General features: G+C 37.6%; 4 protein-coding genes and 2 pseudogenes across 4 annotated transcripts; 2 read left to right on the top strand and 4 right to left on the bottom strand.

Moving 5' to 3' along the window:
• Window positions 1–5,735: 5,735 nt before the first annotated feature.
• On the bottom strand, window positions 5,736–6,689 carry LOC125361788 (olfactory receptor 52N5). Its single transcript, XM_048360390.1, has one exon. The coding sequence runs from the start codon at window positions 6,687–6,689 to the stop codon at window positions 5,736–5,738; it is 954 nt and encodes a 317-aa protein (XP_048216347.1).
• Window positions 6,690–15,749: 9,060 nt separating this feature from the next.
• Window positions 15,750–16,700, top strand: LOC125361739 (olfactory receptor 52N2-like). The gene has a single exon (XM_048360318.1). The coding sequence runs from the start codon at window positions 15,750–15,752 to the stop codon at window positions 16,698–16,700; it is 951 nt and encodes a 316-aa protein (XP_048216275.1).
• A 10,205-nt stretch (window positions 16,701–26,905) lies between these two features.
• Window positions 26,906–27,862, bottom strand: LOC125361696 (olfactory receptor 52N2). Its single transcript, XM_048360272.1, has one exon. It carries the CDS (start codon window positions 27,860–27,862, stop codon window positions 26,906–26,908), a length of 957 nt encoding a protein of 318 aa, XP_048216229.1.
• A 7,370-nt stretch (window positions 27,863–35,232) lies between these two features.
• On the bottom strand, window positions 35,233–36,203 carry LOC125361707 (annotated as a pseudogene).
• A 12,867-nt stretch (window positions 36,204–49,070) lies between these two features.
• On the top strand, window positions 49,071–50,039 carry LOC125362399 (olfactory receptor 52N1). Its single transcript, XM_048361249.1, has one exon. It carries the CDS (start codon window positions 49,071–49,073, stop codon window positions 50,037–50,039), a length of 969 nt encoding a protein of 322 aa, XP_048217206.1.
• Window positions 50,040–56,376: 6,337 nt separating this feature from the next.
• On the bottom strand, window positions 56,377–57,334 carry LOC125362397 (annotated as a pseudogene).
• Window positions 57,335–62,706: the final 5,372 nt, after the last annotated feature.

The raw sequence follows: 62,706 nt of genomic DNA, 5'->3' as shown, positions 1-62,706 counted from the left end.
ATAAAACTCTACAGGCATCATTTTATTCAGTATCCATTTTAGTAACTTTTTAAAATAGCAATGGCAACAATTTCATAGGATCAAACATCTACTAGAATTTTTGGATTTAAACTAATTCAAAATAAGGCACCACAGGGACAGAAAGAGATATAGTCTGTACACATGAAGAAATAATAAAAACAAAATATTCCAGGTGCAACTCCCAGGATGCTTCATTTCAACATAATGATCTTTATTTCTGCAGTGAACTACCCAACATGATGCAAAGGTATCTTTGTTCAGCTAAGCAAGACATTTTTTTTTTTTTTTTTTTTTTGGCCAGTCCTGGGCCTTGGACTCAGGGCCTGAGCACTGTCCCTGGCTTCTTCCCGCTCAAGGCTAGCACTCCGCCACTTGAGCCACAGCGCCGCTTCTGGCCGTTTTCTGTATATGTGGTGCTGGGGAATCGAACCTAGGGCCTCGTGTATCCGAGGCAGGCACTCTTGCCACTAGGCTATATCCCCAGCCCTAAGCAAGACATTTTTAACTTTACTGACTACATAACAAAAACCTAGGTCCTCTATAAAGTGAGTACATGTTATCTAATTAGTTGGAGACGCAAATAGAATAGAAACTGAAGCCCTCTTCCAAGCAGAAAAAAATTCACAATCAAGGTTCTATTCTAATGATTCATTCTAGAATGAATTCCCCAGGGAATCTCCATACTGCTTTTCACTGTTGTTCCACAAGTTTATATTCCCACCAACTCTGTAGTAGCGTTCCCTTTGGTCCATCAGCATCGGTTGTTAGTTTTCTTGATAATTGCCATTCTAACTGGAGTGAGGTGGAATCTTGGTGTTGTTTTGATTTGCATTTCTTTCATGGCCAGGGATGTTGAACATTTTTTTTTATATGTCTCTTGGCCATTCTTATTTCTTCTTGAGTAGTCTCCAGCATTCCACTCCTGGGCATTTACCTAAATGACCATAAACCAGGCCACACTAAAGCCACTAGCACAATCATGTTCATTGAAACATTGTTTACCATAGCTGGATGCCCCTCAGTGAACAAGTGATCAAGAAAATGTGGTATATATGACACTGCCCCATTTGTAAGGAAATGGAAAGACGGAAAACATTATGTGAAGTGGAGTAAGCCAGACCCAAAGAAACATAGTTTGCATGGTTTCTCTCATTTGTAATCATTAGATGTACCTATAAATCTACAAGTAAACCCAATGGATAGTAAAAGACAAAAAATTACACCTGAACATGATTAATTAAGCTACATTCTAAACATTCACATGGTGAGAACAAAGGAGGATATTCTTAGGAGAGGATCACAGGGCTCAATAGCTATGTGCATATGATCATATAAAAATGATGATTCTTATTGAAATAAACTCCAAGAAATGTAAACAAGAGGCTTTTTATTCTACTGTTTATGGTTCTTTTTTTTTTTAGTTATTTGTTTGGTTGGGTTTTTTTAAAACTGTATTTTTTTCTTTAAAATTAATAATTATTTAATTGGAATTGCAATTGTTACACACTACTTTGAAATCCATGGAACTTGTCTTTATAAATATACAAACAATACAATCAATGGAAAGTATTAAAACTGTATTTTTTGTCTTTTCTTTTTTGGTACTTGGGATTGAACCCAGGATGTTGCACTTGCTAGGCAAGCACTTAGCCCTGTGCTTCATCCCAGCTCTTTTTTAAGTCATTTTAATTTTACTTTTCCAAATGTGTAGCAGCAATCACATTCTCCTTATTTTGTTTTATTCATCCATTGTCCCAAACTACTATGCATGTTTATCCTTTTCATAGATTTCTTTTTTAATTTAATCTTATTGCCAACGTGATGTACAGAGGGGTTACAGTTGCATACATAAGGTAATGAGTACATTTCTGTTGAACATTGCTACCCCCTCCCTCATTTTTCTCCTACTTTCTTTCCCTCGTCAATCCTCCCCTCCCCAAGTTATAAAGTTAATTTCCAATATATCGTCTTGTGAGTATCGCTGTTGTATTGGTTCTCGCTTTGTCCTTTGTCTCACCATTTTGTTGCTCCCCTTCCCTTCCCTAATTCAGATTTTTGTGTTTATTTTTCTTTGTCCTCCACCCCCATTTTGTCTTGTTTTTGATCTTTATATCCTTTGTTTTATATGTAGGCTTATCTGATTTGGGGAAGGAAAAGGGAACCACAAAAAGGGTGGGACAATGGGTGAACCAATTCAGCAGTGATACTCACTAGTCACGGTGGGAAAAGAACTGTACAACTTGTGGGAAAGGAGGCTTGGGAGGGGAAAATCTGGGAGAGAATGAGGGAGAGGTGACACTGTTCAAAAAGAAATGGACTCATTATCTTTCTTATGTAACTGAAACTTTTTTGTTTGTTTGTTTGTTTGTTTTCTTGCCAGTCCTCGGCCTTGGACTTGGCTTGAGCACTGTCTCTGGCTTCTTTTTGCTCAAGGCTAGCTCTCTGCCACTTGAGCCACAGCGCCACTTCTGGCCTTTTCTATATATGTGATGCTGGGGAATTGAACCCAGGGCATCATGTATATGAATCAAGCACTCTTGCCACTAGGCCATATTCCCAACCCCCTAACTGTAACTTTTGTATGTCTCTTTTACAATAAAAATAAAAACAAGTAGAACAAACAAAAATAAAAATAGGATCCTCCAGAAAGGCATGAGAGCGCTATAATTCCACTTGTCACCTGACCTCCATAAACTTCTGCTCTTAGGATATAGACTCCCTAAGAGAATTTAAAAGTCCTGTCTTTTTAAAAGCATGCTACTAAGAAAAATGAAAAAGCAAACCCTAGTCCGGGATTAAATGCTTGTAACCCATATAAAACAGAGCATTTAGATCTTAAACAAATAAAGAAGTCAGTAATAAAAGAGAAACACCCAACTTGAAAATAAAGGCACGATTTTAATATATATTTCATAAGAGATAAATGAATAGCAGGTAAACACACCAAAAAGGAAATTGCAAATTGAAGTCACAATAATAAAATACAAATGAAGAAAATGAAAATTGGAATCATCATGAGATACCATTTCATACTTATTTAAATGGCTAAAAGTAAAGGCTCCTCATACCAAATATAAGAAAAGTTATAGAGCACCTGGAGTTCTCACAAAATGCCCGAGGGATACAAAATGCAAAGAAATGGAAAGCAGTTCTGTAGCTTTATAAATATTTAACCTGTACCCATGTGTGGGCCTTGGGCTCTTACCCTTATTTGCTCAAGGCTGGTACTCTATCATTCTACCACTTGTTGTACCTCCACTTCTGGATTTTTCTCTAATTGGAGATAAAACTGTGATCCTCAGATTTCTAGGATTACAAATGTGAGCCACTAGAGCCCAGTAAGAATAAGCTTTTAAAATAAAACATTACTATATAGTTTATCATGTCCCAGTGAGTATATGTATGTGTATATCAATGTATTTACTTGTAGACTTACAGGTACGTTCTAGTTACCACAAATAAGAGAAATCATGAAGCTCATGTTTCTTTGGCTCTGTGTTATTTTGCTTAAGATAATTTTTTTCCAAGTCTTTCCATTTCCTTAAGAATGGTACAATATCATTCTTTGTGATGGATGAGTAGAATTCCATTCACACACCAAGGCCAAAGAGGATATACATAGGAGTGCTTGACAAAAGCTCAGTAGTTATGTGCATGTGATCATATAAAATAGTATTCTATGGAATGAACTCTAAGAAAAGGAAAAGAGACAATTTTAGTTGCCATTGTTGCTTTTGTCTTGTTAGTTTGTTTTATTTGGGATGGTTAGAGAGGCACAGAAAAGGTGGAACAAGGATGAACAAATACAGCAGTGGTACTCACTAGACACTGTGTGGAAAATGAACTACACATCTTTGTGGGTGGTGCTGGGAAGGGGAAAACTGAGAGAGAGCAAGGGAAGGGGAGGCATGGTTAAAAAAGAATTGTGCCCATTATTCATTACCTGATTCATGGAACTGTAACCTCTCAGCATATTAATGCTACAATGACAATAAATAAAAAATAAAACATTACTGAATGCCATTCTGTTGAAACGGGCTATTATGCCTTTCCACTGTATATTAGCAGCATAATTCTTTAGGCATAAGAAAGGAAATATTACAAGATGCACTTGCAGTATCTCTCCTGTTATATTTGCAGATACATTTTTAATAGAATTGGTGGCTACACAAATCCCCAGTAGGAAGGTGTTTACAAGTGGCAGGCATTTGGCCTGGAGTGACTGGGCCACCAGACAAGGAACAGCCTTGATTTAAGGAAGAAATAATACTCTTCATCTTTCCCCATGGCATTCCTCCTGGATTACATTTAGTATCAAACATCATCTCTTGCAGGTTAGATGTTCATCTTCTATGATGGGTTAGCATTTGTGGAAACTGTGTTATATTGTACCTCTAAACTGTAGTTTGTGTGTCTACTCTTTTACTTGAATGTCTAAACTTCCATTCACTCTTCCATTCACATTTTCCCAAGATATTCCAGTATATGTATAGTTGAAAACTACTACCTGACTCTCTTCTGACATTTTTAAAGATTATTAGCACAGCACCAGCTCAGAATATTTTTATTGAGATGTTACCTCCTAATAAAATGAATTCCTGACAGGAGGAATACGTATGTATGCTTTTCCAATTGATAGTACATGAACATGGGGCTTCACAAATGCAGACCCATTCATTTAGACATTTAACTAGTATTTGTTTTACCATTAGAATTGTGTTGGTAGAGTTTGAAATGCAAAGATGAATTTAGATATTTAGTGCTTTCAATGTCAACATGTTGTAGTGGCAAAAAAAAGAGAAAAAACAAAATATGTAAATAAACTTAGTAGAGATGTACTAATGTAAGTGTCAATCAAGGAGAAGAGTGACAAGTTTTGTTTCAGGCTTACCAGTTGCACAGGTAAGAGCATCAACTGTTAATGGGAGCTGAGTAAGTTCATCAACCATTTCACTAATTACTGGCCTGCAAATGGGAAAACCAAAGAGTCTACCAAATAGCTCCTGTATTATGAACCCTGGAGTGTTTTTAAGTTTTCAGGTAAATAAAACCTGGGTGTCTGTTGGAACTGAGATGACATGGCATACTTCTTGAATTGGATGTAAAAAAAAAAGTTGTATGTTCCCAAACAAATCTGGAAGCTACATTTTAGCTTGAAGACCAGCCAAGCTAGAACATGTCTTGAAGAGCGATGTCATTTCTTATGCAAAAGTCAGATTGTCACATAAAGCAACATACTTTAGGACTCCTTCAAAAGGCTAATATCTTACGTGAATAGATCAGAGCACAGTTGTGCTGATTCCAATTAAATCTTCAAAATATCTTGATGATGGAGAAAAAAGAAGGGGAAGGAACTGAGATATAAATCTAGAATTTACTATCAATTTATTCAATACAGTTTGAAAGTACACATTCTGGGAGAGAAAATGGAAAAATACATGTTACCCGACAAAATACCATTTCAATGGGTGCTGGTGATTCATTTCTCTCACCCTAGGTACTCAGGAGGCTGTGATCTCAGAATCAAGGTTCAAAACCAGTCTCTACTTAACCAGTACAAAGCCAGAGCTGGAGGTGTGGCTCAGTCTTGAGTGAAAAATTAACTAAGAAATTGAGGCCATGTATTCAAGCCCCACACACTATGGCATACATACATACAAAATACACTGTCCTTTCTGATATTCCATTTGTAATGATATGCAATTTCAGTCATCTCACTTTGTAACTTTCTCACCCTGAAAAAACCTCATGACACTATCTCGGATCTGTTTAGTTTTTACTCCATAAACTATGGGATTGAGAGTTGGGGGAAGAAGAAGATAAAGATTAGCCACAATGATGTGAAGAGAAGGGGGGATGGTGTGACCCCCAAAACGATGAGTGAAGAAAGTGAAGAATGCTGGGACGTAAGTGATGATGATAGCAGATATATGAGCGGTGCAGGTACTGAAGGCCTTCTGTCGTGCATCTGAGGACGAGAGAGTGATGACTGCCTTGAGGATCATGGTGTAAGACACAGATATACAACAGATGTCAAACACTCCGATCAGGAGTGCCACCATCAGACCGTAGATGACATTGACCTTGATGCTGGCACAGGATAACTTTACTACAGACATGTGGTCGCAGTATGTATGGGATATGATGTTGCTTTGGCAGAACGGTAAACGCTTGACCAGGAATGGAAAGGGAATCATCAGCAACACACCTCTGAGGAAGGTGGCAAGCCCCGCTTTGGCAATGACGGTGTTGGTAAGGATGGTGGCATAACGCAGTGGATAGCAAATAGCTACATAACGGTCCAGAGCCATGAGCATGAGCACCCCGGACTCCACACCTGTGAACCCATGGACAAAGAACATCTGAACTAAGCACGCATTGAAGTTAATTTCCTTCAGGTTGAACCAGAAGATGCAGAGTGCATTGGGGAGGGTGGTTGAGCAGGTCAGCAGGTCAATGAGGGAAAGCATGGCCAGAAAGAAATACATGGGGCGGTGTAAGGGTTCCTCATTATAAATGAGGTATACGAGGCCAAGGTTGCCCGCTAGGGCGATCACATACATTGTGCAGAGTGGGAGGGAGATCCACACGTGGAATGCTTCCAGACCAGGGATTCCATTCAGAATAAAAGAATCAGGAGCCACATAGGAATTGTTGGCAACCAGCATAACTGATTCTGCAAAGAAAGTCTATCTTTTTCCTCCAGAAATTTCTAACCTGCTGAAACAATGAAATAGAAAGTTGATTCAGACCTTTGCAAAGGAAAACTTAAATTTCTGTTGGCAGTACCCACGGTTTCCCCTGACGGCCAAAACAGATAACAGGCATCTTTAGCATATCACTTGGTATTGTCTTCCAGAAAAATCCACATGCTTAGATCCTGAGAAGATGATACTTGCTTTGTCTCTGTGTTTTGCTTTGTTGCTACCCCTCCTATTGCTGGCTGACTCAGTAACTCTTATTTGAGGAATTTAGGTGCTAGGGCACAAAATAGAATCCTGTCCGGTATCTGGGTAACACTTTTGCCAATTTCCTAGAGAGGAATTTTAGTAATAAGCTAAGCCCAGGATTGGATTTCCTATTTATTCTTCTGTATTGCGATTATTGTTCTATAATTTTTTTCTAAAATATTATCTCTAAACCTTTTAGTGATAGAAAGTGCTATCATGAAGCCCATATATCTTAATGTGGATTGTAAGTTTAATTCTTCGTGTTCCACTTTTTGCAATTTAAAGAGTCCAGTAACATCCTCAGTGCATGGCAGTCAGTATATCCTCTGGCAGAAAGACTTTTTGTATCTCCACTCCAGGCTTTTTAGGCTTACTGTTCACAGAAATAGTGAATTTTCCATCTCATCTCAAATATATATCCTTATGTTCGAGAAAGGAGCAGAAATTCTATTTGATTATGTGCATTTATTCACTTAACACATCTTCTTAATTACAATTTAAATTAAATTGTGACATAACTTTATTCTTAAGATGCATCTATTACCTCTGTATTATCATAGCTGCTTTATCTAGCAAGACAATATATTCAATAGCTTTTCTAAAGATACAGAGTTTACACATTCTCATTAATTACTGGTGAAGCAAGTACCTCCCTAGCTCTCTTAAACCAAATCAGGTACACTAGGAAATCTCCCTATCTTTCTCCCTGACACTTTCCTATCTTTTTATTTTTCATGATTATGATAACCTGGATCGATGTATATTTACTCTGCTCCTTGTAATGGCCTGTGAACTCTTAGTGTACTAGTCAAATCTGCCACCAATTTTATTCTAGGAATGAGATCTGTATTTAGATTATGACAGAATGCTCAGTAGTTTGGAGCAACGTGAAACTTTTGTGACTGAATTTAAAATAGGGAAAGGATTTGGTAAGCTTGGGCTAGTGACTCAGAGAAGGCATATAGACCTACATTTAAGAGTTCTTAGGGGTCTGGGAATATGGCCTAGGGGCAAGAGTGCTTGCCTCATATATATGAAGCCCTGGGTTCAATTCCTCAGCACCACATATATAGAAAATGGCCAGAAGTGGCTCTGTGGCTCAAGTGGCAGAGTGCTAGCCTTGAGCAAAAAGAAGCCAGGGACAGTGCTCAGGCCCTGAGTTCAAGCCCCAGGACTGGCAAAAAAAAAAAAAAAAGGAGTTCTTAGGGTTGTTGTCTAGTTCTCTGTCTCTGGAAGCAAATATTTGAAGAAAATAAATAAATAAAAGCAGAAAGGTCTGTATGCACAGAGATTTTGAGAGCAGCTTACCTGTATCTTCGGCCACTGAGAGTACACATCTCCTGCTTAGTCCTATTATTTGCTTGGAACGCGGAATAGACATATTCTTAATTTCTTCAGGCTAAGAAGTCACCAGTAACATCATTGGCATGTCAGAGCCTCTGATTCCTGTGATGACACAGGTAGACTGAGGCTGCACGGTATGCTCTGAGCTGGAGTGCCTGCAGACCATCCCCTACCCGCAAGATGGCTGTAGGGAAGGAGCGTGCAACGGTCCTCTGCCAGGGTTCCAGCCCAGGAATGTGTGAGGCAGCTGCAGGTAGTTTTACTTATAGACCATGATCTGAAGCGCTTGGTCCAGCCCTGGTTTCCAGAGAATGGCTATAATCACTTACATTCTCAGAAGATTCAAGTCTCAGTGTGAAATGGGGCTTAAGAGCCCCTCAGAGACCACAGCATCCCTGGGCCTCTCTGATACAAAGTCCCATAGCATTGGGGGACGGCAACAAAAACTTTCACAGCCATCACTGGACACCGGAGGAGAGAGTTCAGAAAGTAATTCCCATGGCACCATTATCCTGACCAGTAGAAACTGGATGGTGCAAATTCTTGGCTAAGACGGCTAAAAATAAAGGACCTGGGAAGTGCCCTTGAGCTTTTTTGCGCCAGTGCAAGTGCTGTACCCACAGCTCACTTCTGGCCTTGGATGGTTTAGTGGAGACAAGTCTCATGGATTTTGCTGGCTTTGAACCTTGATCCTCAGATCTCAGCCCTCCTCCCCCCACCCCAGCCAAGTAGCTAGGATTAGAGGCTTGAGCTACCAGCACTCAGATTATTGGTATTTCTTCCTTAAAGAACCAATTTTGAATTTACTCCCACAAAGCATCATGTAATAAAGCACATTTAGTATACAGCACAGTATTCAGCTTCCTCAAAAAACTACAAACAGGGCTGGGGATATAGCCTAGTGGCAAGAGTGCTTGCCTCGTATACATGAGGCCCTGGGTTCAATTCCCCAGCACCACATATACAGAAAATGGCCAGAAGTGGCGCTGTGGCTCAAGTGGTGGAGTGCTAACCTTGAGCAAAAAGAAGCCAGGGACAGTGCTCAGGCCCTGAGTCCAAGCCCCAGGACTGGCCAAAAAAAACTACAAACCAAAGTGTCATATGATTGAGCATACCCACTAGCGGATACATATCTAAGGGAAATGACATTAATCTGTTAGAGAGACATCTGTGCTCTGTTATTCACACAAGCCAACGTATGAAGGCTCAGCTGAAGCATTTATTAATGGATGAGCAAATAAAAGATTGTATATATGCAGAATTCACAAAAGCCAAGATATGAAATAAAATTAAGTAATCATCAATGGATAAACAAATAAAATATTAAATGTATGCAAAATGGAATACTATTTGGCCATAAAAGGATGAATCCCTATTATTTGTAGAAATGTTAATGAACCTGAAGAAGGTATTGTTGAGTGAAATAAGCCAGGCACAGAGCAGCACTTACTCTATGATGACAATCATATGTAAAATATAATACAAGTTATCTACTGACATGAAAGTAAAAGGGGGATTATTATTATTATCACAATGGATTGGATGTGGGGAAATTTGGATAATAGAGGATAATCAAATTAGTTTTTAAATGTATATGAAAATGTCATAGTAAAGTCCACTTAGAACAACAAGTAGACAATAATGAAAAAGAAGCAAAATCTCTCTCTATATATATACATATATAAATACACACATGTAGGTGTGTATGTATATACAGATATACAGAAAGTGAACATAGAAAAACTCTAAGAGGCATAAATCTATTGTGCAAAAAGAATATATAATTACTTCTTTCCATTTAAATATTTTGAGTGGATATGCCTTTTACCTGTAATCCTAGCTACTCAGGAAGCTGAGACTTTAGGATTATGGTTTGAAGCCACCTGGGGAAAGAAAGTCTTTAAGACTCAGTTTTCCAATTAACTACTAAAATGGAAGTGGAGCTGCAGCTCAAGTGGTAGAGAACTACCCTTGAGCTATGAAAGCTCAAGAACAGCACCTAGGTGCTAAGTTCAAGCCTTAAGACTGGCAACAAAAGAGACTAAATAATATTAATGGTGAATTTTTTCCAGATATTTAAACAAGAATTAAATTCTGCCAAAGAATACAGAAAGAGCTCTGTGATAGAGTACTTGACTAGAATCATGAATCCCTGGGCTTGATTTCCAATAATGCACTCAAACACACACACACACACACACACACACACACACACACACACACACACTCACTCACAATACAGAGAAAGATGAAGCAATTCTGAAGTATTTATTGGGCTTTTTTTATTTTTTTTTAGCTAGTTGTTCACTAAACTTGTTTAAAAAGTCTATAGAACTTTAATGTCAAAAGTTCACGAAGATATTATAAGAAAGAAAATTTATAGTCCAACATGTCATTCATAATACAGATATGAAAATCCAAAAATATCTATATTAATTGAGCTTAGCAATGTGTTAAGAAGATAGATATCTTGTAACCAATGAGTAATAATCTTAGAAATGTGTGAAATAGTTAAACACCTACCAATGTTCTTCATTTTAATAGCATAAAAGAAAGTGTGTATGACCATACAGTATTTAGGTGAATTATCTTATTTAATACTTGGACTATTATCTTGAGATTAAATGCTTCCATTATAACACAGAGATTAAAACTATTTGGCATGCTAGAAGCTGATGGCTTATGCCACTGAGCTGGTGGTTCAGGAGACTGATCTAAAACATTGAGGTTTGAAGACAACCTAGGCAGAATGTGCATGAAAATCTACATCCAAAATAACCAGCAAAAGTGTCTGGAGGTATGGCTCAAATGGTAGAGTAGCAGTCAAATAAGCAAGCTAAGTAAGTGCAAGGCCAAGAGTTCAAAAACCCATCACTGCCAGAAAAACACACACAAATTTAAGGCTATATATAGCAACACATTTAAAAAAAAATAATGTATCTGGACTTCAAATGGAATCGAGGATTAAAATGAATCATCTGCTAAACATTTATTTATTAGTGCTGTATACTGACCTTTACCTTCTGTCACATGCTAACAACCATAGAACCCCAACATCATTCTCACCAGCCATGGCCTAAGAATCCTATGTTTGCCAGGAGGCCTTTGGTTAACAAAATCTTGAGAAAGTTTTTTGATAAACTGCACCTCTCAGGAGAAGGTAGTCAAGTGATGTTTAGGTCAAGGCAGATTTAGAGACCTTTTCAAATCTTGGACCATAAGCACAAGTTCCTAAGTTCTCTCACATCCATTTTACCCAAACCTAAAGCCGTCATCAGCATTGTATAAAATCTTTTACTGTCCATTTCTGTTTGAAACAGGCTGTCACTACATAGCTCAACCGGGCCTCATACTTGCAATCCTCCTACCTCAGCCCTCCCCTACGAGGATGATGATGTGCCGCCCTTTTAATTTCCTTTTAGCAGACGTAATGCACACGTTTCTCACCTTATGGACTTAGAGTCCATCCATAAGAGTAATCAAGGATTTATTAGATATCTTGATACAGATTGTCATTCTCTCCAGGCAGATGCACATATTATATATTGTATAGGAGTAACCAGCCATTGTTTTCACATTTCACTCTGCCTTCTTACTTTCCATGCATACATTACAATATATTTGTAAGCAGATGCATATACATCTTACTTTTCTTTCGGTAAAAATATAATGTGAAAAAAAGCATGAATGACAAGTATTACGTCATTCATTCAGAGTTTCTGACTTGGCTTTCCAGCAGTTCCTAGAATTTAGAACACTGTCTTCCATTGCTGATCTGTTATTTATTTACATATTAGCTTAGTCAATGTTATAGATATTAGGATTCTGAAAACCTTATGGGGAAAAATTGCTATTATTTTTCCATTTATCACAGTTAATCTGTGATGAAGTTGTAGGGTACAATACTTTTAATAATTGAGGCCCTCTAAACACTGGGGAGATAGGAGGCATGAAGAAGGTTTTGTTTGTGATAGTGCTTTTTGTAAAGCAGCTGGCTCCTGGGTAAAGGTTTTCTGACCATTGTAGCAATCTGTATAAATGAAAGACGTACCACAACATTGAATGATACCATACTGTTTCTTGTGGGCAGCTTGTACTTCTACAAATCCTCGGGATTATGTTATAGGGTGGTCATGATGTTTGTATAATTATCATGTTTCTTAAAGAATTTTGAGCACTTTGGGGAAAATTTAACTTCAGCTTCTGCCCCGGGAATAAAACAGTTGTAAACAGGAATTGGAAAAGCTCAGGAGTCAGCTATAACTTCATATTGACAGTTAATAGGTACCAGAAGATGTTCACATGGCACATTAGGGAAAAGTTGTGCAAATTTAGGACTTTCCTCCCCTATGTTTAAATGCATTCTAAATATAGATCTAATCTCCACAAAGTTAAATTTGTCTCTTCTGTGTCTGACACCTATGGGATTTCTACTTGTATAGCTCCAAACAAATTTTGTTCACTTGTTTGGAAAATCCCAAGAGAATCTATTAGGTGGATTATGTAGGCTCCCCCTTAAGTGGAGTCTGTCTCATAGTAATATGAGTCATGAATGTGAGTGAAAAAAACATGTGGCAGCAAGGTGAGTTTGAGTCATTCAGGGGAAAGCTTGCTACTAAAAGGAAGGGATTTCAGTCAGAGGGTGGGTGAATAGGGAGGATTCTGAATCACCTCATTCCAACATATGTGAACCTGAATGAATTTGTGACTAGCTTTGAGGAATGGAAGGAAGGGGGGGGGGGGAATCCAATGCCGTTTAGACACTGGAGGAAAGAGACACCATGATGCTGGTGTGATGAGGGCCAAAGAGCTAATGGGGAAGGCAAGCTGATTCTCTACAAGATCAGAAGATGGCGGGGTCTTCCTTAGCAAATAGTAAGCATTTCTACTAATTAAAATGCAGAAGGAACAAGGAATTCTGGGGAATCACATAGTCCACTTACTGGTAGTCACATCCTCCGTGTGCCGTTTTCCCTATGGTGGAATGCATGCTAGGACTGTGATATCATATTCTTCCTAGAGAATTTGAACTTCAGGAAGGGGCAACATTACTTGAAACCAAATCTCCTTCATCCTCACTTTTGCTATATTATGTTCATTTAGAGTATGTTAAATAACATGGCAGACAATTATAAGAATCAATTATATATGCTTCCTAATCAACAATGGCTGCATTTCCATTTGTTTTAAAAATGGTGGTTGTAGCTCTTTGCCTTCCTTGAGATGTATGCTTATTTTTCAATATTTGCTGTAGCACTAATTGTTTAAGATATTTTTATTCAAGCAGTAAAAACAAACAGCCAAAAAGAAGGTTTGGAACTGACTGGTTCATTCACGATACAATTCTTTTGCTGTGCTGAATATGGCAGTGAACCAAGTAGACCAACCCCTGGGCGGTCTACTTCTGTCTACTGAGGGGCAGCGTGCAGCACTCGGTGCTGGGGAGCATGGGAGAGCCGGGATGGAAGATGTTATACCACGCTGTGTGGGAGTCCTGAAGTTGCAATCTTAAGTGGGGAGGTGGGAAAGCTGTACTTTGGTGCTGGTACTGAGCAGAGACCTGAGATTGTTGAAAGCTTGTTCCAGTGTCACATCTAAGTAATGATGGATTTGGCAGTGAACATGAGCAGGGGAAATGTCTTCCAGGCATGTATTTGTTGAGATTTGGAAACCTCTAGCAGATATGGATGACCTGATAGAAAGGAAGGTGAAGGAACAGTTCAGTGATTTAAATCTACCTAATTATGAAGGACTCTGTAAGCTAGTAGAAGGATGTTGGTTTTAGCTGTGAGATGGGAGTCTGCAAAAGGTGGGAAAAGTGGGCTGGATGTAATTTACTTACATGTATTATATAATGAAAATTCATGATAATATTAAAATAATTAGAATAGTACTACATATTTTGATCAGTATATTCCAGGTTATGGTAAAAAATTTTCTATTATTTATTTGATTCACTGTTGAAACCTCTTTAATTGAGGAAAATTCCTTAGAAATAGGCAATTTAAATACCTTCCTATTTTCATGAAGATTATACTTTGTCAGCTTAATTTTTTGGAGGTTACTTACTTTTATATGAACATTTGTAAAGCTCACCACTGAATGAACATAGTAATTGCAAGAACTCTAAGCTCAACAACTTAACTCTAAGTAAATAATAGTGACTAAGAAAGAGAAGCAATGAAAATTGAACAAAAATTCTTCTGTAGGGAGATTAAAATTTTATATCATGATTATTTTGTGAAATGGCCACAACATACACACATCAGTGGAAATTGTTAATTCAAATTAATCATATAAATCGAGCAATGGCCAAAGAAAGGTTTTTTAAGCAAAATATATGGGGAAGAAGAATTTCCTTACAAATAAAAATACTAGATTATAATTAGGAAGGTTTTTCTTTTAGAAGATCTTCATCTTAAAATAGACAAGACAGATGGAAAGCTAACTGTTCCCACATCATGAATTCATAAATTGACAAAGATTTCCTCCTACTGAATATTATTATAGTATGCTAAAAATTATAATATTTGCAAAAAATTGTAAAGCTATCTGGGGATCAAATAATTCATCAAAAGTTGAGAGCAAAACTGTTATCACATATATATATATACATATATATATATATGGCAATAGCATGATGAAGCAAGCATAAATGTGTAAATGTTACATACCACTTTTATATATCTTGGCCCAGATACACTGAGATAAAATAAACATAAAGTATAAAAAAAACTGATTTAAGAGTAACAATATCATTAGCTAAATAAACGTACTACAAAAATTCATCATTTTTAACAGCCACAGGTAGAGATATAATATAGAATGTACAGGACTATTCCTTGAAAGCATATTAGTTAATCTTTGCCTGGGTATGTGCAAATATGCATGCGCGTTCCTGACTTTTATTATTTTAATTTGGAGGGTCTAGATTCACTAAGTTGACACAAACAACCAAGCTAGACTCCATAAGTGGTTCACCCAATGTTCAGGTACTTACATAATTTAATGGACTACAACCCAATGGACAGATCTAGAAGGATTTCTTGGACTTAAATTCTATGAGAAGTCCATTCCTTCAAGACTCTGTAATTTGGAAATCGGTTTGGGGGTTAAGAGCAAGCAGTAGTGAATGTTCTGGAATGGAAGATGGTATGCATAAACAGAATTACAGCATAGAGCCGCATCAGGCCAGGGCTTGGCCACGTAGACTTTTGATTTAGTAACTATCTTACAAACAGGAAGGTTAAAAAAAAGTCAGTCTCAGAAAAAATTCTTATATACTATATACTGCACACACACACACACACACACACACACACATTGTGCAAAACAATCTTCATCTTTTGTTACTGGAAGAAAATACTGTCATCCTTTTTATTTTACAGGATGTTTTACTGAGGCAGAGAGAAGCCCCTTTTGTGGCTGATCACCATGTCTGAGGCAAATGGCTCCAGCCTGACACCAGGATACTTCATCCTCAATGGAATCCCGGGGCTGGAAGCTGCACACGTCTGGGTCTCCCTGCCTTTCTGCTGCATGTACATCACTGCCATCACAGGGAACTGTGGGCTCATCTATCTCATCGGCCATGAGGAGGCCCTCCACCGGCCCATGTACTACTTCTTAGCCATGCTCTCCTTCACAGATATTTCAGGGTGCACTACATTTGTTCCCAGCATGCTGTGCATCTTTTGGTTCAATCTCAAGGAGATCAACTTTAACGCCTGCCTTGTCCAGATGTTTTTTATCCACATGCTGACAGGCATGGAGTCGGGGGTGCTCATGCTCATGGCCCTGGACCGCTATGTGGCCATCTGCTACCCTCTGCGTTATTCCACTATTCTGACCAACGCTGTAATTACCAAGGTTGGCTTGGCTACCTTCATTCGAAATGTATTGATCATGATGCCATTTACTTTCCTGATCAAGCGTCTCCCCTACTGTAGGGGAAACCTCATCCACCATACCTATTGTGACCATATGTCTGTGGCCAAATTATCCTGCGGTAACGTCAAGATCAATGCCATCTATGGTCTCATAGTTGCTGTATTGATTGGGGGATTTGATATGTTCTGTATCTTCATGTCTTACACCATGATTATCCGGGCGGTTCTGAATCTCTCATCTGCAGATGCTCGCCACAAAGCCTTCAGCACCTGCACCTCACACATCTGTGCTATTGTCATCACCTATGTTCCAGCTTTCTTTAACTTCTTCACTCATCGCTTTGGAGAACACACCATACCTCACCACGTCCATATTCTGATAGCCAACCTCTACCTGTTGCTGCCCCCCACCTTGAATCCAATTATCTATGGGGTGAAGACCAAGCAGATCCAGGAAGGAGTGATCAAATTGTTTTCAGGCAGGAAGACAGTTTGAGTATGAAATAAATCCATGATACAGAATTTTGTAGCAAATGTTCAGGAAAGTGATTGAGGCAAGGAGGAAATGTGAAACTCAAGTAATGAGCCCAGGAGAGTCTTGGTGAATATTCATTAGTCCAATCACATCATGTTAAATCCAAACACACTAATTTTGGTGGTAAAAACCTTGTAGGAAGCAACTATACTTTTCATATAACTAATCTTTAGGTAGACTTCCTGGAACCAACATCCAAAATGGAGAGGTCAGGATATCCACCCCCCAAGTAGACCCATGCTATGCATGAGTTAATGTCTGTGCACAGTAGAGAACGTATAGGAAAGAGTCAAGAGTATCAGAGAGCTTACCCAGATGGTAGTACACTGGGAAAGCACAGGGGCAATGCACTAATGCTACAGGTAATGGACCACACTCCCCCAGTGTGTCTGTCCTGAATTCCAAAAGTCCTGTCTTCATCTCCATTCCACACTTTGGTGAAACTTGTGTCACTTTGTGGGGAGGAATGCTTGTCTGCTTGTTATTGCTGTCATAATACTGCCTAGGTAATCATTTGGCTTCTTACCAATGCACTGGCGTATTTGTGTATGAAGCTGGAGTAAGCATGGCTACTGAAGATCATGAAAAGCTGGGAAGTTCTTCTTGGAGTTACTGTCAAGAATATAGAATGTAGAATGGATCCTACTTGAGAGCTGCCAGAGGAGAGAATTTTCCAGTAGTTAGAAGAAAGCTTACAGAAAATCCCTATCCTTTGGCAAGCATATGAGTCCTGGAGGCATGTTTTTCCTGACTTTCAATTAGAGGGAGAAACAGCAGGGTCACCAGAAACAAGGGAAAGTGTTTATCATTTGCATTTCTGGAAATACTTAGAAGAAATGAGAGTGACAGGTTAAAGAAGCTTTCACACATAGCAGATAGCAATACTAATGATCAGTGAGGGAGAATAGGAGGAGGCCCCCTGGTGTCTTATATTCCAGAAAATATATAAACTGTTTTTAGGAAATGGATATATATATATATATATATATATATATGAATAAAGAGAGTAGTTATATTGATGAAAATGATATTCTTTTTGCTACATAAAGGATGTATTTTAATATCATGTAACAAATGGCCAGATATTTGTTAACTATATTAATAACACCATGTATTTTGTGAAATAATTTTCGTTTGGAAACAAAATCTGGGGTTTAAAAATATTACCTGCATTAGAAAGTGTACATAAAATAAATTATAAGCTTATTAACAGTTATGATTGCTTAGACTTATGTTCTTACTTTTATCATGTAGTGTACACATAAACAAGAACAAATTAATGAAAATACTTTCATTTATTTTTCTATGTTTGAACTATTAAATTACTCTTACTATTACTTTGTTCTATTTTCTATATACTCAAACATATTTTATCAGACACTATACTAATGCTTCATTTATGCAATCTTATGAAAATTTCATTTCAAAATTATGAGGTTTATATAATCACTTGAACTTCTGGAGTGAGAAATATCAGTTTCATCACAGTAACTAAACAAAGAGTAGTCTAGATTAAGATTAAACTTGGGCTGGGAATGTGGCTTAGTGGTGAGTGCTTGCCTAGCATGCATGAAGCCCTGGGTTTGATTCCTCAGCACCACAGAAACAGAAAAAGCTGGAAGTGGCACTGTGGCTCAAGTAGTAGAGTGCTAACCTTAAGCAAAAAGAAGCCAGGGACAAAGCTCAGGCCCTGAGTCCAAGCCCCAGGACTGGCAAAAAAAAATAAAAAAAAAATTGAACTTTAGTCCAGATGTTGGTGGCTCATGCCTGTAATCCTAGCTGCTCAAGAGAATCGCAGTTCAAAGACAGCCTGGGCAGGAAAGTCCATGAGACTTCTATCTCTAATTAACCACCACAAAACCCAGAAGTAGAGCTGTGGCTCAAGTTGTATTAACCTTGAGCATAAAAAGTTAGGTGACAATGCCAGGGCCCTAAGTTTAAGTCACAGTATTAGCACACACATTAAAAACTTATGAAACTTTAATGCAAGGTGAGCTATGCTATGAGGTAGAAAATGGCAGACAACAACAGTAATATGGTAAATATCAAGTTATAAGGCCAATACTGAGATAAAGCACAATTAACAAATGTACTTGAAGTATGTGAGCAAGAACCTCCAGTGGATGTTGCTATTTTCTCCATTATAAACTTGAAAATGAGCATGACTCTGAACACTTAAACACTGATTCACAATTGCATTTGAGCCATCAGACCAGAATCTAGACAAATAAAAAATAATAATATAAGGTAGGTGGTATTAGAAGAAAGTTCTATTCCATAGTCACAGAGAAATATAGTCAAGGAATTAGAGGGAAGCATAGAGAAGAGGAGAGAGAGAGATCAGGGGGAAATGCTTCATTTGAAATTCTATCTTGTGTCCTCGCTAATTAGAGATCAAGTGAACTTGATCAAAATGGCCCAATATTTCTACATCAACCTCACATATGTTGATTAGATCAGGAACCCAAGTATCTGATTTAAAACAACTGAAACCTAGATTTTAATACAGTGAAACCACATTTCTGATACTATAAGAGACATTAATATCCCAAGGAAAGGAAGAAGAGGGAAATGGAAAATCCACACATAGTGTAGAAACATCTGACCCACCATTTCACAGTGTCCACATTTGTGGTGTGCAGAGATAAAGAACATAAACTAACAATTAAGTTCATATGTAGCACACACTTGGCTTAGTGAGTCACCATGAATCTGCTTCCTCCATGAGCCTCTATTGATGCTGTAATTTGTGTTTTACAGAAACTTATACAAACATGACTGGAATCTTAGTTCATGATTTCTCTGAATCCTGTCTCTTAATATAACTGAATGACAAATTTATAATGTTTTGAAATGGAAAAGACTATAGATGAAAGTTGTTGTTGTTTCTTTAACAAGAAAACCCTAAAGTTATTTCCCAACAAATTAGGAGGAAACCTGATGAATAAAACGATTGCACAGCATGGATTAATTATTTTGGAGGCTGTAAATTGGAGCTTAGAATGTCATGCATCTTCCCTTAAAATAGAGTCAAAGTCATTTGAGTTAATTAGAAAGCTTATTGGTTGTTGCTCTGAGTTTTTTTTGCCTGATTTCTTTTGAGTCATTATTATTTGTAGAAAATACAGTGTCTACCTGTGGGGTGATTTATTTGGGGTACACAGCTTTCTTGTTTTTCATGATGGTGATTTCATTTCCAAAGCTTAAATTCAAGCCAGCACCTCCCACTGTACTGACACAATTAAAGAGTTTTCCTTTTGATCCACTTCTATCAGGCTCTTCTTTTAACTTGTTTTTCTTTCACTGATAGGTAAGAACATCCAAATTGTATCATAGGGTACCATATAATGTTTTGATACAGTGTCTGATACACTGAACAATATTTGAATCAGTTTAAACACATTTGTCATTTTTATGGTGGCGACTTTTAAAAGATATTCTTCTGGCATTTTAAGCATCCAGTAATTAATTGTTATCTATATTGCTATCTGCAATAGCACACCAGAACATCTTAGTTCTATGTTAGTATAATTTATCATCTAATGGTCAACTTTAATTATTATTCTAACTATTCTCCATTAGGCCTAGTCTCTGGTGATCACCATTCACTATCAAGTTCTCTGAGATCATACTTCAAAAGGGGTGAGATCTTGTGGTGGTTGACTCCATGTATCTAGCATTGTTTTCACTTAAGATAATTTTTAGGGCTGGGGATATGACCTAGTGTCAAGAGTGCTGGCCTCTTATTCATGAAGCCCTGGGTTCAATTCCCCAGCACCACATATACAGAAAATGGCCAGAAGTGGCGCTGTGGCGCAAGTGGCAGAGTGCTAGCCTTGAGCAAAAAGAAGCCAGGGACAGTGCTCAGGCCCTGAGTCCAAGCCCCAGGACTGGCAAAATAATAATAACAATAATAATAATAATAATAATAATAATAATAATTTTTCGTTTTCTCCATGTAGCTGCACACGCTAGGATTTCATTTCCTTTTACAAGTGAGTTATATTCCATTTAAAAAATTATCCATCAGTTGATTGACACATTTCTAGGCTTTTGTAAGCAGTGAGGCAACACACATAGGAATGAAGATGTCTCTCTAGCATACTAATTTCATTTCCCTTTGGTACTCATCCTCTAGTGGGATTGCTACACCCTAGCATAGTACAATTTTTAACTCTTTGAGAACCGTCCATACTGTTTTTCATTACTGCTATATTAATAGTTCTGATCATTTCCTACAATGTTAAGGGTTCCTTGTCTCCATGCTCTTGTCGGCACTTTGGTCATTTTTACTAAAAGCCATTCTTACTGGGATGAAGTGATGTCTCATTGTGGGTTTAATTTGCATTGTCCTGCTGATGAGTGATATTGAATATTTATTTTTCCACAAACATTTGAACATTTGTATATTTTCTTTGGAGAAATGCACATTAAGATTTATGGTCATTTTAAGTGAGTTATTTGGTCTTTTTTCCTTTCGATTCCACTTTTAAAGTTCCTTTTATATTCTGAACACCAGGCACTTGCCAGATGCATAGTGTGCAAACATTTTCCCTTCTTCTCTGGTCAGATCCTGAACTCTATTGTGTTCCTTTGTGTTGAGGAGCTTTTTAGTTTGATGTAATCCATTTCTCTATTTTTGACTTTTAATTTCCTCTGCTTTGGGGGTCTTATCCAAAGAATTACTTGCCAACTCCAATGTCCTGAATTATTTTTCACGTTTTCTTCTAGTAGTTTGACAATTCCATGTCTCATATTAAGGCTTCTAATCCATTTGATGTTGATTTATGCCAATGGTAAGAGATTGAAGGTTTAGTTTTCTTCTTCTGCCTGTGGCTATACAATTTACCTAGAAGCATTTCTTTTGTAAAGATTTTTATCTTCATAGTATATTTGTAGCACTTTTGTGAAACACCAGTTGGTTATGTTTACTGCTAGACTGCCTGTGGCATTCATTGGTCCATATGCTTGTTTTTAGGCCAATATTATGATGTTTGGTGGTATTCTTTGAAGACAGATAGTGTAATAACTTTTGATTTTTCCTTTTTGTCCAAGATGACTTTTGCTGTTTGGAGTTTGGGGTGTTTGTGCATCTGTGGGTGCATGCATGGGTGCTGCATGTCTATACATGTTAGTGACTTTTTTGTAAAATATTTTTTCTTGTACTCTTGAATCCACTTTTTGGTGGAAACAATAATTACTTTGAAGAAAGTAATTGTAATGTAAAAGAGAAGTAAGGACAAAGTGAAGGGATGAGCAAGACAGAATTGAAGCCAATGCTTTGGTATAGATCTGAGGAGTCTAAGATCGTGACCAATGGAGAAAAGCATCGTAAGGATTAAAAGTTCTGGTGACGGGCTTGGTATTTCTCACAGGTAGACAGCAGCACCAGGCATGCAGGAAGTCACAGACAAGGCCCTTCCTGATGAGCTTTTTGTTTCTCCTCTCTAAGACATTTGTATGTGCAGATGTGATATTCTCCGTTTTTATATCTAAGGTTTGCATATAATTAAATTTCCCCAAACAATTCCTATGGGATTCTTCTGAATTCTCACATAAAAGATTCACCTCATAATCTACTATCCCCCTAAAATCTTTACTCATTAAATCTGAAAGGCATTTACAAACTTTCTCAGATTTCATGACATTTGTATTTACCTTTGCTGTGTAATTACATTATTATCATTTTATATTAGTCATCCCATTTTATTTTATATCCTCTACTAGACCAAGAATCCAATATAGATTTTTAGAAATCATTTAATGTCTCCATAAGTGATTTAGAGCTAGACATACAGAGGATAGTAATAAAAATGAAGACTAAAATGTTCCCAAAGAAGCAGATTTGAAGCTAGTAGTTCATAAAATAGCACAGTTTATTAAAGGGTTTGTATGTACAAGAAGCAATGCTATACACTTTTGTTTTGTCACTAGGATGTTTAATTGGCAAGGTAGATACCTGTCATAAGTTTTCTTTGCTACATTTGAAAACTATGCACAGATGAACATTTAGAGAGTTTCTAGCCTAGCAAAGCCTAGTCACTAGAAATTAATAAACAGGATTTAAAGGACTAACTAAATCCAAATTTATGGAATATTTTCTCTAATTCTTTTCTACAAACCTACTTATGTATTGCATCCATTTAGAAATTACCACTCTCTTTTTCTTTCATGTATGTCCCACTGCATGTTTTCCTTGCCAGCATGTACGCCTGAGACCTGGGACTGTATTATATTCATCCCTACCTCCCTGTTCTTTTTTTTTTTTTTTTTGGTCCATCATGGGCCTTGAACTCTGGGCTTTGGTGCTGTCCCTGGGCTCTTCAGCTCAAGGCTAGTGCTCTACCACTTTAGCCATAGTCCCACTTCTGGTTTTCTGGTGATTAATTGGAGATAAGAGTCTCACTGCCTGGGATGACTTTGAACCTCAATCCTCAGATCTCAGCCTCATGAGTAGCTAGGATTATATGTGTGAGCCACTGGTGCCTGGCTACCTCCCTATTCATTTTCTTTTCTTTTTTTTTTTCTCAAATTTTTATTATCAAACTGACGTACAGAGAGGTTACAGTATCATACGTTGGGCATTGGATACATTTCTTGTACTGTTTGTTGCCTTGTCCCTCATGCCCCCCTCCCTCTCCCCCTTTCCCTCCCCCCCCCAGGTGTTCAGTTCACTTACACCAAACAGTTTTGCAAGTATTGCTTTTGTAGTTATTTCTCTTTTTTTACCCTGTGTCTCTCGAATTTGGTATTCCCTTTGAATTTCCTACTTCCAATACCAGTAAACACGGTTTCCAATATACTCAGATAAGATTACAGAGATAGTGTAGGTACAAACATAGGAAGGTGATACAAAACATTATCAATAATAGAAACTACACATACACATAGGACGTTGAAAGTAGTTACAACTGTGATATATCACTTGTTTCCATAACATGGAGTTCATTTCAATTAGCATCATCTTATGTGTTTCTAAGGGTATAGCTATTGGGCTTTGTGATGCTCTGCTATGGCTTGCCTAAACCTGTACTAATTATTCCCAATAAGGGAGGCCATAGAGTCCATGTTTCTTTGGGTCTGGCTCACTTCACTTAGTATAACTTTTTCCAAGTCCTTCCATTTCCTTACAAAAAATCATACACCACGATCAAACTGGATTCATCCCAGGGATGCAAAGCTGGTTTAATATACGCAAGTCAATTAATGTAATCCACCACATCAACCGGAGCAAGGTAAAGAACCACATGGTTTTATCGCTGGATGCGGAAAAAGCGTTCGATAAAATCCAGCACCCATTTATGCTAAAAGCCCTGGAAAAACTGGGATTCCAGGGAACATTCCTGAATATAATCAAGGCAGTTTATGACAAACCAACAGCAAGCATAACTCTAAATGGTGAAAAACTAAAGCCATTCCCTTTAAAATCAGGAACAAGGCAGGGATGTCCACTCTCTCCCCTGCTCTTCAACATAGTACTAGAATTCCTAGCCAGAGCAATTAGGCAAGAAGAGAATATAAAGGGGATCCAAATAGGAAAAGATGAAGTTAAACTTTCTCTCTTCGCAGATGACATGATCCTATACCTAAAGAATCCCATAGACTCTACCCCCAAGCTACTAGAGCTGATACAAAACTTTGGCAAAGTTGCAGGATATAAAATAAACCTTCAAAAATCAACGGCCTTTCTCTATGCTAACAACCCGAAGACCGAGGCTGAAGTCAGGAAAGCAACTCCTTTTGCAATAGCCCCCAAAAACATAAAATACCTAGGAATAACCTTAACCAAAGAAGTGAAAGACCTCTTTGAAGAGAACTTTAAAAGCTTGAAAAATGAAATTAAGTCAGAACTAAGAAAATGGAAAAACCTCCCATGCTCCTGGATTGGGAGGATTAATGTAATCAAAATGGCAATATTGCCAAAGGCTATCTACAAATTCAATGCAATACCCATTAATATCCCAACACCATTCTTTAATGAAATAGAGGAAGCAATCCAGAAATTCATATGGAACAATAAAAGACATAGAATAGCAAAAACACTCCTAAGCAGAAAGAACAGTGCTGGAGGAATTACAATACCCAACTTCAAGCTGTATTATAAAGCTATAGTAATAAAAACAGCTTGGTATTGGCACCGGAACAGGCCTGAAGACCAATGGAACAGAATTGAAGACCCAGAATTAAACCCACAGAACTATGCCTACTTAATCTTTGATAAAGGAGCTAAAACAATAGTATGGAAGAAAGATAGCCTCTTTAACAAGTGGTGCTGGCAAAACTGGCTCAACACATGCAACAAACTAAAACTAGATCCTTATATATCACCCTGCACCAAAATCAGTTCCAAATGGATTAAAGACCTTGAAATCAAAACAGGCACCCTGAAGACACTAAAGGAAGGAGTAGGAGAAACACTTGGGCTCCTTGGCACAGGACAGAACTTCCTTAACAAAGACCCTGAAAGGCTACAAATCAAAGAAAGGTTGGACAAATGGGACTGCATCAAACTCCAGAGCTTCTGCACGGCAAAGGACATAGCTCTCAAGATAAACAGAAAGCCCACAGACTGGGAGAAGATCTTTACCGGACATTCAACAGACAAAGGCCTCATCTCTAAAATATATGCAGAACTAAAAAAATTACCTTCTTCCAAAACAAAACTGCAAAGAACCAATAGCCCCCTCATCAAGTGGGCTAAAGACTTACAAAGAAACTTCTCTGATGAGGAAATGAGAATGGCCAATAGACATATGAAAAAATGCTCTACATCACTGGCCATAAAGGAAATGCAAATCAAAACAACATTGAGATTCCATCTCACCCCAGCAAGAATGTCATATATCAAGAAAACTAATAATAACAATTGTTGGAGGGGATGTGCCCAAAAGGGAACCCTACTTCATTGTTGGTGGGAATGTAAACTGGTTCAGCCACTCTGGCAAGCAGTATGGAGATTCCTCAGAAGGCTCAATATAGAACTCCCCTATGACCCAGCAGCCCCACTGTTGGGTATCTATCCAAAAGACCACAAACAAAATCACAGTAATGCCACCAGCACAACAATGTTCATCGCAGCACAATTTGTCATAGCGAGAAGCTGGAACCAACCCAGATGCCCCTCCATAGATGAATGGATCAGGAAAATGTGGTACATTTACACAATGGAATTTTATGCCTCTATCAGAAAGAATGACATTGTTCCATTTTATTTATTTATTTATTTATTTTTTGGCCAGTCCTGGGCCTTAGACTCAGGGCCTGAGCACTGTCCCTGGCTTCTTCCCGCTCAAGGCTAGCACTCTGCCACTTGAGCCACAGCGCCACTTCTGGCCGTTTTCTGTATATGTGGTGCTGGGGAATCGAACCTAGGGCCTCGTGTATCCGAGGCAGGCACTCTTGCCACTAGGCTATATCCCCAGCCTTACCTCCCTATTCTTAAACCAAACTGTAACTGATGATTTCCACCAAGTAAGGATCTAAAGAAAATGAGTGATTTAATGAATGAGATATTAAGTATACTGGTCACTTAGTGCTCTTACCTATTTAATCAATAACATGACAAGTACATTTTAGAGATCCAATTACTACAGAACTCAAGCTGAGGTTACAAAATACAATAGAGTGTTCAAACATTCTGTGACAAATTTTAGACTTAAAAGCAAAAGAAATAAAATTAAAATTGAGAGATTTCAAAAGTACCCAACTCTAGCTTAGTTTACAAATGTTGGAAAATATTACAACATCTGGGCCTATGTTTTCTCATGGCAATGGTGTGATCCATCTCATTAGAGTTTGTCATTAATGGTGAGGCAAGGATTGCTTCTTGCTACTTACAGGCTGTCTCTTCATCCAAAATGCACCAAGCTGAACTGAACACCAAGCCTACTTTACACATTTATTGCCTTTCCCCTCTCACTAGGTTTATTAGCTGTCAAACATTATGAAAAATATAAGCTCTATAGGAAAGAATATGCTTTGTAAAAAAAAACTCTGCATTCTTTATTTTCAGATATATCCTCACAAGGAACATTTCACAATTTACACTTGCATTGGTTTCATAAAATCTGTACATCAGGATGATTTAATACCATTTCCAGTCATCTTTTATGCATTTATTTTCCACTATTCTCATCCCAATGCGTGGGATTTATAATTCATTTCTCTTAGGTAATGCCAAATTTATCTCCAGATAAAAATTTGATGACACCTTCCCGAATCTGCTTGGTCTTCACCCCATAAACAATTGGGTTCATGGTAGGAGGCAGTAGCAGGTAAAGGTTGGCCACAATGATGTGTATGTGATGGGGAATGCTCTGCCCCCCAAAACGATGAGTGAAAAAAGTGAAAAAAGCGGGTACATAAGTGATGACAATGGCACAGATATGAGATGTACAGGTGCTGAAGGCTTTGTGCCGAGCATCTGATGATGACAGGCTCACCACAGCTCGTAAGATCATAGTGTAAGACACCGAGATACAGCAGATGTCAAAGGCACCAATCAGGAGGGCCACCATCAGACCATAGATAGCATTGACCTTGACATTGCCACAGGATACTTTGGCCACAGACATGTGGTCACAATAGGTGTGGGGAATAACGTTTCCCCGGCAATAGGGCAGGCGCTTGGTGAGGAAAGTGAATGGGATGATGAGCATGACACTCCTCAAGAAGGTAGCAAGACCTGCCTTGGCAATCACAGGGTTGGTGAGGATGGTGGCATAGCGCAAGGGGTAGCAGATGGCCACATAGCGGTCCAGGGCCATCAGCATAAGCACCCCAGACTCCAGTCCAGTCAACATATGCACAAAGAACATCTGTGCCAGGCAGGCATTGAAGTTGATCTCTTTGAGGTTGAACCAGAATATGCACAGCATGTTGGGCACCGTGGTGGTACACAAGGTGACATCAGTGAAGGACAGCAGGGCCAGGAAGTAGTACATGGGCCTGTGCAGGGTTTCCTCATGGCTGATGAGGTAGATAAGCCCACAGTTCCCCACAACGGCAATGATGTACATGAGGAAGAATGGGAGGGAGACCCAGAGGTGTGCAACTTCCAGGCCAGGAATACCGTTCAAGATAAAGAACCCTGGGGTCAGGCTGGAGCTGTTGGCCCTAGGCATAATGGCTGATAGAGGGAGGGCATGTTATGCTCTTTGATGGTGGCAGTTTCCTGGCCAGAATATAAACGAAAGGTTAAGTAGAAGGCTTAAAAAACCAATATGAAAGTGATTTCAGTGAGACCTTGGAAATATAAGTAATTAAATGTCTTTGATTTCAGACTGTCTAGCTTCAAAATCTGTCTTCATTTCTTATACTTCACAGTAAATGAAATTGGCAAGTTGTTGGCTTACTTTATGTCTCCTTTTCTCTCTACATAGGAGATCATTTCACCAAGCTCATAATGAGGGCAGAATTTTTTAATAATTGTATATACTATGTGAAAACTCAATAATAAGCCTATGTACTGTGAGAATATTTAATAAATACTAATAGTAAATGCCACTGTTGTTATTACTCTCATCATTGCCTTCTAACCCAATTTCAGACTTTGCATGAGGTCACGCTTGCCTTCACTAATACATGTGCATTCGGATGGAGCTAATCGTCATACCCAAACTTATGTGCCATTGTGTATTCAGGGCGTGACCTGATGCAAGCTCATAAATGACATTTTACATCGATTTTAGAAAGCAAATGTTAATTACTAAGGTCTCCAAGAGATTAAAATGTATTCCTGCCTTTCAGATAAGAAAGCATATAAATGTCTCAACACTAACTAGAATGCAATCCAGGGACATTATCTGCTAACTCCTAGCAGGTTGCCTGCTAATAAGGGATACCTGGGCAAGTGATCACTGGGACTTTTTCTTTGAATGCTAGTTTGGATTCATGCCCTTGTTTTACATAAGCCGGAGAATAACAGAAGGAAAAAGTCAGGGTGTGTGGAAACCTTAAAATGAAAACTGAGCAGCCATCAAAGAAGGCTGATGTGACCAGCTGCACTAATAAATCACAGAGGAACCCATGATCACTCAACCCTTATCTATGAAGCGAGTCCTTCCTTTATGCTTCCTCGCACACATTTATGCTCGCATCCTTTCATTTCCAATAGCACAGATTCTCATAAACCTACAATTAGTTGAATTATTTACAATACTAGGATATATCCAAAGAAGGAAAACTGCACTTTTGACTGTCTGCTTTCTGTAAATGTAACATTAGTCTATGTTTATTTCATATAGAGACTTGAGCACTTAGGCCCCATACATTAAATCTTGCCTTTTTCTTTTTGTGCCAGTACTGTTACTTGAACTCAGAGCTTGGGTGTTGCCCCTTAACTCTCTCACTCAAGGCTGACACCCTATCACTTGAATCACAGCTCCCCTTAGTGCTATTTGGAGTTTCCTGCCCAGGCTGGCTTCAAACCTTGATCCTCAGATCTCAGCCTCTCGAGTGAGATTGGCATCAGCCCAAGAAGATTCCTATAGACGTCCGTACAGTAAATCCTTTCCACACTTCCTGGGACACAAGTAGAGTCTTAGGTTACTCCTGCCTCTCTTGCTCCAGCCCCATTCCTATTGGAAGCAATTCTGAATACAGTTATTCATTAGGGTAAAAGCTGTTACGTTCCTGTCAATGCGATCTATAACTCCCTGGACTTTGCTGTATATAATGAATATGAGATCAGTTTTAACTGACTGGAAGTTTAGAGGAACTCCCTTTCACTTCTTACACCTTACAATACATTCATTAGTTGTGTATGCTAGGATCCAGAACTAAAGATTAACCTTTTCTCATATCAATCTCTAGACAACCCAGTACTATTTACTGATGTTTTCTTGTAAGGAGTCAAAAACAATGATTACATTTTCTGTCATCCACATCTTTTTGGACATTTGAGTTACTTTTACTTAAAGCATCTCATTTTTGTAAAATATGAGTTGCCCAAACTCACCTCTGTGTTAGGAAAGAGCAGATCCGTGTGCATGCCGGTGAGTCCTGAGCATGAAGACGTCTGGACAGTCAGGTTCCACATCCACCCAGTGCTGCTGTGCCTTTTGAGGATTCTCCAGCCTTAAGTGAGTGAGTGTGTATGTGTGTGCGTACATGCACACATACACACACACGTTCATGGGTGAGTGTGCTGGATTAAGTCTCTGCAGTTCAGTGTCTCAGGAGGCTCTATTTAGAAAGAAAGGATCTTTGGGGACTTTTGAGATAATTTCGGTAGTTGTCGCTTTTTCTGTGGGGGCATAAACTAGAGAAAATTGTATCAAATTTATATACCTCAGGTGTGGGTTCTGACCAAGAGTGTGCATACTCATAAAATTATTTGTTTTACACTTGCATCCTAATTGCAATGTTCATCTTACCACTCAGCATTTGTGTATATGAATGTAACTATATTAATACATATGTGTGTATGTAGACAGATATACATTATTCTATATATATGCATGTCTATAATACATAAAAATGTGCATAAACATAGTATGAAAAACAGAGATAATCAAATATATCATATTACAGATATATGGAAACATGTTATATCTAATATGTTTTGCTTATTCTTCCTTTATTGAATAAGTTAATGAATACATAATTTCACATCCATGAGCATAAACACACATATATATGTTTTGTTTTCTTCTTGACATTATAGAACGAATGCCTATGAATTTCATATATATTTTATCTGTTTTCTTTTAATATTATATTTTCTTCTTGCATATTGCTATATCCTGCAATATATTAATACTATAATCATAAAATAATTCTGAAATTATGAGAAAACAATTTTAAATAAATTTTGGGTTATTCCTGTCAGTGTAATAATTTCAATGTAATAATTTCTACCAAATTAGAGAAAATGTTGGAAGCAATCTTTTCATTTTCCCTGAAAATATATCACAACCTCCTCCTGAAATTACTAATCCTGGTGGGGAAAATATAAATTCTACAGGTATGTATCAGAAAGTTTTCCTGTTTCTTCTTAGTTTATATATACTAGTTCTTTAATGCAACAATTACTTCCTTAGGTTTTTATTTTATTTTTCTTTGTTTTTCCCAGACAGCGATTTGAACTCTTGGGCCTCTGTTTTCTGGCTCATAAGTGTTACTCTACCACTTGAGCTACTCCTCCAGTCTAGCTTTATACTTAATTTGAAATAGAGTGTCATGGATTTTCTGTCTTCATTGGCTTTGAAATAAGGTTCCCCAGTCACAGGATTACAGGTGTGAGTTGTTCTTACCTACAACAAGCAGAAGAACCTTCAGCGTGCAGTAAGGAAAAACAAGCTAAAAATAAGCTCGAATATAATTTTCAAGAGCTCTGGGATAGGGCCATGAGGATAAACCAAAGAATCTATGGAATAGTAGAAGGAGCTGAGCCACAAATAGAAAATACAGGAAACTAGTCAAAGGAGTTACAGCAGAAAATTCTCCAAATATAGGGAAAGAGATGGATATTTAAGAAAAGGAGGCGTTTAGAACCCTGAATCAACAGGACCAGATTAAATAAAAGAGAGGAGGAAGAAAGACAATCCTCAACACAGGATCTGAAAAAAAAATAAATGAACAAATGAGAGTTAGGAATCAATCAAATTTAGTAAACCATCAAACTCCTAATAAGAGAAAAAGAAAATTCTAGACATGAAGAAACAGAAAGATTAGTACCCCATGCGTATCAATTAATATATCATGCCATCAAAAAAATTAACAGGGAAATTTCAGGATTAATCTAACATTATTTCAAGATATAATCCCTGAGTAAATTAGGTATAGAAGGATCATACCTCAACATAGTAAAGGCAATATATGACTGATTTATAACTGAAATAATTCAGAATGGAAAAACTGAAAGCCCTTGTCTTGAAAATCAAGAATGTAGCAGGGTTGTCCACTATCACCACTGCAATTTATGATAGTGCTTGAAATCTTAGAACAATAATACGATGGAAAAAAATAAAAGGAATATGAATAAGAAAGGAAGGATACTACCAGATAACCACTGGCTATAGAGGAGTTGAATCTGAACTAAAATACTAAAGTGTAATTTTTGTTTTTGGTCATTTACCATCCATTGTGTTTACTTGTAGATTTATAGGCACAGTCTAGTTACCACAAATGAGGGAAACCATGCATCCTGTGTTTCTTTGGGTCTAGCTTACATCACTTAATATAATTTTTTTCCAAGTCATTCCATTTCCTTATGAATGGGGCAATGTCATTGTTTCTGATGGAAGCATAGAATTCCATTGTGTATATATACCACATTTGCGGGATTGCTAGTTGATAAGGAAAGCTCTATGTTGAGTCTTCTTTTTTTTTTTTTTTTTCAGTCATGGGGCTTGAAACTCCGGGCCTGGGCACTGTCCCTGAGCTCTTCATCTCAAGGCTTCCTACCACTTGAGCCACAGCACTGGTTCTGGTTTTCGGGTGGTTAATTGGAGAAAGGAGCTTCATGGACTTTCCTGCCCAGGCCGGATTGAACCACGATCCTCAGATCTCAGCCTCCTGAGTAGCTAGGGTTACAGGTGTGAGCCACTGGCACCTAACTGTGCTGAATATTTTAAGGGACCTCCATGCTACTTTCCAGAGTGCTTGAAAAAGTTTCCATTCCCACTAACAGTGTAGTAGCATTCCCTATAGCCTACATCGCCACCAAGATCTGCTATTGTTGTTTTATTTGCATTTCTTTTATGGCCAGAGATGTTCAGCACTTCTTCATGGACATGATAAATTATATAGGACTCTAAACATTCACACACTGAGACCAAAGGAGGATGTTTTTAGGAGAGGATCATAAAGACTCAATATCTATGGGCATATGATCATATTAAATGATGTTTATCAAAATGAACTCCAAGAAGTAAGAATAATAATTTTTTGTTGTTTTAAGTTTTTTTCTCCTTTGTCACTGTTTTTAATTTCTGTACCTTTTGCCTTGTATGTAAGTTTATCTGTTTTGGGGGAGTGTAAGGGGAAGCACAGAAATGATGGGGCACAGGGTGGACAAATGTAGCTGTGATACTCACCAGACACTAAGTTGAAATTGAATTATATAACTTGAAGGGAGTGGGGCAGGATGGGAAATCTGGGAGAAAATGAGGGATGAGGTGACACTGTACAAAAAGAAATGTACTCCTTATCTGATTCATCTAACTGTAATACCTCTGTACATGGACCTTTATAATAACCATTAGAAAAAACAAACAGCTATGGATACAGGTGAAAATTATTCTTCTTTTAATTTATGAGGAATAAAGCACATGTGAAATATTACACAAAACCATTTGCAAGAGCAACATACACTTTTAGAAAATGAATAATTTGACAATAAAATTAAAAAATAATTAAAAAAAACAAAAGCAGGGCTTCTCAGGAACATGTGGACTAATAGGAGTGGGAAGGGTGAACAGAGAGAAGGAAGGAGGTGAGTATGGTAAAAACATTTTATGAATCTGTGTGAAAAGTGGGACAATGAAGCATGGCTGAGATTTGTTTGGGAAGTAGGAAGGGAAGATGACAGAGAGTGATGGAAAGGCTGAGTATGGTTAAGGTTCACTAGATGCAAATATGGATATTACGTTAAATGGGGCCCCTTGACCATCTCATTGATGTTCATAAAATAGTGTGGAAGGGGAAACAAAGGCTCCCAGTTCTGCAGACTGAGAAGTTCAAGACCAGGCAGTTGTGTTTACAAGATTCTTCATTTCGGTGATGATTCTGCACAGTCCTGACAAAGGACAAGATTCCACTTCTTAGCACAAGGGTCCACAGTTGGCATTCTCTTCTACAAATCTAAAGTCCTATTGTAATAGCCCGCCACCCCCAACTGCCACTAATACATGGCCTCATTGAAACTTCATTACTTCCCAAAGCTTCTGTCTCCAAAGGCCACAGTTGGATTAAATTCCTACCCTCTTAATACCTCACAGTAGATATTAAATTTGAATGTATGCATTGATGGGGACAAACAAGATTTGCTATATCATACATTCATTCTATCTTTATTGTTTTTAACAACTATGCTGTTTCACAGTAGCTGCACAATTTTACATTGCTTTCAATAATGCACAAAGCTTCCATTTCTCCATATTCCTATGGGAACTGTCTTTTCTATTAGTTTGACACTAGTCATCATAACAAATGTGATATCTCATTGTAGTTTAGATATGTCTTTCTCTAGAGGTTAGGGATTATGAGCATTATTCAGGTACTTACTGATTACTTGTATACCTGCTTTGAAAAATATATATTCAAGTTCTTTTGTTTATTTTGAAATGGAATTTTGTGGCAAGTTTTAGTTCTTTATACATTCAGGATATCAAATCTTTATTAAATGTCTGATTTGCAAATATTTACTCTCTACTTTTTTTTGGGGGGGGGGGGGTCGGTCATGGGGCTTGAACTTTGGGCCTGCATGCTGTTCCTGAGCTCTTTAGCTCAATGATAGTGCTCTACCATTTGGAGCCACAGTACCACTTCCAAGTATTTACTCTCATTCATTGCTTGTTTATTGTGAACAGTTGTAAATGAACATGGCAGTTCAGAAATCTCAACTTTCCATATCCATATTCTTTTGATTATGTCATTACCTTTCATTGAGATCAAATTGATGTGAATATATTCATGTTACTCTACTTGGTAATAGGAAGTACATACAATATACACAGACATAAGAATATTTATCACTGAAAAGAGTTGAGCAAAATAGGCAAAGAATTGTAAGAATAATAGACATCAATATGAAAATTTTAAAGGCTTTTGACATAAACTATTAACAACTTATATAATGATTTTCCTTGAGAAGATGTCTTCACAGAAGGAAATAATATTCATTTTTAAATGTCTACTCCATTTCACAGTTTAATGTGCCTTGAAATTACATTGATATAACTTTTTTTTTAAACTTAGGAGGACTACTCCTTATTGATATAGTGGTTTCTACTATTAACAATCTCTACAAAGTAGAACTCAATTTTATAGCAGAGAGTCAATGAACATTGATTTCTGAAATGAGAATTTTATTTTTCTTCACAGTACTGAGGCTAGAAATCAGGACGTTGGATTTGTTCTAGCATTTGAAGCATGCCTCCAGCATTGCCTTTTTTTACTTTATTATTTTCTAATACAATTTTTTTAACCCAGGCCTGCTACACACTGCTTCCTCCCCCTGGTACTTTATATATAGCTTAGATTACAGGCATGGGCCACTAGGCCTAATAAGGCCAATACATTTTTACCTTTCCCCTTAACCCACATCTATTCTTTTTTTTTTTTTTTTGGCCAGTCTTGGGGCTTTGACTCAGGGCCTGAGCACTGTCCCTGGCTTCTTCTTGCTCAAGGCTAGCACTCTGCCACTTGAGCCACAGCACCACTTCTGGCCATTTTCTGTATATGTGGTGCTGGGGAATCGAACCCAGGGCCTCATGTATACGAGGCAAGCACTCTTGCCACTAGGCCATATCCCCAGCCCAACCCACATCTATTCTATACTGAGAATATTCTTCTCTTTACAAAATAGCTTGACCACTGCTTCTCAGATCTGCCTTGTCTTAACTCCATACACAATAGGATTCAGAGCAGGAGGGCACATCAGATAGAGGTTGGCAATGATGATGTGAATGTGGTGGAGAATGCCCCCCGCCCCCGCAAAAAAAAACCAAACAGTGAGTGAAAATGGTGATTAAGGCTGGAACATACATGATGACAATCGCACACAGGTGGGAAGTGCAGGTGCCAAAGGACTGTGACGAGCCTCCACAGATGACAGGCTCACAACTGTCCGCAAGATCATAGTGTAAGACAGAGAGAGGCAAAACATATCAAAGCCTCCCATCAAAAGCGCTCTGAAAAACCCATAGATTGCATTGACCTTAACATTGCCACAGGATATCTTAGCCACAGACATGCGGTCACAGTAGGTGTGGGGATAACATTTTCCCAGCAACAGGGCAGGCGCTTAGTGAGGAAAGTGAATGGGATGATGAGTATTGCACTCAAGACAGTGGCCAGACAAGCCTTGGCAATCACAGGGTTGGTGAGGATGGTGGCATAGCGCAAGGGGTAGCAGATGGCCACATAGCGGTCCAGGGCCATCAGCATGAGCACCCCAGACTCCAGTCCAGTCAACATATGCACAAAGAACATCTGTGCCAGGCAGGCATTGAAGTTGATCTCTTTGAGGTTGAACCAGAATATGCACAGCATGTTGGGCACCGTGGTGGTACACAAGGTGACATCAGTGAAGGACAGCAGGGCCAGGAAGTAGTACATGGGCCTGTGCAGGGTTTCCTCATGGCTGATGAGGTAGATAAGCCCACAGTTCCCCACAACGGCAATGATGTACATGAGGAAGAATGGGAGGGAGACCCAGAGGTGTGCAACTTCCAGGCCAGGAATACCGTTCAAGATAAAGAACCCTGGGGTCAGGCTGGAGCTGTTGGCCCTAGGCATAATGGCTGATAGAGAGAGGGCATGTTATGCTCTTTGATGGTGACAGTTTCCTGGGCCAGAGTAATAGTCAAGAGTAAGTATGGTGAATGGAAACTAGATGCAGAGTTAATTAATGAAAAGTCAATTAAAATTTAAATGATTGTATTATATTGTACAAGGTATTCCATTTTGACATTTTTTATTATGCACACATTGTACTCCTTTCAATCGCAAGCTTTCATTCCCACTTGCCCCTTATTAAAACAATGCCAAAAGTTTTCATTGTTCTTTTTTCACACAGGCTCGCTTTCATTCACTGGCTCTTACCCCTCCTGCTCGTATCTTCTCCCAGCAAAACTTCTTTTACTTTCTATCAGTTTTTAATGTATCTTAACTATACTAGTGGCTTCATTATTGTGTTTCATATATACTTGCAGTGTATTTTTGTCAGATTAATTTCTTCAATTGCTCTCCGTATCATCCCTTCAAAGATGATTTTTTTTTTGCTTTCTGAAATTTCTTTTTTTTCCTTCTTTATTGTCAAAGTGAAGTACAGAGGGGTTACAGCTTCATATATAAGGTGAGTACATATCTTATCCAACCTGTTACCTCTTCCCTCATTTTTCCCCCCGACTCTCCCCTTCCCTTTTCCCTCTCCCCTCCATGAGTTGTACACTTGGTTTACACCATATGGATTTGTAAGTATTGTTGTTGCAGTGGATTTTTTTTATTCTTTGTCTCTCAAATTTGGTATTCCCTTTCCCTTCCCTACTTCCAATCCACATATATACAATATCCAGGGTACTAAGATCAGTTACAGTGATAGCAGGGGTAATGCCACGGGAAGGGAATACCCAAAGATGATTCTTATAAGGCTTTTTAGCATATATGAATTGTACAAAATAATAGACTTTATTATGAGACTCTGTGTGTGTGTGTGTGTGTGTGTGTGTGTGTGTGTGTGTGTGTGTGTGCTGGCCCTGCAGCTTGAACACAGGGCCTAGGTGCTATCCCTGAGCTTTTAAGCTCAAAGCTCGTGTTCTGCCACTTGCACCACTGTTCCATTCCTGGCTTTGTGGTAGTATTATTGGCGATTTGAGTCTCATAGACTTTCCTACCTGGACTCGCTTTGAAACTTGATAATCAAATCTCAGCCTGCTGAGTTGCTGAGATTAGAGGTGTGAGCCACTGGCACCCGGCCATTTTACTGTGTCCTCATACACCCATCTTGTTCACCCAGCCCCTCACACTGGTCACCTTCTTCTTCCCAAATAGTCCCCTTCCTATATAGGACCTTTAAAATGAGAACCGAGTTGTTGGTAGTCTCTCTGTCTAGCTTCACAGTCTACCTCTGTTTCTTAATGCATACAGTATGCTTTTTTTGGCAAGTTGTTTGCTCACTCTGGATTTTAGTTTTTCTCTGTCTACTTTGAGATAGCAATTACATCACCCTCAGAAAGTGAGCAGGGTTAGACAAGAAGCCAATTGAATATAATGGCTAAGAAACATATAGTGCACATCGAATACTCAGTAATAAAAATCTCTATTGTTTTTTTTACTATTATTTTCGTATTCTTACTCAAGTCACAGCAGTCCAAGAGATCAGGCTTGCCTTCATTAACATATGTAAATTAGGAAGAACTGCTCAGCATGTATAGTGTTTAGGTTGGAACTAGTGTTAGATCATGAGGCCTCTACTGTCATATGACATTCCACATCAACTTTAGAACGCAAATACTAGTTATTAGGGCCTCCAAGAGATTAGAATGTGTTACAATGCTTTATATAGGAAAACTATAAATGCCTCCTAAGTCTGGAATGAAATTTGTAGGTATCCCAGCAAGGCACCTGGTAATGATAAATAACTAAGCAAATGGTCGTTGGAGCATTTCCATAGGGAATTGGTCTCTGTGGAATACCTTGCATGCTTCTGCTTCTTCTAATGTAGCCAGAGAATAACTAGAGATGTACCACCTGGAAGAAAAAGCAAGCATAATTTTTGTCTTTGCAGAGCTTGCTTATACATAAAAACTGATCACTCATCAAAGAAACCACAGGCTCTTCCACACATTAGTAACATATAACAAAACAAAAACAACAGGTGTATACTTATCTATTCACACAGACAGCCCAAAACTAAGTCAGTACTTCCTTCCTCTACTCTGCTTACAATCTCTCATTTCAAAATTAAGCATCCAAGTAGACACATTATTAGAAGAGTTATTTATAATAATAGAAGATACCCAAAAGAAGGAAAACTAGGTAGTAAAGTGTCTGCTCTCTGTTACAAAGAGAGCCTCTTTTTACTGTGCACTTAGTTTATAGTAAGCACAGGCACTCAGGCTTCATGAACTGACTCCTGTTCCAACCTTATCCTATTGGATTTCAGTAAATCACAAACTTTTTCTTGTACAATTTTCCTAACACTTAAGGGAGAGTGAAACTACTAAATGCATATGAAAAGATAGATTATTCATTTAACAGACATTCACTGACTCCATTGTGATTTGTGGGGTTATATTAGCTAACCAGATAAAATCTTCTCCTCTCAGGCTGCTGATAATTCAGTTCAGGCTAATTCCTGCATTACAGTCTACACACATGAATGCTTGTTATTATTGTAATTTCTAGGACTACATGGAGGTTCTGGGTGACTCAATACAGCCGAGCCCACAAATTTACAAGTGGTAGATTATTTACCCTGTGTTGGACCTGGGAACTGCAACCATAGTCAGGACACGGGGAATGCAAGGCAAGTGAACCAATGCATACTTTATTTCAGAAGGGCCAGGGTTTATATATCATTCGAAATCAATTCCCAATTTTCAGGGCAAAGGTTAACACAGCATATATCATTAGAAATCAGCTTACAAGTTTCAGGGTAAAGGTTAACACAGCATGTTATCCATTTTAACTACAAGAATTTGAGGAGCCATTTCTGGGAGGAAGGACACTAACACAGAAGTTTATCTACTACAAAATTTTACTGCTTCGAAGAGAGTTTACTTATTTGGGGCCAAACTATTTACTACCTAGCTACTATTTGCTCCGGACCTTGACCAGGGCTCTATGCACCTAGAAGAGACTTCTCTGTTTACTGTGGGAAGAAACTATCCTGATTATTGAGAAGGGAATTTGCGATTTGCTAAGAAGAAGCTATCCTATCCATAATGAGTAACTATCACTAAAGGCAGCTGTGCAAACCAGTCTCCTCAGGGAGACTTTGTATGGGGAAAGGGGAGATTCTCCTGACACAGGCGGCATCCTTTGGCCCACAGACACAAAGAAACGTCTAACTGGGAATATGTCCCCAGGAGCCTGTCAGTATGCTGACCGGCATTGAAGTGACCGAGGCTAAGTCTTCCTTTTGGTCAGAGAAATTACTTTCCCACAACCCGGATGCCATGTGGCTGTGTACAAGACTTGCCTGAGAGGATTTCTGTAGAGTTGTTCTCCCATTAAAATCCCTCAACACTCTACAATTGAATAGTCTTGAGCTACTGCTCTCTACGTCTCCATAAGCACAACCTCCATTGAAAGCAATCAGAATGCAAGTATCCATTAGTTAAGTCAAAGTTTTTGTTTTTCTCTAATGTAACACATGGTTTCCTGGACTTTGTTATCTTCAAGGAATCATGAGGCCGTCTTTACTTTATTTCACAATTTCCTCACTCCCTTTTTCCCTTCTGATTTGTTGACTGCTGATATATCCTTTAAGAAACAGAAAAGAGACACTAAATTTCCCACCAACCACATCTCAAACACTTCTTGAGTTTTTCATTTCTTTTTTGCAAAATATGTATCTTTGGGAATCATTTAAACTCACCTCAGTTTTGGCAAAGACCAGACTAATGTATATGGCAGTGAATTCAGAGAATATCTTTTAAGATGTCCACAGCAATCCAGCCTTACTGTGCCTTTTAAGGATTCTCTGCCTCTGTATGTATGAGGCGCAGTGGTTTTAGTGTCTCAGAAGACTCTGGTTAGAAAAATAGATCCTCTGGGATGTTAGGTGTGGGTTTTGAGCATGTGTTCTAATATTCATAAAATCATTTATTTTGCATTTATTTTCTTTAGTTTTATCACAATATCTGTATCACCACATGCCATATATTCATATGTGTATATATAAACACATAAACAGAAAAACTGTATTTTATAGTTTTATGAAAAAGGCAATCATATTTTATAACATTAGCAACATGGATATGTTATTTTTAATGTATGCTTTGTCCTGAGTTTATTGATTAAATTTATGCACATATATAAACATACAAATATGGTGGGATTTCTTTGTTTTGCTTTCTTAGGAATTGTGGTAAAATCATTATGAAGTCTCCCTTGTGCCTTACTTGTTTAAAGTTTCTCTTAGTCTTTATTGTAGAGAAGACTGATAGTGCAGGGATTGTAAAACAAATAAAATGGAGTTTATCATAGCAGATGTTGAATATATATAGAGATATCTTTGATAAACTTGAGCAAGTAATTGAAAAGATTTCTCTTACAAGATCTATTTCATAACTTACACCTGCAAAAATTTTAAGTAATCAATACATTAGGATGGTTTAATGCCATGTCAGTTGTGCCTTTTATACATTTATTTTCTAATACATCTCAAAATATGTTGATTTTTATAATTCACTTGTCCTAAGTAATGCCAAACTTGTCTCCAAGTAAAAATTTGATTATACTTTCCCTCATTGACTTGGTTATGACCTCATAAGTAATTGAGCTCAGGGTAGGAGGAAGTAGCAGGACAAGGTTGGTCACAGTGAAGTGTATGTGGTGGTTCTGTTCCCCCAAACCATGAAGGAGAAAAGTGAAAAAAAACATGAACATAAGTGATCACAACAACACAAGTGCTGAAAAGCTATGTGACAAGTGTCTGATGAGCACAAGTTCACTACAGACCAAAGTATATTTTAAACTAATTTAAAATTAGCTTGGTAATAATAATTATGAGTACTTTAATTTTTATTGTCAAACTAATATACAGAGCGGTTACAGTTTCATACGTTAGGCGTTGGATACATTTCTTGTACTGTTTGTTACCTCCTCCCTCATTCCCCCCTCCCCCATTCCCTTTCCCCCCATGCTTTGTTCAGTAGATTTACACTAAACAGTTTTGCAAGTATTGCTTTTGTAGTCATTTGTCTTTTTACCATGTGTCTCTCGATTTTGGTATTCCCTTTCAGTTTCTTAGTTCTAATACCTGTATACACGGTTTCCAATGTACTCAGAGAAGACACAGAGATAGTGCAGGTACAAAGACAGAAAGGGGATAGAAGAGGATCATCAACAATAGAACCTACGGTTTCACATGGCATGTTGAAAATAATTACAACAGTGATATAACAGTCGTTTCCATAACATGGAGTTCATTTCACTTAGCATCATCTTTTGTGTTCATAAGGGTATAGCTATTGGGCTCTTGGTTTTCTCATACCTTGATGATTTGTCAATCTATGGTTCATCTTCAGTGGAAATGTAAGTATTTATGATTACTGTGCACTTTTAAAATTAATATAGAATCCTATTTTGTATTGTATTTTTACAAGCATTTCTTTTTGTGAAGTAGATTTTGTTTTGCTGGTGGTGAGTACCACTGGGAAAGGGGTGGTGAAAAGAGGATGAATGAAGTACTTTCAACATGTACACGAGAAAAGAATAATGAAACCCCTTGAAATTGTTTTAAGAGAGGGTGGATAAAGGAGCATAATAGAGAAGGTTGATTAGATCAAGGTATTCTTATGCATGTAGGGAAATAATACAATGAAACTCCCTTGTACAAATAATATTGTGTAATGTAATATATAATTATCATCTGATATGGGGCAATTTTACCTTTTATTTTCCAATTTGAATATTTTTTATTTGTTTCTCTCCATTGTGGGAAGGCTTCTAGAAATATACTGAATAGAAGTACTGAGAGAAGTAATAATTGTATTATTCCTGATATAGAAGAAAAAACTTGAAACTTTTCACCGTTTAAGAAAATACTAGCTATTATTTTTATGATATTGAGGTACATTCCTTCTGTAATAAATTTTCTGAGTTTTTATTTATCATAAAATGACAAATTCATTAAATCATTTCCTGTATGTATTAAAGTGACCAAGGTGGCTTTTTCCCTTTATTCATATGAACTATATCACACTTACGGATTGGTGCACATTGAAATAGCCTCTCATCCCTGGGACAAATCCAATTCGTCATAATGAATGTTCCTACAGAACTGATTTGAATTCTCAAGTTCATTAATATTTTACACAGGGTTTTTACATTTGTATATATCAGGATATCATCCTATACCTTTTGTTTCTGTGTCTGGCTTTGATGCCGATATAACATTAGCCTCATAAAATAAAGCTGGAAATATTCTATCTCTTCATGTTTTTTGGAAGAGTTTAAGAATGAAACTATTAGCTTTTTTATTATTAGGATGTAGGATTTCATATATTCCTTTTAGTTTAGTAGCTGCATAAATGCGAACAGTGTCCTCATGATCTTTTGTGTTTCTATAGATTTCTGTGTAATGCCTCCTTTCCCTTTTCTGTCTCTTTTCCTAGTTGCATCTTTCTCTACCTGCAGGTAGCAATGTAAATGTTTCCTTCTCAGCAATGCATTTCCCACTAGGTTGGGTTGTCTAGGTTGGGTTCCTAGTAAGATGCCTTCATTACACCGACCTATGGCCGGCATGCTGGGTATAACATCTCCCATCCCAGCTCTCCCATGCTCCCCAGCACACAGCGCTGGACGCTGCCCCTCAGTAGACAGAAGTAGCATGCACAGGGGTTTGTCTACTTGATTCACTGCCATATTCAGCACAGCCAAAGAATTGTATCATGAATGAACCAGTCAGTTCCAAACCTTCTTTTTGGCTGTTTGTTTTTACTGCTTGAATAAAAATATCTTAAACAATTAAATATTGAAAAATAAGCATGCATCCTAAGGAAGGCAAATAGCCACAACCATCATTTTTTTTAAAACAAATGGAAATGCAGAAGTTGATTAAGAAGTATATATAGTTGATTCATACTGTGGTCTGTCATGTTACTTAACATAATCTAAGTGAATATAGTATAACCAAAGTGAGGAGGAAAGAGATTTAGGTTCAAGTAATGTTGCCCCTTCCTGAAGTTCAAATTCTCTAGGAAGAATATGATATCACAGTCCTAGCATGCATTCCATCCCAGGGAAAACGGCACACGGAGGATGTGACTACCAGTAAGTGGACTATGTGATTCCCCAGAATTCCTTGTTCCTTCTGCATTTTAATTAGTAGAAATGCTTACTATTTGCTAAGGAAGAGGCCGCCATCTTCTGTTCTTGTAGAGAATCAATCAGCTTGCCTTCCCCATTAGCTCTTTGGCCCTCATCACACCAACATCATGGTGTCTCTTTCCTCCAGTGTCTAAACGGCATTGGATTTCCCCCCCTTCCTTCCATTCCTCAAAGCTAGTCACAGATTCATTCAGGTTCACATTTGTTGGAATGAGGTGATTCAGAATCCTCCCTACTCACCCACCCTCTTCCTTTTACTAGCAAGCTTTCCCTTGCTTTCCTCTGAATGATTCAAACTCACTGTGCTTCTCCATGTTTTTTCACACTCGTACTACTATGAGACAGTTAGGCTCCATTTAAGAGGAAGCTTACATGACCCACCTAATAGATTCTCTTGGAATTTTCTAAACAAGTGGACAAAATTTTTTTGGAGTAGTACAAGTAGAGATCCCATAGATCTTAGATGCAGAAGAGGTATATTTAACTTTGTGGAATTTATATTTATATTTAGAATGTATTTAAACATAACAAAAGTAATACTCAAATAGTGATAACTTTTTCCCGGTGGGTCATGTGAATACTTTCTGACATCAATGAACTGTAAATATAAAACTATAGCTGACTCATCTGCTTCTCCAATTCCTGTTTGATATCGTAAATTACAGTTTTAGTATGCTCACATGCATGAGTTTTCAATCTCAAGATCATTAAGTAATCAGTTCTAAATATTTTCTTTAAAATAATAATAAAATCCTTAAATTAATAATAAATATTTTCATTAAATACCTTTTTTGTAGTGCTGCACTTTGTATATCCTTAGGAAATGTTGAACTTTTGAAATGAATTATTTTTCTACATTTCCCCTCTAATTTCTTTGAAGATATACACCACTCTTAAGTTGTCATTTCATATAATTTGTCTGGAATATATATATATGCAAATGTGGAAAGTTGAATTCAACATCTCACAAAAGTGAATACAGTTCTAATGAAAATAATTTTATATCTACAAGTTATTATCATTCCTTGTGTTATGTCGTGTCTGTGAAAGAATGAAGACAGTAATATGGTATCTCATGTCCTGATGCATCTTTCTTTTCTCCAGTAAAGACCTGCTTTAGTCAGAAACCTAGAAAATCTAGATTTTTCTTTAGCAACCAACCAGCTACCTATGGCTAAAGACCTAAAAAGAGACTTCTCTGAAGAGGAAATGACAGTGGCCAAGAGACACATGAAGAAGTGCTCAACATCACTAGCCATAAAAGACATGCAAATCCAAACAACACTGAGATTCCACCTCACCCCAGTAAGAATTGCCATTATCAAGAAAATTAATAACAACAGATGCTGGAGAGGATGTGGCCAAAAGGGAACACTACTACATTGTTGGTGAGAGTGTAAACTTTTCAACCACTCTGGAAAGAAGTATGGAGGTTCCTCAAAAGTCTAAACATAGAGCTCCCCTGTGACCCAGTTTTGGGCATCTGCTCAAATGATTACAAGCAAGACCACACTAAAGCCACCAGCACAACTACATTCATTGCAGCACAATTTGCCATGGCTAAAATATGGAACCAACTTAGATGCCCCTCAGTAGATGAGTGGATCAAGAAAATGTGGTCCATATGCACAGTGGAATTCTATTCTTCTAACAGAAAGAATGGCATTGCCCTATTTGTAAGGAAATGGAAAAACTTGGAAAAAAAAATCATACTAAGTGTACTGAGCCAGACCCAAAGAAACATAGCCTCTATGGTTTCCTTCATTGGGAATAATTTAGTACATGTCTAGGAAAATCCTAGCAGAAGATCACAATAGCTCAATAACTACATACATAAGAACACATAAGATGATGCTAAGTGAAATGAACTCCAAGATATGGAAATAAGTGGTTTATCATTGTTATTTTCAACATACCATGTAAAATTAAAAAAAAAAGCACAAAACAGAAACAGAATGTTGCATGATTCTAATCTGACCTAAAGATAATAGGTCTCAGTTACTAGAAATTCACTTCAGAGCAATGGTACTTAGTGCAAAACTAGGGTCAAATTCTCTCCTTGAAATTTTGTAGCTTACAGAATTAATTGTTGATAAGTCATAGTGAAATAAACAGTAACCCGGCAAGTGTCCTATGATATTCAAATTTCTTAGATCTACTACAAAGTTCTCCAAGTCAGAATTTCTATAAGACAAGATACTTGATGACTATGTTTGGTCTCTTTTCTAATGAACAACTATCTACCCTAGGTGTATAAGTATTATTTGTATATCATATTACATACTTGTCATGTAATTAATGCATAGTAGTGGAAAATTTAAAGACTTCTGGTTATCAACATATGACATATAACCTGTACACTAGCAGGGAGAATACAAAAAGTTTGTGCCAGGATATATAGTAAAGCTAAGATTGTTTATAGGTAGGCTTACTTACAAGGTTAGATGTGGAAGCTAGAGTCAGCTTATAAACAAACATACTGAGTGTTATTCAAGTAGATATAAATGTATTACTTGAAACATGGTAGAACTCAAATAGTGTGATTTCTTAGAAAGACAAAGTCAAAGTCCACCAGAAAGGTGGTATTTGAAAGAGATGCAGTAGGGTCAAGAGGAAAGTACTAGGTGAAATAAAATATACATCAGCCAATATTTAAAAATATGCAATACATCAAAAATTTGCATGTCTCATTTAGAGCCCAAGCTAATAATCTATTTCATTACACTTTTAATATATAGGCTGCCAAAGTGAGCACTTAATGTACTTTTGATTTTCATTTCTCTAATGACCAAAGAATTGAATATGTCTTCATGTATTTCCTAACTCTTTGTACTTCTTTTGAAAAGAGTTTTGTTTATTTACTAATTTGTTATTATTATATGTTAGTTTGATATTTAATATTTTTAGTTCTTTCTATATATTCTGGGTATTAATTTGCTGGCACTACTCTTCTTTCTTTTACCTTTAATTACAGTATTTTATAATCTAATATATCAGTATAATTTAATTGTATTATATAACTTATATGTATATATGTAACTGAAAGGTTGCACATCAGAATTATTTAATCTTTTTTCAAAAATATTTTTCAGGACTATTCTTGTGTGTTCTGTTAAATTTTGGGAAACAGTAGAATGGTCTATCTTCTTGCAAACTGTAGGTACTGGAGAGTTAAGTGATTACTTATCTATGCTGTCTCTGTTGTACCTAGAAAAGATGATGCTCCAAGGAGTTCTACATTATAAATAGGAACAAAATAGTTCCTAAGATGATTCCCAGTAGCTCAGCCACTGTCCTCTGAGCAAAGATATATCTTTGTTTCATGTAAACACATGCACAGTCCCCTGACACACACACACACACACACACACACACACACACACACACACACACACACACAGAGAGAGAGAGGAAGAGATACATTCCTCCTCTGAGATTATGGTAGAAAGAGACAGTAACATCAATTTTCCTTCCACTTTAGAATATATCACACACACATACACACACACACTGAGCATACACTTGTACAGAGAATGGAAATGTTCCTTCCTCCATTCACTTCCCAAGGTCTCAATGGAGGTCTTGGATTGCTCCTGCCGATACTGCTGATACACGATCATCACATGGCTATGATCATGATCATGACTTAATTCATGCATGCCTTCAGAGTTTTGTTTTGTTTTGTTTTTGGAAGAACTTCACGGTTTTTAGGGTAAGGAGATTCCTGAATTGGGGTTGCATTCTTGTTAATTAAGAAATGGGTATAGATTCTGACAGCTGAGATGGGAGGATGTATAAGAAAATTTCAGATAGTTATCGCTCCAAGTTTGAAAAGGCACAAGGCTCTACTGTATGCGTTCTTCTCCTTACTGCCTTGCATGCTCATTTCTACCTTGAATAAAACACTCAGTTTTAAACTTCTAAAATGACAACTCTTGTGCATAGCATTTTAAAGAGGCATAAGTCAAACTGGCTGTGAAAGCTTTCAAGAGCAATTCCAAGTGATGGAATTTTTCTGTGGTGAGTGAAACAGAGGATAATAACAGCCTCTTCGCACATCTTTGTTGTTGTTTACTGAATTCTCTCTCTCTCTTTATTGGGAGGAATTCTCTCTTTCTCTTTTCAAGGAATTCTCTATATTTGACATCCTAGTCATGTTTGTATAATGTGTTCATTAAATGCACCCCTAGGATTTACTCATGTAACCTTCATCTTATACAAAAATGGATACAAAATTAAATAAAAGGCATTGCGAGGAAAGGAGAGCTATCGTGCTAAACTTTAAATTTCCAGTAGAGACACCTATTGGAATGATGTGCAAATCCCCTAAGAACTGTGTGTGGGGTATTAGAAGTTTCAGCACTGATTGCTCTGAATCAGAGTCTCATTCTCCTCCCATGTCCCCCACCGCAGGGCTCTTCCATGAGCACCACACCTGTTCCTTTCTTTCTCTGTGTTTAATCAGCACGTTCCAGCTCACCATCGCCACTTCCTCAGCCTCGGGCTCCCTACATGGACCCATCTTCTAGTCACCAGATGGGTGTTTCTACTCAAAGCATGCGCTCACATCTGCCATTCTCCTTAGTACACATATGTATTTTGTTAATCCTTTTCTCAAAAGTTTTCTTTTCTACAGGCTTTAAAAATGTATCCACTACCCACCTTCTCTCTCTCTCTCTCTCTCTCTCTCTCTCTCTCTCTCTCTCTCTCTCTCTCTCTCTCTCTCACACACACACACACACACACACACACACACACAATAGTTTTGATTACCTGGCTGGAAAAATCCTTGATTTAATGGCTCTCTGAAGTTGCAAGATGGGTAGAAAATAAAGCAGTGTATTCTAGTCTCTGTTGTTTGGTTTGAGCTGATAGGTAGGTATCTTTATTGTCCTAAACTAGACTCTACTGTCATTAGATTTAATCATAGAAAAGCATTGGTATCCGATGAATTTTGCATTTCCAATAAATCCAGCAAGTGTTTACATTGGTACTGACCAAGTTCTAATAATATAGAAGTATTTTTTTAATTTTTTTAAGTTTTAAGAACATTCTTTGATTTTCATGAAAAGAAGCTTTTAGCATAGGGTGGTGATTTATATTTTGGGGCACTTAAGTTGGTGGTGAAGCAAAAGGTGTAGCTTTGAATGTGCTAACAATAGATCTCTGGAATTATTTTCAGAAGATGCATTAGGTAAAACTAATCAATACTGGGAGAAGAGACCATAAAAATAACTATTAATAGTTAATATTTAGTAACTAACAATGAATAGCTAATGTTTCAAAAGAGAATGGGTATCTCTTACTAGGATGGTGAGAGTCTTTGAAAATAAGCAAATATTTGATCAATGCAGTTGTTTGCTTAAAGGGCAGTTTCAACCAGGAGAATGCACATGATAACAAAAAGCAGGAACTCAACACACTGACCAGACTCATCTACTTTAAGACATGGGCCCCAAATGAGGTGGCATCATATGAGAGCACACAGAGTCATAGTTCCATAAGAAAGAATAATCACCTATTATTTCAATGAATATGCTGTTTGTCAGTCTCTAACTCCTTTTGCTTTTCGTGTTTACAGAGGCAATTCTGTACTACTCTATTATGACCTATCAAGAGTCAACACTAACCCCACTTTCATTCATCCTAAATGGCATCCCGGGTCTGGAAGAGGTGCACCTGTGGATCGCCTTTCCCCTGTGTGCAATGTACAGCATTGCTCTCACAGGGAACTTTGGCCTTATGTATCTCATCTACTCGGAAGACGCCTTGCACAGACCCATGTACATCTTCCTAGCCCTTCTTTCCTTCACCGACGTGCTCATGTGCACCAGCACGCTTCCCAACACTCTCTGCATACTGTGGTTCAACCTGAAGGAGATTGATTTTCAGGCCTGCCTGGCCCAGATGTTCTTTGTGCATACCTTCACAGGGATGGAGTCGGGGGTGCTCATGCTGATGGCCCTGGATCGCTACGTGGCCATCTGCTACCCGCTGCGCTACGCCACCATCCTCACCAACGCGGTCATTGCCAAATCTGGGCTCCTCACTTTTTTTCGGGGTGTCCTGCTTGTCATCCCCTTCACTTTCCTCACCAAGCGCCTGCCATACTGCAGGGGCAATATCATCCCCCACACCTACTGTGACCACATGTCTGTCGCCAAGATTTCCTGTGGGAATGTTCGGGTCAACGCCATCTATGGTTTGATGGTGGCCCTCCTGATCGGGGGCTTTGACATCCTGTGCATCACCGTCTCCTACACTATGATTCTCCGCACAGTTGTGAGTCTGTCGTCTGCAGATGCTCGACAGAAAGCCTTCAGCACCTGCACAGCCCACATCTGTGCCATTGTCATCACCTATGTCCCAGCTTTCTTCACCTTCTTTACACACCGCTTTGGGGCACACACCATTCCCCCCCACGCACACATCATCATGGCCAATCTCTATCTGCTCATGCCTCCCACCATGAACCCCATTGTGTACGGGGTGAAAACCAAGCAGATACGAGACAGTGTTGTTAGGCTCTTGTTTAAAGGAAAGGATACGTCTGCTAATAAAGTTTCTACATAGTGTTTTCTGAGAAGGCGATAATCCCCTAGCCAGGGGAGGAACACCAACAAGATGAACTTTTCAAATGAACTGTTCAGATGTTTGCCTGTGGAAAATACTTTCATGTGAATCCGATTCTTCTCTTTTGCAAGGTGAAAATTAGGCTAAGGTAAGAAATGACTCTGTGATGAAATTCAAAGCTTTTTACTCATACAAGACCTCACATTTCCCTGCATTTAATCTTAATAGATAGACATCTTTTTTCCTGAATGAAAATCTACACCCATTGTGGCAAAATAATTGGCTCACTAGGTCTGGAGTTTAATATTTAATCATTTTATATTTTTACTTTAAGTTTTTATTATCAAACTGAATTACAGAGAGGTTACAGTTTCATACATTAGTCATTGGATACATTTCTTGTACTGTACCTCGTCCCTCCCTCTTTCCCTCCCCCGCCATGAGTTGTTCAGTTCATTTACACCAAACAGTTTTGCAAGTATTGTTTTTGTAGTTGTTTGTCTTTTTTTACCCTGGGTCTCTCGATTTTGGTATTCCCTTTCAATTTCCTAGTTCTAATACCAGTATACACTATTGATTTAAATCCCTGGCCAAATAGAATCTATGTCCATTAATTGTCTGTAGGGTTTTGCTTATTTCAAAATTCTCCTGAGAGAAGCATTTGGAATTCATTCATATTTAATATTCTCTCCCATTTTTTGTTCCAACATTGTCAACTTTTTGTCCGCTGGAGATCATACATACCAGGAAAATTGCAGCGAATGTGAATTGTAACAGACTCCTAGTAGCCAGAAGCTGGAACTAGTGCCAGGGCCCATCAACATTAAAGTAAAGGGACACTTGTAATATATTTTGTATGATAAATGAAAGAGACAAAGAATGTATGTAATATATGTTCACTTATATGAAGCCCAGAAAAGGCTAAAGCAACTTAGGGTATTAGACATAAGGATCATATTTTCCTTTGAGAAGGAGGGCTGGGGGCTGGGAATATGGCCTAGTGGCAAGAGTGCTCGCCTCATATACATGAAGCCCTGGGTTCGATTCCTCAGCACCACATATATAGAAAAGGCCAGAAGTGGCGCTGTGGCTCAAGTGGTAGAGCGCTAGCCTTGAGCAAAAAGAAGCCAGGGACAGTGCTTAGGCCCTGAGTTCAAGCCCCAGGACTGGCCAAAAACAGAGAGAGAGAGAGAGGGGGGGGGGGCAAAGTAAGGACACTGTGAAGTCACTCTATTGGTTGCTTCTTGATCTGGATGGTGGGTGCAGGCATGTCAATCTGTGATGCTTCAAGAAGCTGTCCTTGCTGAGGGGCACTGTTTTGCATGCATATTGTGCCTCAATCTAAATTTTATTTCACATAATAGGTCTTGAGCACATACTCTGATCCTGTAAGCTCTAGAATTTTCTTTCTTGCATTTCGTGCTGTCTGTACCTTACAAAGCATGAGCACATTATTTTCTTTTAGAGGTATATTAAATATATTGTAAATTTTATGTGCATATTTGTAGAAACTGTAAACAAAAAACATAGACAAGATTGTGGTAAAAATGAAACATTTATCTTGAACTCTTCTCCATCTAATTCCTTTGCAGGAATGCCCATTAATTTGATTATGTGTGAATGTGTCTATTGAACTGATTATTCTTCTAGTGATTGTTTTACTTTAAAGCATATCTGAACTTGAAATACTATTCTTCTATATGCAATGAGAATTTAACTCAATTGTTAAGTATGTGGCATGTCTTGTCCCCCAAAATGTTGTATATGCTTATATGATTACCCATATATAATCACATACATACAAAATATATATGTATAGTTTCCTTCTGTAATGTAACTTCTGTCTGCTTTTCTGTATTGTTTATGTGCTGGTACCAGGATTTAAACTCAGAGCTTTGTGCTTTTGCTCAGCTTTCTCACTCATGGATGGTGTTCTATCACTTGAGAAATACTTCCAGACCAGCAGGTTGCTGGTTAACTGGAGACAAGAGTCTCATGGACCTAGCTGCCCTGGTTGGCTTCTAATTTCAATACTCAGATCTCAGCCTACTGAATAGCCAGGATTACACAGTATAAGTCACTGGCACCTAGCTTGATTTTCGTCTCCTTTTTTCTTTCTTTCTTTTTGGTGATATACCTGGGGCTTGAACTCAGGGTTTGGGTACTGTTCTTTAGCTTTTGTGCTCAAGGCTAGCTCTCTACCAATTGAGCCACAGCTTGACTTCCCAAATAGTGGGTTAGTTGGAATTGGAAGTGAGTCTCATGGACTTTCCAGCCTGGGCTGGTTTTGAACCATAATTTTCAGAGCGACACTTTAGCATGCTGAGTAGAACTGGATAGAGAAAACAGTCATTCCAGCACTATGAGTGATGAACATGAAACTGATGACAGTGTAGAAGAACAAGATGAGAATGAGATGGGAAATGAAGACACTGAAGACAGCTTCTACTGAGTTCAGCCTCAGCACAGACTTAAGGACGACAACCTGACAAAATTATCAGACCCAAGTCACCTGTCATGAGTGTCTAAGCCAGAGATAGTTACTAGATACACTGCCCTGGTATGTCAGGAGAGTTAGAGCAAAGAAAAGGCTTAGTTCACATTCTCTCTCTCTCTCTCTCTCTCTCTCTCTCTCTCTCTCTCTGTATTTCTCTCCCTGTATTTCTTTTCCTGTATACCAGAATTTCATAAAATTTCTGTCAGGCTTGTAAATTTGTACTTTATGTTTATATTGACCATACATTTGAAATTCCTTTAAAATATATTCATAACAGCAGAAGTCTATACACATACACATATCTAAATAAATATCCAGTTTAACACTTGTGCATATAGTTATATGAGTTATTATTGTAGACATGGCAGGACTGAAATGTTTTGGAGTAAATATATGAGTAGTGTATGCTGAGTAGTTGCAAATTATTGTTACAATGGGCTTATTGCTCATTTCTCCTTTTCAATACATTTGATTAGTCATCTCTTATCTCTATGGGTCATTTCAAGGGAAGCAGAGAAAATAAGGAAACCACAATACCTTAAGCCAAGAATGTGAATTATATTTTTATAAGATAAATATCTCATTACTTTCTTTTCAGACTTCTACTTTAATTACTAAAACCTATTTAATTGATAAACAATCAAAAACATAAGCTTATCAGTTAAACACCCAAACTGTTTCCAAAAATGCAATATTAAATATAGACCAGACAATTTCTAACAGAAAATGTACATATCTTTCTGAGTAGGACTTGTGGGCAAATGCACAAAGAATGTTTAAGTATGTACACCAATTTACAAGTTCCCTATTCACCTGTGATTTCATATGCTGATTGGAATAAACTCATTGAAGACTTCCCCCCAGAGTAGAGGTAGAAACTATGAAAAAGAGCATTAGGTAGAGTAGACTTTGCTTTCAAGAAGTTTAATTTCAAGTGGAATGGAAGACAGCTGTTATCACACTAGAAATATTAATCCAGACTTTCAGCATATTGTTCATGAATATGTTAGAATTTATTAGATAACCTCATTTTGAAATAGTAAAGGTGATGTTGAAATTGCAAAATAAAATATATAGGGAGATTTTTACCTGACACATCTCATCAATACAATTATATATATATATACATATATACATATATATATATATGAATAGCCATTAGAGTTACTGGAAAGATATTCATGAAATTATTGTTTGAAAGTTTATTTTTGTAGTCTATATTTTTCTGAGTTGTGTGAACTGAGCCAATATAAGATTTAATTGTAAATTGTCAAATAAAAGTGAAACTATTAAGCGTATACAGATATAAAATTGCAATTGGTAAATATTTGTCCTCAACATGGTCTGGAAATTCAAGCCATAGGACATAGGTAAAAATCATACATACATATATATATATACATATACATATATATACTTTCCATGATATTATAGTTTGTGATGAGGAATTTTACTTGACACCAAGAGATTTCAAATTATAATCCTACCATTATTGCCATGAAATTTCAGTTGTTGACATTGATTCCCTACACTAATAGAAAACCTTAAGAAGAATTTTTCTTAACTGAATTTTACCATTCACCAGCTCTGAACACTTTAGTGGCAAATTTGAGGAGGAAATAACAAGGAGTATTTTATTGATGTAAATTCTCCTTAATGTTGAGGTAAAGCACCTTGTAAAAGCCTTGCCTGAGCTCTTTATTCTTGAGTGCATGCACCATGGGATTGGGAGCAGAAGGAATAACATTATGTAGCACATTGGGTAGAACTGGGACAAGGGGAACTTTCATTCCTGCTCTGTGAATGATGGAAACAACAGTGATGGCTGTGTAGAAGGACAGGAGGAGGAGGAGGTGGGAACTGCAGGTACTGAAGGCCTTGGATACAGCTTCTACCGAATTCAGCTTCAGCACAGCTGCTTTGCTAATTGAATAATTTTTTTTAATTTAATTTTTATTGAAAAGTGATGTACAGAGGGTCACAGTTACATACATTGGGTATTGGGCATATTTCTTTTTGGATAGTGTCATCCATTCATTTTCTCCCAGTTCCCCCCCTCCCAAAGTTGTATAGTTCATTTCCAACATAATGTCTTATGAGTATCACTGCTGAATTAGTTCACCCTTTGTCCCACCATTGCTGTTTACCCTCTCCAAATCAGATAAACTTATGTATAAACCAAAAACAGTGACCAAGGGGGGAAAGAAAACAGGGGAAGAAAAGAATAGCAAGCAATACAATTTTTTTGGCGGGGGGGGCCAGTCCTGGGCCTTGGACTCAGGGCCTGAGCACTGTCCCTGGCTTCTTTTTGCTCAAGGCTAGCACTCTGCCACTTGAGCCACAGTGCCACTTCTGACCATTTTCTGTATATGTGGTGCTGGGGAATTGAACCCAGGGCCTCACGTATACGAGGCAAGCACTCTTGCCACTAGGCCGTATCCCCAGCCCGCAATACAATTTTTTAAAAATACTTCTTGTTTCCATTTCTTGGAGTTCATTTCAATAAGCTATGTGCATATCATATAAAATGATACTTATCAAAAATACTTTTAAATACATAGGGTTTACTGTATTTCTCCACTTGGCAGTTTTAAAAGGTACAGATCATTTCTACTATACAAGTAGTAGAGCAACTATAAATATTTATGCTGATAGTATTCTTCCAATACTGTGTTCATGTATAATCATTATATTTAAGTCAGTATTTGCCAAGCAGTTTCTAAACTTGCTCTACTTTATTGCATCCATGTTGTAATCCTAGTGTATCCATACACTTGCAATGAGAGAATTTTATTAAAAATGTGGGCAGACAATAGCTATACCCTTATGAACACATAAGATGATGCTGAGTGAAATGAACTCCATGTTATGGGAACGATTGTTATACCACTGTTGTAACTACTGTAAACGTGCTATGTGTAACTGTAGCTTCTATTATTGATGATCCTCTTGAATCCCCTTCCTGTGGTTGTACCTACACTATCTCTGTATCTTATCTGAGTATATTGGAAACCATGTATACTGGTAAACAGTGGTATATAGGGTAAAAAAAAAAAGACAAACAACTACAAAAGCAATACATGCAAAACTGTTTGGTGTAAATGAACTGAACAACTCATGGGGGGAAGGGAAAGGGGGAGGGGGGAGGAGGGAATGAGGGACGAGGTAACAAACAGTACAAGAAATGTATCCAATGCCTAACGTATGAAACTGTAACCTCTCTGTACATCAGTTTGATAATAAAAATTTGAAGAAAAAAAAATAAAATCCACACCAAAAAAAAAAATGTGGGCAGATTAGGTAATGTAATAAGTCGATTGGAATTTGATGAATGACTAATATTTTCCTGTTACAGCTTGATTATTTAAATGCTTTCTTATACAAATGCCCATTGAAATGCTTTATCAATAAAGATAATTTGATATAAATAATATTCAACAAGGTCCCTACTAGAACTAAAATGTAATTTCTACCCATCATTAATTATGTCAAATATAATGAATAAGTTCTCAATTTAATTGTGCATAGAGATAAACACATCTACTCAAAATTTTCTGGAAATTCAAGCTATATAAATTAGGTAACACAGTAAAAAACATATAATTAGTATCTTTTCTTGGATTACATAAAAATAATGTTGCTTTCTTGGTTGACATTAGGAGACTCCCAATATTATTTGTGTCTTTTAGTTATGAAGATTTTCTTGTTCACAATGACTGCATAGGACAGGAGGAATAAACCACATGTCCCTAATTTTGCACTTTTACCTTATATAGTCATTTGAGAATGTTAATCAGTAGATATGTGAGGGAAAAAAAACAAATGAGAATATTCTCCACATTAATTTCTCTTGGTATTCAGATGAAGCACCTTGTATAAGCCTTGCCTGAGCTCCTTAATTTTTAATGCATACACCACTGGATTGAGAGCAGGAGGGATGACATTATGTAGCACATTGAGCAGAACTGGGATTAATGGAACTTTCATTCCTGCACTAGGAGTGATGGAAATGACAATGATGACCGTGTAGAAGAACAGGATGAGGATGCGCTGGGATGTGCAGGTACTTAGGGCCTACTCAGCTTCTACTGAGTTCAGCTTCAGCACAGACTGAAGAATGAAAGCAGATGATGAAATAATCAAACTCAAGTCACTCCCCATGACTGCCCAAGCCACAAATAGCTGGTTGATGCTGTTGATTTTCCTGTCATTACAGGCTAAGCTGGTGACTCCCAGGTTAGAGCCAAGGCAGTGGTTAATCTGATTCCTGGAGCAGTAATGTCTCTGTGCAGCCAGCACCGGCACTGAGATGGGAAACAGAAAATTTCTGAATGTAAATAAAACAGTTGATTTGACCACGAAAGACTCTGTAATGATAGAAGGATATCGAAGCGGTCTGCAAATGTCTACATATCTGTCTATAGCCATGCAGATAAAAATACCTGACTCCATGGCTACAAAGCAATGGATGGCATCTATCTGAGCAAAGCATTCAGGGAGACTGATGGCCTTGGCATTGAACCAGAAGATGGCTAAGATCTTAGGCATGATGGTGGTAGCCAGTCCCATGTCCAACACAGCCAGGATGCCCAAGAAATAGTACATAGGCTGATGCAGGGCCACCTCTCTGTTAATGATGACCAGGATAAGGGTGTTGGTACTCAGAGCCTAGAGGTAGAGCAGAGCCAGAGGCAGGGAGAGCCAGTGCTGGCCAGCTATGAACGCCCGGGAACCCCAGCAGAATGAACTCAATCTCCTGCAACTTAGAGCTGTTGGAGTCCCTGAGAAATTGGAACATTTTCTTTTTTTAAAGTAGTTTTTATTGTAAAGGTGATGTACAGAGTGGTTACAGTCACATATGTCAGTTAATGACTATATTTCTTCTGGAACAGTGTCATCCCCTCTCTAATTGATGTTTAACGTTCTAATGAGATGGATGCTTTAGAGACCCAAGGTATATAATCAGAAATTTGTATGTTAAGAGACTTCATTTATAGGAACTTAGATATATACATACATACATGCATACATACATACATATATAAAACAGAGCTCTTTCCAGTTGTATTCTTGAAAAAAAAAACTACAGACTCAAATAAGTGATGCAGTGGTAACAGCGAAATTGTCATTTGTTGGTGTTTAGGGGTTAAGACTGGGCCTGGGGCTTGACAAGCCGGGAAAGTACTATGCCTACAGAAATGATTGTACAAAACATTCATGTAAAATTCCACGCATTATTACAAAAACAAAAGTAGTTGAGAAAACAAAAGAAAAAAGGTCCATCTTCTCTCATTTTCTTAAAAACCACTCTTTTATATCCCAAATTAACCAAGATCTTAAGAGATAACATTATAGGTCAGCTGTAAATTTTTATACATGTGTTTTATTTTAAAATGTTTAAATATCTGAAAAAAATAAATGAGATAGGTATTCTGATATACCTGTCTCTTAGCTTCACAATTGTCAAGTTTTAACGTGGGCTTATTCCTCATTCATCCCCCTTTATAGATATGTATGTTCACCTCTTAATTGTTATATATCTGTACACCAGGAGCCAATAGAGAAATTTGAGAAGCTATAGGCTAAGAATAGGAAAATCCCCAGATTCCAGTGGCTTATGCATGTAATTCTAGCTACTCAGGACACTAAGATCTTAGGATCATGGTCTGAGCAAGAAAGCCCACTGGACAATTATCTCCAATTGAAACAAAAGGAAGCTAAAACTAGAGCTTGACTCAAGTGGTAGAGGACTAAGCCTTGAGCCGAAAAGCTAAGGGACCGGACCGTGCCTACTCCCTGAGTTCAAGCCCCAGAATCAGGCAAAAAAGAAAAAAAAAGAATTATGTTGGGATTATCGGTACTGTATGTGAGGGTTTGCTTATTGAGTATAAAATACGTATACCATTTATGCCTCTTTTATTTCCTTTATAATTACAATTTTAATGACTATTTGCTCTCTTCTTACATGAGAAGCTTGATTTCATCTTCAATATATTTTCTCAGCGATCCAGTTATTTTTAAGCAATATATTACTAATTTTAAATTCAACTTGACTTTCCCAACACAAATTAGATGCTTTTGATATCATTTATCTTCCTTTTTCTTCAGGGAAAAAATGGGCTTATCTTATGCTCTAAGTTAGTAGATACAAGGAAGTAATCATTTTAAACATGAACCTTACCACATAAGATGAATGAAACACAATCATAAGTAGGTCTGGGCAGAAATGAAGAAAGCTTGTTAACTTCTGCTTCTGAAGAACAAGAGGAACGTGCGTAAGAAGACATACTATTGTGTCCATCACCAGCATCTTTGCTTTATTTCTTTTTGGGGTGGATGATTTATACCTGAATGCCATACCTGGATGTCTGTTTAAAATTTAGGAAAAACATAAGTATTGACACTAATCATGAAAAACTGCACTGAAAATTCAAATCTGAAAACTGTAACATTAAACATTTACCAAGACAAAAAGCAAACTTTTCTAACACGGTCCTCAATCTCGATAGAGGGCATCAAAATGATTTCTGAGCACATAACAACTGATTATTATATATTCAAAGCTACTATGTGTGTCTATTACCCAAGTCCCTGTTCTGTGTATCTACTTCTGTTAACAAAAAGATTTTTTGTAGCTAACTCACCTTTTATATCAGCTTTTATGCCTTTCTGAATGCCAAAACAGAGGTACTGAAAACAATCTTGGTCCAAATGTTAAGGGTTTTGGTTTAAAATATTCAATAATATATGCATATGTATATATGCATATATTATATATGCATACATCCTTGTCCTTCAACATCAAAATCTCTTGTTCTTAGTAAGATTATCCTAAGACTATAAGGACAACTAGTCTTCTATATCCCAACAAGACATTAGAGACACACGTAATGCTGTGAGAACAAGATAATTTGTGAGATAAGGAAATCTAGTGGGATCTTTCATCCTAATTGCCTACGTAACAAGACATAAGTAATTAAGTTTTATTTGCAGATGTGTGCATGTGTCTGTGTGTATGTACACATAGATTGGATGAAATGAGAAGAAACACATGTTATTTTTAATAAAATTCACAATTTTACAGTTTTGGTCATTTTTTTTTCTGTTTAAGACCTAATGGGATAAAGTTGAAAGCATTTAAGTAGAAACTATTTCCGTCATTCACATACATAAATTATTTAATATGTTTATATTTTATTTTATTTATTTAAGTGATGTCATTGAGCCATGGGCATTCCACAAGTCAGGCTAGCAACTATTAAAGAAAACCATGAGAAATTTTGGGCTCTGGTTTTCACGAAACTAATTTTTAATTGGGACTAATAGTAAACATTATCACAATGTGGCGATTCATCAAAAGTCCAGGTTTATTAAAGCAAGCACACTAAGTCAGATGTAAGTAGATATTCAATGATTAAGACAGCAATGATTATAGTAAATGTGGTGATAATTAAACACAACCAACGATTCTAATTTTGTATTTCTTTAAAGTAGTTCTACGATGATGCACAGATTGTACATTTTATTAACTATAAAAATTAAAATAGAATAAAATGAGTTTTTAAAAAGAAATACGTACTTGCTAAATTCTACAATGTAGAGGTGCCCTCTGATCCTTTCTTACTGTGTAATGTATAATATGTGCTTGATGAAACTTCTGTGGTTAATAACCTCTTCAAATGTAAATTTTTCATGTAAAGTTGATATTATGTATCAAGTATACTAAAATATGACTAATTGAAGACATGCCATATATTTGCACGTTTAGTTAACTACTTTCTTATTCTTATTTCCTTTATTTCATGAAAAATGTTAAAATAAACATGTGTAGAGAACACTTAATTTTGGAATGATTTTAAGCCCTTATATTCAGATAATAGTCTCAGAACACAGAAGTAAGCACTGGGAAAATTGAGGGGAGGGAGGGAGTTGGGAAGGATGGGAGATAATAATTAAAGGGGTGATGTCAAGATGCATTGTAATTACAAACTTATTTGTTGAATCGTAACTCCTTTGTACAACTACTTGAAGATAATTAAACTACAATTTTTAAAAGTAACCACTTTAATTATGAACTTTTATTTGCCTTCAGTCTATGCATTTCAGACTGCATCTTATTAGATTTTTCTTCAGCTTTAGACATTGTTAAGTAGGTCTTTGTGATTGGCTAATTAAATCTATGATCAAATTAATGATCTTTTACTATACTGATACCCTTTGGCCCCTAAATTTGTATTCTAATGTCTAATATCTTAAACTCGGCTTTGTGATTATCTCTGGTCAGCAAGCATTAAAAGACTTAGTACAATCTTAAGCTTGTAAAACTTCATGAACTTTTCCTCAACTCTCCTATAACCCAGCCATTGGCATCTTGGGAGAAGCTTGTGCTTTCTGTTGTGGATGCTCACCTCATAGAGAAGAAGTGAGGATTCCCCAATGAGACTGGCCTACCCCAGTCAGCCCAAGTCAGCTAGTCAGCCCCTTGCAGGATATTTGTACCCATTCAGCTACGATTATTCTGACTGAACTGTTGGTTCATTTCTAGCTCACAAACAAAGATAATTCCTGTTATCCTGGGCAGGAAAGTCTGTGGGCCTCTTATCTCCAACTAAAAACACCAAAAAGCTGGAAGTGAAACTGTGGCTCAAGTGGCAGAGTGTTAGCCTTTAGCACAAAAGCTCAGGGACAGCACTCAGGCCCTGCATTCAAGACCCAGAACCCACACAAAGAAAAAAGAAAAAGAACGCACAAGGGATGTTGGTAGCAGTGGTGCCTCAAGTCTGTAATCCTAATTACTTGGGAGGAGGGGAAGAGGGATGGCAGTTAAAGATCAGCCCTGTCAAGTTCAAAAGACTATTCCTAAACCAATGGCTAGGCACTGTGGTGCGCACCTATTAGCTATTACCTGTTACCACAGTTATAGAGAACAATGGCTGGGCACAGTGGCTGACACCTTTAATTCCCAGTGACAAAAGCAGCATCTAGAAGGAGGACCACAGCCCAAGTTGGCTAAGGCAGTAAACAAGACCCTACCCTGGAAATAACCAACATAAAAAAGAGGTGGGAGTGTGGCTCAAATGGTAGAGCACCTTCCTAGCAAGGGCAAAGCTCAGAGTTCAATCCCTAGTAGCACATAAAAAAGAAATTCATAGTAGTAACACGATTATTTAATACAAATTCTATATAATTAGCAAGTGAGTGTGTTCAAAATAGTGTTAAATAATTGGGACAAGAGCAGGAATTAATGCTTGTGATAACAGATGCAAACACTGACTTTTTCAAAGTTCCTTTTTGTTGTTGGTCCTGGGGCTTGAACTCTGGGCCTGGGCGCTGTCCCTGAGCTCTTCAGCTCAAGGCTAGTGGCTCTACCACTTGAGCCACAGTGCCACTTTTTGTTGTCTTGTGGTTAATTGGAGATAAGAAGCTCATGGACTTTCTTTCCCTGGATGGCTTTGAACTGTGATCCTCAGCTCTCAGCCTCCTAAGTAGCTAGGATTACAGGTGTGAGCCACTGGCTCCTGGGGCCCAACTTCAAAGTACTCTTTTTTTTCTTTTTTTGCCAGTCTTGGGCCTTGGACTCAGGGCCTAAGCACTGTCCCTGGCTTCTTTTTGCTCAAGGCTAGCACTCTACCACTTGAGCCACAGCACCACTTCTGGCTTTTTCTATGTATGTGGTGCTGAGGAATCGAACTCAGGGCTTCATGTATAGGAGGCAAGCACTCTCCCACTAGGCCATATTCGCAGCCCTCAAAGTACTCTTAAGACAGATACAACACTGATAAATTGGCAAAGGACAATTTGACAAATAAGATGAAAATGAGTCAAATTTACATAGAGTACCCTTCAAGAAATAAACAGTATGTGCTCAATTAGAATACCCTTAAAGTGATAAACAACAGATGCTAATGAATTTGGCTGCCCCGAGACTTGAGCACAAGAACTAGCAAAAAAAAAGAGCACAATCAAATGCATATTGGGTTTACAAAAATTTCTTAATCTCTCCAAATTAGCATCAATAAATAGAGTAGAAAAAAATAGGAAAAAAGTTTTTACATAGTCAAAAACATATCTAAAGTAAACATATCTAAACTAAAACACAGTCTTTATTAACTAACAAGAAAGCTTATTGCTCAGAATAACAGACATACTGTTTTATTTCTTCAAAGAACA

This window comes from Perognathus longimembris, chromosome 13, assembly GCF_023159225.1.
Source record: "Perognathus longimembris pacificus isolate PPM17 chromosome 13, ASM2315922v1, whole genome shotgun sequence".
Classification (NCBI taxonomy): Eukaryota; Metazoa; Chordata; class Mammalia; order Rodentia; family Heteromyidae; genus Perognathus; species Perognathus longimembris.
Note: the sequence above shows the minus strand (reverse complement) of the source record. Positions and strands in the feature narration are given on the sequence as shown.

What these genes read in the sequence shown, in the direction of transcription:
- LOC125361788 (XM_048360390.1), bottom strand. Translation starts at nt 6,689, where the DNA reads ATGCTGGTTGCCAACAATTCCTATGTGGCTCCTGATTCTTTTATTCTG.
- LOC125361739 (XM_048360318.1), top strand. Translation starts at nt 15,750, where the DNA reads ATGTCTGAGGCAAATGGCTCCAGCCTGACACCAGGATACTTCATCCTC.
- LOC125361696 (XM_048360272.1), bottom strand. Translation starts at nt 27,862, where the DNA reads ATGCCTAGGGCCAACAGCTCCAGCCTGACCCCAGGGTTCTTTATCTTG.
- LOC125362399 (XM_048361249.1), top strand. Translation starts at nt 49,071, where the DNA reads ATGACCTATCAAGAGTCAACACTAACCCCACTTTCATTCATCCTAAAT.